Source organism: Mirounga angustirostris, unplaced genomic scaffold, assembly GCF_029215605.1.
Source record: "Mirounga angustirostris isolate CCGP_5_RB_7025 unplaced genomic scaffold, mMirAng1.0.hap1 SCAF_5, whole genome shotgun sequence".
In the NCBI taxonomy this organism is placed as follows: Eukaryota; Metazoa; Chordata; class Mammalia; order Carnivora; family Phocidae; genus Mirounga; species Mirounga angustirostris.
This window is the reverse complement of record NW_026991713.1, coordinates 135451509-135523597: the sequence shown is the minus strand read 5'-3', so window position 1 is coordinate 135523597 and position 72089 is coordinate 135451509. Positions and strand designations below refer to the sequence as shown.

Genomic DNA, 72089 nt, shown 5'->3' with positions numbered 1-72089 from the left:
TTTAGCATTGCACCATATACTTCATGAGCTTGTATTCCTGTTACAACTTTTTGTTTGTGAAATATAATGCCACGGAAGATGCACAATGTGGACACAGTAGCAACTGTAAAGCAAAACGCTGTGTGGCCAGGCCAGGGGACAGAGCATTACCAAGCCTGGAAGGACCCTCCACCCTGAGTGTCCCTCACATCAGCTCACCTTTTAGTGACTACCTACATAACCATCCTACTCATGAACAATCTCGATTAAATCAATTTTTTTAAAAAAGACTGTCTCTTCGGTAAATTAGAAATGATGGTAATAATAAGAAAAATAGCAAGGTTATTATGAGAATTAAGAATTAAATAAAATAATGTAAAGCATTTAAAGCAAGGCTTGGCATGCAGTAATTTCCCAGTCAATATTGATATTAGCTTTAAGTAATGGTTTCTATAGTAATATGAGCTATGATCAAGTTCCATAAAACAAAACAAAAAAAACCCCAAAAACCAAGGACAAAGAGCCCAATACATGGTAGGCATTTATATGGAGAGCAGAGTGGGGCAGCCAGGAGGGAGACTTCTCAGGGAAGCTGGGACCTCAGCCACATCTTATGGGGAGATTTGCTCTCAGGGCACTTAGGACATTCCAATCAGGAGTGAAAATATGAGTAAATTTATTTTCAAACATGTGTTTCCCAACAAAAATGCCACCTCTAATATTTTCTCTGGAGTCATCTAACATGCTAGCTGAGCACATACTTGGCTCTCAATTTTATAATACTTGTTTTTATGGGTGGGGGTTGGGTTCTAGTCAATTATTGCAGATGAGAAATTTTCTTCCAAATGTAACAACTGGGAACCCAGTTGTTTAGTACACTGAAACTAGATGACTGAAACTAGATGTAGGTATGGCTTTTTTGTCACAAATTAATAAAGTATATCCTAACCCCCCCATAAATTATTATGCCAAAGACCAGGCTGCCTGTGTAGGATTTCAACTTCAGTTTCCCATCAATTATTTCCCCAGATTACATATTGACTTCATGTCTTAAACCCATGAGGTAAAAGATTATTGATATATAAATTAAAATAGTTTTTTCTTAACATCTGTTTATTTGTATATTGACCTTTCAATCATACAAGAATGTGAATTCATAAGGACACCTTCTTCTGTCTGTAATAGTCTCTGATTCACACCCGGCACCTCCCGATCTCCTCAGACACGCACATGCATACACACGTATACACATACATGTGCGAGCATGTATGTTTGTGTGCATGTGCGTGTCTGAGGAAAGGGGGAGGTGCTAACACACACATCCATGCACATGCACGCACACACAGGCACACCTGTGCAGACACACGCACCTGCACACGCACCTGCACACATGCGCAAACACACTCCTACATGCCACCATCACCTACCTCCAACCACCAGCAGCTTGTGGATCACTCCTCCTCAAATCTCTGTATTTTCGGGTTCTGGCTCCCTATCGCTCTCTTCAGTACTGCTCTAGTCCTACTTATTAGTGATCTCCATACACACAGAAGTCATCCTCACACAACTCAGCTTCTCACTTGACAGCTTCTGTCCTTCCAGATCTTCGCTCAGCCTGCTCCACCATTTACCTGCTATCTCCTCTCGCAGCCCCAGTTACTGGTGGTCTTTGCAGCCCCTCTTTGACTGCTGCTTCCTTCTTGGCTCCCTCAGCTCTGGGGTCTCCAAAGCAACAGTAACCCTTCAGTCCCCCAGAGACTCCACTCCCTCTGCCATACTGCTTTCTAGTTGTCCTTCCCTCCCTACTCGTGCCCCTCCTTGCCCTCCCCCTTCCCACTCTCCCTTCCTCAGTTTATGTCCCGGAACCACCCCTGCATAGGACTCTAGGTCTCTTGCTGCTTCTTTGGCAAAAGCCACCCCTGCTTGACTCCTGCTCTCCACTCACTCCACATTGTATCTTAAGACTTGTGGAGAAAACGTCCATCCGTGCTGGTCTCCCCTGACATATGTGACAGCGGGTACAGGTGTACCTAAAGCTGTACTTTCATTATTCTGTTTCCAGGGCCCCTTCCACACTCAATCTCGTAAACAACCACGGTCTGCTTTTTCTATCTGAACATCTAGCATCTAGTAGTTTCCCACTGTAAACTAATGTCATGTTTCTCATTTAAGAAAATGAAATGAAATGAAACAAACAGCCACCAAAGCGGAACCAGAAGTTCTGACCAGCACATGTACCCAACCACTGGGATGTTATCCACAAATCTGTCTAATCTTCTGTTACTAAAGAATATGTATTTATGATTTCATCCAAATCCCCTTGTGGACTAGATTCCACTTTCTTTCATCGATTCAAGAATATTGCTTCAGTAATTATTGATTCTGCATCAATTTTTCCATTTCTTTTGGAAGTTCCCCTACTGTTATTTCTCCAGCCTTAAAATAGAAACAAACAAAAACCCTGTCTAGACTCCACTTGCTCCAACAGAAATTGTCCTATTATCTGCAGAAAAACTCATGTATATTGGATATCTCCAATGCTTCTCCCCCTCCAATTCTGTCTGAAACCTGACTTTAAGCTGGCATTCCCCCAAACTCCTAGACCAAAACTGTTCATGGGAAGGAAGTCATCAATAATCTTCATCATGTTTGTCCTTCCCTTGCTTGGTATCCAGGACACCATGATTTGTTGGCTTTCCTCTACCAGTTTTTCAACTGCCTTTCCTGATTCAGGTTCATCTTCCCAATCTCTAAATGTTGGAATGTTCCAGGGTGCAATCCTTGGACTCCTTTCCTCTATCTATATTTAACTTGTTTGGTGATCACAGTCAGTTCCATGGCTTTCAACACTGTCCAGAAGCTGAAAAACCCCACATTTATATCACCAGTATTTCTCCTGACTAGGAATCACAAATACAAGTGTGTTCTCAACATCTCCACCAAATCTGTAACACTTAGCTTATTTTGAAATGAGCTCTTGGTCGTTACCTTTGAACCCATTCTCCCATACTCTATCCTTTCTTAGTTAAGGGAACGCCAAACATAAACAAGTGCACTGAACAGAATCTTACTCCTAACTCCTTCCTCACACACCATGCCCAACTTATTAACAGATTTTAATGGGTCTGTCTTCACCAAAATTCCATATTCATCTACTACACATCATCACCTCTACTGCTACCATCTTGGTCTTAGTGAACATCAACTCTTGCCAGAATTATTTATCTCCTTGCTTCTACTGCAGAATTTATTTCAACACATCAGCTAGAATATGACTTAAAAAAAAAAAAAAACAGGTCAGATTATTTATCTCCTCTGGTCAAGTCTCTCCAATGATCCTTGACTCAAAGTCAAAGTCAAAGCCCATTCAATCACCTAACGGGCCATGCACTGTTTTTGTTTGTTTGTTTGTTTGTTTCTCTACCATGCTTCTCTATCCTCAAATCCTACTACTCTCTTTATGGCTTACACCACTCTATATGTACTGGTCTCTTTGCTATTCATAGGGCATTCTAGATATCCCTCCATTTGCTGTTACACCTTTGCTTGCAACACTACTACTTTCCTTCCTCAAGTCTTTGATCATATGTGACTTTCTCAGCAGGCCTTTCCCTGACTATCTTATTTGTACTTATTTATACTTGCAGTAATATCCTACCTCTTCCTCTCCACTCTATACCATTCCACAGCTTTTTCATACCATAGAACTCCAACTTTTAAAATACTATGTGATTTATTCATTCTATTTATTTCTATCTTTCTCAATTGGAAAGTAAGCTCCATTAAAACAGGATTTTTTTTTTTTTTCTTTCTTGTTCCCTGATGCATTCTCAGGGTCCAGAATAGTGCCTACCCTCTAACAGGGGTTTAGTAAATATTTAATAAATGTATGAGTTAGTTCATTGAATAGATATTAATCCTCATTTTGCTTTATTTTTCCTATTCCCCCAAATCACTACAGTTTTTTTTTTTTTAGTGATGCGTAAGAGCTACTCTGAGAAATTAATGCACAAGAAGATGGGCATAAAGGCAAATGCAATTCCTAACTCTACAAAATGAGAAATCAGAGTGGTATGGTGAAAGCTGACTCTGTGGAAGACAGTATTACATCTCATAACAATTTTTGTACATTTCTAGAAACCTGGGGCTATGAATATCTGGCTAATAAAGACTGTCCCCCTACTATTCTCTTTAAATAGAGGATATGAAACCATAAAGCCAACATTCAGAAGCAGAATTCCAAAACTGAAGTTAAAGATATAAAGTTCCTTCATATAAAAATCCCCCTCACACAATCTTTCATAGCTCCTCCCGTCAAGAGAAGGTAAGTGAAGGAATCTAGAGGCCCCGAGGTCTCTGGATCAGCAGAAACCTAACTAACACACACACTGGTCTGTCATGTAAGCAAGAAACAAAATTTAATCATGTGAAGCCACGAAAATTGGGAGTTAATTTTTCAGAGTAGCTAGAATTATCCAATGAATCCACTCCTCAGCTGGCATATGTATTCCTCATCCCCATAAACTGAACAGACCTATATATTGACTGAACAATGGAAGAAACAGATATATCTCTCCATTTATTTAGATCTTCTTTAATTTGTTTCAGTAGTATATTGTTTCAGGGTACAGAACTTATATATACTTTATTAGATTTATCTCTAAGTTTCATATTTTTTACTCTACTGTGGTATTGTTTTTTTTAAATTTGTATTTTTGAATATCCATTTCTAGTATACAGAACTACAATTTTTTTTCCAATTTTTTATTGCAGTAAAATATGCATAACATAAAGTTTACCATCTTACCCACTTTAAGTTTACAGTTCACTAGTATCAAGTACATTCATACATTGTGCAACAATCACCACCTTCCAGCTTCATGGCTCTTCTTGTCTTATAAAACTGTATCTCTACACCCATTAAACAATGACTCCCCATTCTTCTCTCCCCACACCTCTTGCCATCCACCATTATTTACTGTCTTTATGATTTTGACTAATTACTTCATATAAGTGGATTCAAGCAGTATTGCCTTTTTGTGACTGCTTCATTCTTTTTTTTCTTAAGATTTTATTTATTTATTTGAGAGAGAGAGAACAAGCAGGCAGAGCGGCAAGCAGCAAGAGAGAGAGAAGCAGGCTCTCCGCTGAGCAGAGAGCCCGATGCAGGGCTCAATCCCAGGACCCTAGATTCATTACCTGAGCTGAAGGCAGATGCTTAACCAACTGAGCCACCCAGGCACCCAAATGTAGTAATGACTGCTTTATTTCATTTAATACAATGTCCTCCAGGTTCATTCATGTCAAAGCATGAGTCAGAATTTCCTTCCCTTTTAATGCTGAATAATATTTATTGTATGGATAGACAACATTTGTTTATCCATCCATCTATCGGGGAAAGGGGTTGCTTCCATATTTTAGCTACTGTGAATAATGCTGCTGTGAACATGGGGTATACATATGTCCTCAAGACCCTGCTTTTAGTTGTTTTGAGTATATATGGAGAAGGAGAATTTCTGGACCATATGGTCATTCTATTTTTAACTTTTTGGGGACTCATTATAGTATTTCCACAGTGGCTGCACCATTTTACAGTCCCACCAACAGTGCACAAGAGTTCCAATTTTCCACATCCTCATCAACACTTGCAATTTTCTGGTTTTCTGATAGTAGCCATCCTAATGGGTATGCACTGGTATCGCCCTGTGGTTTTAATTCGCATTTCCCTAATGGTTAGTGATGTTGAGCAACTTCTCATGTCCTTATTGGCCATTTATATATCTTCATTGGAGAAATGCCAATTGAAGTCCCTTGCTGATTTTTGAATTGGGTTGTTTTGGGTTGTTGAGGGTTTTGTTTTTTTTTTTAAGTTTTTGTTTAAATTCATTAGTTAACATACAGTATAATATTATTTTCAGGTGTAGACACAACAAAAGAATAAATACACAAATTAGACTTCATGAAAATTAAGAACTTTTGTGCACCAAAGGACACTATAAGAGTGAAAAGGCAACCCATGGGATGGGAGAAAATATTTGCAAATCATATATCTGACAAGGGATTACTATCCAGAATATATAGAGAATTCCTAAAACTCAACAACCATTTATGTTTAAACTTGATATTTTTCATGAAGTCTAATTTGTGTATTTATCCTTTTGTTGTGTGTGTGCCTTTGGTGTCATATCATTGCCAAATCTATTGTAGATTTCATAAGATTTTCTATGTAGATAACCACAATTTACCTATAAAGAAAGACAGTTTTATGCCTTTATTTCCAATCTGGTTGCTTTTTTTTTTTCTTCCTTGCCTAATATGAGGACCACCAGCACAATGTTGAATAGAAGTGGGGTGTAGCAAGAATCCTATCTTTGTTCCTGTTCTTGGAGATTCAGTCTTTCACTATTAAATATAATACCAGCTCTAGACATTTCACAGATTCCCTTATTAGTGTGAAGAATTTCCTTCCTATTGCTAGTTTGCTGAAAATTTTTATCAGGAATGAAAATTGAATTTTGCATCTATTGAGATGGTCCTATTTATGTTTTTTTTTTTTCTTTTTAATCTGTGATATGGAGACTTATGTGGATGGATTTATTCAAATGTTCAACCAAATTGAATTCTTGGGATAGATCCACTTGATCTGAATGTTGGATTCAATTTTCTAACATCCAATTAAGAATTCTGGCATTTATGTTGATGAGGGATATAGGTCAATAGTTTTCTTTCTTTATAATGTCTTTAGTTTCAGAGTAATGCTGGATGCATTGTTTCAGTCTCCAGATGATCAATTGGTTCTCTTTTATATTTTGGTGTCTCTGGTTAACATTCTCAATCTTCCCTCTATCCTCTTGAGCATATGGAAGATAATTATGGTTGGATGTTTTTATAATGTCTTTGTCCACCAGTTCTATCATTGGTGTCACTTCTGCATCTATTTCTCCTGATGGATTTTTCTCCTCGTGATGGGTCATATTTTCCTGCTTCTTTGTTTGTCCAGTATCTTTATTGGATGACAGGCAATGTGAATTTTACTTGATTGGATCCAGGCTATTATGTTATTCATATAATACTCTCAACCTTTGTTCTGGCATGCAGGTAAGTTACTTTAAGAGTTGGATCCTTTTGAGGTCTTATTGAGGTCTCTAAACTGTTAAGGCAATCTATAGTCTAATGTAATTTTGCTCCAGTACGGAGGCAATGCCTTTTGAAAACTCTATCTGATGCCCATGGATTAGTTTTCCAATCTTGCTGGTGGGAATACAGACCGTTCCTGGCCCTCTGATAGCTCTCAGGACTATTTCCTTTCCTCCCTTTGTGTACTTTCCTACATGTGTGAGCTCATTATGACTCAGCTGGACATTCAAGGGGGCCTCTGCAAGTCTACAGACTCTCTTTTTGGACTGTTGTCCCCCCTCCATACTCTGCCTCACAGACTCATGTTGGCCCCCCGGAATCTCAGCACTGTCTCCTTAGCCCAGGGAAATCACTGCGCTAAGCCTGGGTCCTCCTCCCTCGCACTTTGGCCTGGATGCTCGCCCATGAAGAAACCTGAGGCAGCCATAGGGCTCACCTGATTTTTTTCTCCTTTTCAAGGATCGTTTTATTTCCTGATGTCCAATGTTTGTATATTCAGTTCAGTCTTTTAGTTTCACAAAGGAAGTTAATTTCGGTCCCTGTTACTCTATCTTTGCCCAAAGTGGAATTAGTCCTCTAATTTAAAATTAAATGTATTCTCTTAATTTCCCACATCTAACCAAAGCCTATCATTTGATGATATTGCCTCCATTTATGAGTTTTTAAAGCAAATATTTGTTCTTACTGGCCCAGCATCTTGGATTCTCTTCCCTGTGGTTTATAAACAGACTGTATTTACATATTAGGACATTCCCCAACAACTATGTTGCTGACTTCCTTCTTCTGGAATTGATCTTAGAGCAGCCTCACTCACCCAACATTGTCATTAAAAGGTCAATAGAGCCTTTTTCAGCATTATCATTAGCATAATTTGTCCTATTAATCAAGGTCTGTGTTTTAGAAAGGGATACCAGCGGTCCAGAACTGATAGCATTTCAATGGTTGCATCTTAATGCAATTGTTGCAGTTTTAAATATTTTCATCTGTCTCTCCTTTTAACTACAAATTAGAACAACCTATTAAAATGAGGAGTAATTACACACATTAAACAATTTTTTACTTGCTTTGGCTTATCTATTGTATCAGTTCAGGTGAGAATGCAGAGTCCTGTATTTGAAAGTGTTGTAGGCTCATGGTGAAGCATTTATATTTTTATTATAATATGTCAGTCTTTATACTTATAGACCCTTTGGGACTTATGTAGACTTCGTGTGAGCTTTTGGGCTTATATTGAAAATGGATGATTTTAGAAGAAAGATGACTTGGAAAATGTCTTCTTGTTGTGTTCTTTCCTCTTGCTAGCAAATCAGAATTTATTTTTAAATGAATTAGTAGCATGCTGCCATTACACATGAGTGTCTGCTCTGTTAACCATCCCTTCCAAGTCAAGCAGCATTCTGGCAAAAACCATTGTTGAGGATGAAAAATCAAGTCATCACTTCGAAGACCTTATAGCTTCAATATATGTGATGTGTCAGCTACTTCATTTCTAGCAGGGTTTTGGGGGGGGGGGGGTTTTTTTGCTTTTGTGGGGTTTTTTTGCTTCCTATAATTTTTCTCAGAAGGGATAAAGTTACAAAGGAGCCTATTTCATGTAAAAGAATTGCACGTTTTGGTTCAGGTTGCCCTGCTAAATTTTACACTTGATACTTAATAAATAATATATGAGGATTTAGAATGGAAAAGTGTTAAAGAGACAGCACTTCCCTCCTAGAAAGAGCTTACTGCTGGAAAAACTGGGCATGGTTTCATGCAGGTAGCTAGAAATCTAAAACACAATAACAACTGTGATTTAGTTTAGAGGATAATTTAGATAATAAATATGCCCAACGCCAATTTCTTTTTTAATAATAGCTATATTTAGTTCATTTTAAATGGAACAATTTAACACCTAATATAAAACACACTGATGTCTCTAGAGACAGAACACAGAATTCTCATGATTTTCTTTTTCATTCATATACTAGCCTTTAGTTCAGGAGAAACAGTTGGCTATTTAAACAGCTCATTATGCTTAGTTAATAGTTTTAAGTGTGAGCATTTTAAGGAGAAGCAGAATATCATTCTTCCAAAGACCAGCTTTAGTTTAGATACTCTTTAAAACAAACCAAAAAAATGTGTATTTTCTATTTCCTAAGTGAAAAATACAGTCTTGTTAAAATGGCACTCATTCTTTCAAAAATGTTTGAGTTAAATTTTATTGAATTGATATGACTCCCTTCCTTATCAGTGCTGTTTTTCTTTAGAAGGGCAATCATTTGAATTAAATTGATGGTTCCATCTTCATTTGATCATTCTGTGCTCTGAAGCCTTCAGATGCTACTTCCAAAGGAGGAAAATTAAGACTTTCAGCATACTTAAAATATCTTCTTTTTCTGAGGATCTCCCTAACTTGAGAGAGGAGGATGAGGGAAAAATTCACTGATGACAAGTTGCTTCAAACATGTTCAACCTGACTTGATTGCCAAGTTTCAAGAATGGAGCTATGTAGTCTTTCCTTCTCTTCCCTTCCTTTTTCTTGTTCGAGACTTTACTGAGCTATGCCTTTTTTCTTTTCTTTCATGATGCCTTTTTGGGTACTCTGAAATAAAGAATAAAGCCAAAATCCCTTTTAACATTGATAGGTTTTGGATTAGTTTCCTAGGGCTGCCAAACAAATGGCCACACACCCGTGGCTTAAAGGAAGAGAAATTTACTCTCCCACAGTCCTGGAGTCTAAACACTGTGCTTTCTCTGAGACTGAGGAGGGTCCCTCCTTGTGACTTTATAGCTTCAGGGGTGCTTGTCAACCTTGCCTTCCAGAGTTGCTCCAGTCTCTGCCTCCCTAGTCACATGGCATTCTCCCTGTGTGTCTGTCTTCATGGGGCATTTCCCCTTTGCATAAGGATACAGGTCATACTACATTAATGTCCACCGTAATGACTTTATCTTCACTTGATTAAGACTCTCTTTCCACATAAGGTTACATTCATAGGTACAGGGACTTAGGACATTAACATATCTTTCTGGGGGAAATCCCCATAACAGAATTCCACTCCATCAAATAACAATTTAGGAAATTGACACATTATTCTCTTTTATTTAAAAAGAGTAATTTGTATTATGAATGTTGATTAAAACCAACTAATATCACCATTCAGACTCATTTAATAAAGAAGGAATATTTTTAGATTATTGGACTCAACCCTAAGCTCACTTTTTTTTTTTTTTTTTTGCTGAGAAATGGTTTATTTAAGCACATCTGAAATCTGCCACGTCTAACCCTCAGCCTTGCCACTCTCCACTTTAACCAGGGTCTGAAGCTATGAGATGATAAGAATAATTTTTTTTATTCTTATGTTAATCCCCATACATTACATCATTAGTTTTAGATGAAGTGTTCCATGATTCATTGTTTGTTAAGCTCACTTTTATCTTTTATTAACAACATTGGCATAAACGTTTCATTGATATGAAGTTATGGATCTATGAAGTATTCTCATATTTGGTTGACACTCAAACTTAACTGTAGTTTATTATTCTTGAAAATACCATATCAAGTACTTCAATTCCACTGCTCTGGACTCATTTCACCTGATACATTTTCATAAGCATATCAGACTCATCCATAGCTCTTTCATTAGCTCTCCCTTACACTTCTCTTGAATTAGATATATTATTATTATATATTATTTATCAAGTATCAAGTGTAAACCATCTTCCCCAGTTTTTCTCTAGTGACTGGCACCCGTATTCACCCAATTCTCATCCAAAAATCCACATACCTGGAAGTCATCCCTGCAAGTCCCACGTCTCACCCCCACCCCGTATATATGCCCACCAAGCTTGTCAGCATCATCTCATCAGTAATTTCCAAATATGTCCACCATCACTCAAGCCATCTCTCTCAGCTGTACCTCCTCAACTGCTTTCTTTTTTGTTAAGATCTTATTTATTTATTTGACAGAGAGAGAGAGAGCACAAGCAGGGGGAGCAGCAGAGGCAGAGGGAGAAGTAAGCTTCCTGCTGAGCAAGGAGCCTGATGTGGGATTCGATCCCTGGACCCCAGGATCATGACCTGAGCTGAAGGCAGACGTTTAACTGACTGAGCTACCCAGGCGTCCCTCAACTGCTTTCTAACATACATCCTTACATTCACTCTTGCCTCGCACTAATCCATTCTCCAGTTATAACCAGAGTGAGCTTTAAAAAACAAAAATCAAACCATGTCCCTCTCTAGCTGAGGAAATACAATGAGTACTCACTTCTTGCTAGATAAAGACAAAATAAATAAATAAATAAATAACTAGCTGCGTAACCTACTGCTGGGTGTTTCCTCTCTGTGATTTCGACCCATGTCTTAGTCTATTTCAGCTGTTACAACAAAGGACCATAGACTGTGGGGCTTATAAAGAACAGAGATCTATTTCTCACAATTCTGGAGCCTATAAGTCCAAGACCAAGTCACCAACAGACAGTGTCTGGTGAGGACCTTCTTCCTGGTTCACAGACCACATCTCCTCACGGTGTCTTCACATGAAGGAAGAGGTGAGGGGGCTCCCTGGGGCTCTTTTATAAGGGCACTAATCAATTCATTGGGACCCCACTCTCATGACCTCATACCTCCTAAAAGCCCCACCTCCAAATACCATCCCACTGGGGGTTAGGCTTTAACATATGGATTTAGGGGTAGATGAACATTCAGTCCCTAGCAGACTCCCAAACTATATTTCTTCTCTTTGCTTTGAAAGCAATGTACAATTACAGAATTTACAGCCCTCGTGCAGGCTATTTCTCCAATCCAGAACACAACCTTCACATTCTTCCATGTTTTTACAGCTACTCTTATTTAAGATCTCACATCAATTGTCACATTTTTTTTTAAAGATTTTATTTATTCATTCATGAGAGACAGAGAGAGAGAGAGAGAGAGGCAGAGGGAGAAGCAGGCTCCTGAGGAGCAGGGAGCCCAATGCGGGACTCGATCCCAGGACCCCGGGATCATGACCTGAGCCAAAGGCAGACGCTTAACCATCTGAGCCACCCAGGTGCCCCATCAATTGTCACATTTATGATTCATACTCAACAACTTCCCCATGCTCTCTGATATACACTCATGAAGGACACTTCATCTTCCTAGAAAACTCACAACAATCATAAGCAAGGAAATGTGTAGTTAGCTGTTAGGAAACTTGTTTTCATTGATGGGCTATAAGGTTCTATGGGGATGAAGATCTGATCTGCTGCCTTTTTAACTCTGTCCCTTGATTCTAGTACTTACTATCACCTACAGAATGAATAAGTGTGCAAGTAATGGGGACCTAAATTATTAACATTTAATTCTATTCTCTTGTGACTCCCTTAAAGCCACCTTCCTCAATGTGGAATTTATGGTGAACTGCAGACAGCACAGGACTACACGAGGATTTTAAAAAATCCATGGTCTTGGGGTACCTGGGTGTCTCAGTTGGTTAAGCATCTGCCTTTGGCTCAGGTCATGATCCCGGGTCCTGGGATAGAGTCCCACATTGGGCTCCCTGCTCAGTGGGAAGTTTGCTTCTCCCTCTCCTTCTGAACCCGCTCACCCGCTCGCTCATGCTCTCTGTCTCACACATTCTCTCTCTCTCTCTCTCAAATAAATAAAATCTTAAAAAAAAAAATCTCTGGTCTTGAAGATCCAAGTGTTGAGAGAGACAGTACATGTTTCTTAATTAACACAAGGTAAGAGGAGATTTCTGTGCAGATGTCCAGAATGGAATAGAGTGAACAAGGCTCCTTGTTGTCTGAGAGTACACTTGAGTCCCCAAGTATTTTTAGTGTAGATGAAAGAATGTAACAAAATGCAAATAATTTATGGTCTGAAAATAGAAGTGTAAATAATGTATTAAGTATATGAAGCAAAACTATACATAATGTACTTCTCTAATCTACTTGGAATTCAGGGCACTGTTAATAAAGAACTGATGTATGGTATAAGAAAATGCATCAAAAGAATGAATGACACTATGAGCAGGCCTGGCAATCCTCTGCCAATGCTACCATCTATATATTTTTTTAACTTTCTTGGAAATTTAGAGCTGTGGCTGAATCTTTTGTATGACAGCATTTTCTCTAATTCTTCAACCACTCCATTCCTTTTAGAGAAGAGGAAGATGACCCAGCAGAAAGCTCTAGAGGCCAAATTCTATAAATAGTAGTGCAACTCATAATTTTAACCAATGAGGAGAGATTTCTATTTCTCATTCTTTACTTTCTTTCTGAAAACCTCAGTGTATTTCACTTGCTTATTTTTAATATTTAACAACAACTTTTTTATGTTCTGACAAATAAAATGTTAAAGCTTGTCTTAAGCAAAATCAAGTTGTACATTTTGAGGCCTGATTCACCATTGTGAGTGACTTCCTCATCCATGGGGTGCCCAGTGAGTTTCTTATCTTAATTTGTTTAATTTTCTTCCACTGTAAATTGGACAGAATTGTTTTTTCTACTTCAGGGGGTTATTGTGAGGAGTGCTTATTCCAGAGACACAGTGATCATTAACTGTTAAATCTCTCCTTCTTTCCCTTTTACCCACAAAGAATATGGATCATTTGCAGCAAGTTGGGAGAGGCCAACTGGGCAAATTCAGAACAGAATCCCTACTACGTCTTATGTGCCCTCATCTTACAGAGGCTTTGGATCTTCCCAGTTGGCTTTCTTATTGATAAACTCTTTTATGTTTAGGAAGTGAGTACTTCATTTCTGATAATGTGTAAAGCCAACCCTAATGGTTTCGCTTTTTAAGGATGATGAAGATGGTTCCAGGAATAAACACGGTTCTTAAAATGGCTTATATTAAGTTCATTTACATGACAAAGACTTGGTGTCAAAGCCTCTGTGTTGAAATCCTGGGTCTGCTGTGAGCGCTTGAGTGTAGATTTTCTTATTCAGAAAACATTGACAAAGATTTCTACTGTACATGTATTAAGTGAGATGAAAGAGGCAAAGTCACTTCCACAGTGCCCAACACATAGTAGGTCCTCAACCATTGTCTAAATATGGTCTCTTTCTATTATGAACAATACTAATCTAACTCATTGAATAAATGTAATTATTTAACTTTATTTAAAAGAATACAAAAATATGTATGCCGTGTTTTTGAGATTTAGACATAACATCACTTGCATTTTACACACATGCTTTGTTATAAATAGTAGAAATATCCTCTCTAGAAGGACACACATGGTTATTGGAATCAGAGACCTGAAAATAGTTCCAGCTGCAGCACCTACTCTGTGTTCTGTCAGACAGGTTAACCTCTATCTTACAAATGTCCTCATCTGCAACCTCCTAGGGTTTGTGTGAATCATATAAGACAAGAGCTTTAAAGTCTTCAGCCCAGTGCCTAATGCCTACAAAACAACAAATATGAGACATTTTAAATAGCATAATCATAAATGCACTATGTATGTAATCTAAATAGCAATATTGATGAATGTCTAAAAGGGAGAGGCATTAGGACAATCAGCTGTCTTATTGCAAGACTATTTTTAAAATTACAGCATTTTAAAAATAGCTGCTATGATTATTCTGAACCTGACAGTGATCTGAAGCTGAAGACATGCTGTGGAGTATTATGCTAATCAAGAGCGCTCTCCATCCTGTGAGGGAACACGTCCGGCTAACAAGCATGGATTAAGATCCCACAGTGTGAAGCCTCGCATCTTGAAATTATTGTTGCCGTTATTTGCAGGGGTTTAGAACAGGGATGGAATGCACTTCTCACTTGCTGGTGAGTAAGTGAAGGTGTTTGCTGGTAAGACAGGATTTCCAGACCATTTGTCTCCTGGGAGTGCCTGTTGTCTGTGACTAGGAATTACCACTTCTGTTTCTTCTTCTAACCTACCCAAAACCCCCTTCAGAGCTGTGCCCAGATGTGTGTAGTGCAGTCCCCTAAGTCAAACATCCTGAAGGTACCAGTTATCATATCATCTAGAAAGGCTATTATCGTACTGTTTCTATTTTTTGGTGGTCCACAATAAATAATTGTTAAAATAATTTTTCTTTTCATTTACTCATGTCTCTATCCTTTCATGTATGGAATATATTTTCTTTTTTTTTTTTTTTAAAGATTTTATTTATTTATTTGACAGAGACAGAGACAGCGAGAGCAGGAACACAAGAAGGGGGAGTGGGAGAGGGAGAAGCAGGCTTCCTGCTGAGCTGGGAGCCCAATGTGGGACTCGATCCCAGGACCCTGGGATCATGACCTGAGCCGAAGGCAGTCGCTTAACCAACTAAGCCACTCAGGTGCCCTGGAATATATTTTCTTTATCGCCTCTTGCCAAAGGTCTTTCATCTGTTACCCACACTACCATGATAGGAAATATAGTGAAAAATTCTGTGGATCATATTATCGCTGCTCCATGACTGTTCTCCTAGATCTATCTAGGTTGCGTGAATTTAAGTCTTCCTTTGCCAACACCACCTAGATATAACCACCCCTAAAATCTAGATCCTACATTGCTACTCACCAGTCCACATGACACACCTCTTTGACTTTGCTAGTATCATTTAAGTCTCAAAAAGTTCAAATTCCTTATCTTTTATGAGTCCTTTTCCCCAGCCTCCTAATTTGAACATTATTCTTCATTATTACTGTTGTCTAAGATCATACAATACTTTGCTTCAATAAATGGATCCATAGTTATGTTGCAAGAGTGCCTTTGTGGCTCTGCATTCACTCAATCCTCAAAACAAGTCATGGAATAAGTAGGACAAGTACTTCAACCCATATGGGCAAGAGCAGAAGTAAGGGGTGGGTAAGGGAACACATAAAAGCAAATGAAAGAGGGGCGCCTGGGTGGCTCAGTTGGTTGAGCGACTGCCTTCAGCTCAGGTCATGATCCTGGAGTCCCTGGATCGAGTCCTGCATCGGGCTCCCTGCTCAGCAGGGAGTCTGCTTCGTCCTCTGACCCTATCCCCTCTCATGTGTTCTCTCTCTCTCTCAAATAAATAGATAAATAAATCTTTAAAAAAAAAAAAAGCAAATGGAAGACATTAAATATGATACTTTTCATCCCCGATACTTCCTGAATATTATTGAAAGGAACTTGAATGGATTAGACATTACAACTTTCAAGTATTTTACATTTGTGTCTTTTTTTGCCATTTACAAATATTTGTTTCTTGAGATTCCCATAGTAACTCTGTGAGATAATTGGATGAGGTGCACACATAAGTATTTTGTATTCATTCCTTCATAAAAAAAAAAAAAACCCACAGACATTGAGAACCTGCCACAGTATTTTTACAAAGTTTCACCTAAATTCAAAGGCAATGGGGAAAAAAATCAAGACAGTGCTTCAAGTTCTATTGGTGGTCACTCTATCCTCCACTGGTAATGCTCACAGAAGAAGAAAAAGCCAGTTGTATAAAAAAAAAAAAAAAAGAATGCCCCTGATGAATCGGAACAAAATATTAAGTTAGTTAAAACTTCATTCTTGAGTATGTCTTTTCATTATCTGGGAATGAAAATTCAGAAATGCATATAAAGCACTCCTGCTGTGCCAAATACAACAGGTGCTTTGAGGAATGGCACCTGTGCAACTGAGTGGCCAGCCCAGAGGCTGCTCTTCCAGGGCACACCACTTTTACCTGGAGAATGACTAACAGACAAAATTATTTCAGTGAGCCATATATTTTATAAATGAAGAATGCAGGCTATCACACAATCAAGGTCCAGTGGGTTTTCATGTCAAAGAGTGTGAAAAGTTCATTGATATGGTTTTGGTTTCCACATCAGAGCTAATCTCTAAGGAATGACCACTTGTGGAATTTTGGTGTATTATCAAAGAATATTTACAAATACGTGGGTTAGTTATTAAAATACTTCTTGGCATTTCCAACTGCATGTCTCCAGGGACAGAATTTTCTTCATAAACTTCAACAAAAACAACATATTTGACAGGTGGAATGCTGAAGCAGATATGAAAATATAGCTATCTGCTATCACTCAAGAAATCTGCAAACATAGCACAGTGCCACTCATCTCACCACATTTCCTTTGTATTTTAGAAAACAGTTATATTAAATGTGATTTATGTTAACCTGTAATGAGTTTATTATGGTAATTTTTAAATAGATTATTACATAAATATACTTTTTAAAATTCTGTTTTAATTTCTAATATAGTACATATTGATAGATATAACTCATACTAACAAAACCTCTTTGAGGTCCTTTATAAATTTAAAGAGTATAAAGGAGTTTCCAGGGCACATACATTTTGAGAATGATGGCATATAAAAGGAGACAGTTGCCAAATGATTTTTATGAAAAGAGCTTTGAAATCTCTGACCGTCCAAGAAGTTCTCCCAAAACATATTGTTGTCCCAAAGACTGAACTTTCATTCTGAACAATGGTTTCCCTTTAGTTAAATACTGTTCTCTCCATGTGGTCCTAAACAATTCTGTGTTAAATTATTTATGTCAAATTGGGTGAAGTGGTGGAAAGAGGTTAACCATTGGAGAAAAAAACAGAATATGTTTCAAAGGCTTTCTCTAGTACTTACTTAAAGGACATCAGCCTTGGCTAGCCCATGCGTAAAGGGGGGAGACTATTATATTACCCATTATTGTAGATCTATTTTGTTGCTAAATAGGAAAATATATACAAAATGCCTGTTACAAAGGGAGTCCTTAATGAATGTATGTGTCCTCTCTTGGTCTCCGCTATAAGTTGAACTAGATCCCTGGATCATTTTCCTGAGCAGAAGAAGCAAGTTGCAGGAGAATGGTCCAGGAGAGAAAGAAGATGATAAAAGGAATTATCTGAAAAGCTGTTGGGGGCTTAAAATGAATGTGCTTCATACCTTACAGGTCCCAGCTCCCAGGCAATCCCAGACTGAATCCCAATGATGGACGGTCCTTTCGTGACTTGTACCTCAGATTTCCTTCATTATGGATTCCCAATGTCACCATAATGCATATTTTGAATGTCCATTAAGCATTCCCCTTTTTAATAATTGAATCTGTTGGCATACACAGAGTCTGAGACATAGACAGTTTTTTCTTGCAATGGTGTTTGCAAACAATTTCATTGTTTGTTGAAGTTCTGAAGCATTAATTGGCTTTGGTCATGGCATGCAAAATCATCTGATGAAACATCAATATTAATTCTTGTTCAGACAGATCATTGAAAGGATATCAAACATATGCAATCAACCTGCAATTGATGACTTTTAATCCTTTTGTTACTCATTTTTGTACAAGGTTAGCAAGATAGTAGCTTCAACTTCACTATATGGTAAAGTGAGGGTTTTCTACATTTAGGGTTCACTTCAGAAACACCTTATTAAGTAATAGATGTAAAATTAATATTCATTACCTAACAACAAGTTATATTTTAACATATTTTTAAATTGTAAAATCAATATATGGTTATGTTAAAATGGAAAAACTGTATTTTAAATATGACAGGCTTTATTACGTTGGTTTTTTTTTTTTTTAGCTAATTCACTGATTGGTAAATCATAAGGAATGAAAGCTTAATGGTCACTGTGTCAGGGTCTGTCAGCAGTCTCATGTTGTATAAAACAGGTGAGTTCAGTCCTCGCTCTGTTCTCCCTGTCGACATACACTGTATCAGGCTAGCCTAATAGAACATAAAAAGATATTTGTATAAATCTACTTGACCTTGGAGAAGCTATTTACTTCTTTGAGCCTAACATTTGTCCTCTATAAAAACAGAGATAGTAATCTCATTCTTTTTTTTTTATAGTATCTATTTCCTTTTTTTTTTTTTAAAGATTTTATTTATTTATTTGAGAGAGAGAGAGCATGAGAGGGGGAGGGTCAGAGGGAGAAGCAGACTCCCTGCTGAGCAGGGACCCCGATGCGGGACTCGATCCCGGGACTCCAGGATCATGACCTGAGCCGAAGGCAGTCGCTTAACCGACTGAGCCACCCAGGCGCCCGAGATAGTAATCTCATTCTTAAAGATATTTGTCAGTGTGCATGTATGTGTATGTATGTGTGGGAGGTACATAAACCCAAATCTACATGAACACAGTCAACTAATTCCCTATGTTATTTCACTGAAACAACCAGGCAATTGTGTCTCTTCTTTCATGCTGCTATTCAGTGATGTGTTTACTCATTTCTTCCCAAGATTATGGCTTTGCGCAGCAGCATCGATGGGAAACTGCCATTCTCCTGTGTTTTTACTGGAAGGGAGGTAGAGGAGTGAGAGCCAAACTCCACTGGGGGTTACAGATGTTTTGAGAGTGCAAGTAGATTTTCACAGCTTCCAAGTGCTGAACGGTCCTTGCTAAACATCTTTCTATGCGTAATGATTGAAAATTTTCAACGGGAATAATTTTCCAGTTGAGAGAATAAAAGCAAAACAAAATTATTATGAGAAACAATGAAAATCCCTTTACACCTACAGATTTTGCTAGTCACTGTATCATCTGGGTGCTCTGAGCTATGGGTTAGGTGGGGGAACCTTCAGTCTCTGTAGGCCGCTCAGCCTCTTTGAACCTCACTGAGGGACATGAACGCCTGTCCCTCAAGGTCTATCACTACCCGTGTAATACACGGGAAGGAAAAAACATTTCCATTTGCCGTTCTTACACTTAAAATTTACAGGTTCTTCTCTTTCCTGTGGCCCCTGCTCAAAGGCAAGTCTCAGAGGATGCTCTTTCTCAACCTAAGGTGAAATTTCTAAGAAACAGGTTACCTCTTTCAAAAAAAAAAAACAGACACCACAGAAAACATAAATAGCAGAAGTAACTCCAAGGCAGGACAGCACCTACCGGGCAACTGGTGTAGTAAGTCTGGGGAGGAAGGGAGCTGAGCTACGTGTACTGCACAGACTCTCTTTGTCCTCTGAGCGTTAGAACATTCAGAGAGCTCAGCCAGCATGTGGCAAGCTGGCATAAGGGGTGGGGGTGCTGGTCGAGGGAGGGAAAAAATGGTATTTGTTATAATGTTGGTTCATGTCACATTTATGGGAATGGAACCAACCAACCAAACAACAACAACAAAAACAGTGGCTGGGTGTCATGCATGTGGCTCCTGAGTGGCAGCATCCCCTGGAGAGGTTTCTGCATGATCCTGCTCTGCCGGGGAAGCGGGTCCAACCGCAGAATGCCATCACCACTCAATCTCCTTGGCTTGTGAGCCGTGGGCCTGGGCATCCCAACAAAGGACCCTTCAGAGGGTCTCACTGGAACAATAAGTTTCCATGTGTCCAGATGACATCACCTTCAGGAAGCCCGAAGGAAAGGCATGGGCGGGAGGGGGGGCTAGTCCAAAGACTCGTTTCATTTCCAGCAGGAGCCTCAAATTAGCCTTTTTTCAAGGCTTTAAAAAGAAGAGCATCGAAATAATAAGCAGGGGGTTGGGTGGCGCTTTCAGGGAACACTACGCTGTTTTTATAAATAACTCGAAGAATGCTGTCCTTTAGATTTTCTTGGCTGCGGATACTAGTGTAGGAAGTAAATAGGGATGGAGAGCAACATCATCTTGCTGTGAATATAGACATTCCAAATAGGATTTAGGTGGGAAAAACCGTCTATGCCCAGAGAGATGAGCTTCTCATCCTTGATGTGTCTGCTGAGATACACAATCTGGGAACCGTGAGCGGAGCACCAGGACTGACGCTGTTGTAAAATCATGACTCGGGATTCAAGTCCCAAAAGACTTGTAACTGAGTGATAAGAACACTTGATCACGGGAAGCAAATCATTAGAAATCTGTGTACAGAGGTGAGAATCTATATTCTGAGCTTAAGGAATTATAATAAGGTTGCGTTTTGCCTATTATCAATATATTTCCCAGTTACTGTTCTCGAGATTCCACATATGTGTTTTAAAGAAAACAACCGAATTCCAAACTGCCAGCAGGAAATCTTAGGTTAAGTACCCTATTTTATTCTGTGACGCGGAATAAACTTGACTAGTGGGAGAATAAGGAACTAGATAAAAGTGAAGAAGGGGGAGGAGGAGGAAGGAGTGTAGTTATCTACTTGCATATCTTAGGAAATTCTTCCAAGGAAAAAAAATGATGTAAAATTTGTGTTTTCTTGAATCTGGTATCCTAAACCTCTTTTCTATAAGAAACACCAAGTAAAAAGGCTTAGAATAGCTGATTCTTTTAAAATACATTTATTCTCAAGAGGATTTTTCCTTTTCCACTATAAACAAAATTCAGTAATTGCCCTGGACCTTATATATTTCCCTAGTACATTATAACTCAGCCGTATGAACACAGACTAGTTTAAAAAGGCCTTGAACCTAATCCAATTACACACCTCCCTCTCTGCTTTTTGTCTTTTAATTGTTAACACAGGGAACTTAATTTATTGACCTAAAATTTGGCTCGGACAGAATATTTTTGGTTGGAAATGGTAAGATACCACTTGAGAATTCATTTTGCTCTTAAGTGAGAATAATAATGGATTTGAAGAAAATAACTAGCTGAACGAAGAGATACCAGTTGCAGCCCCACGTTTGATGCTAAATTGTTTCCAGAAATGAAATGACTTTTCCCCGGAGGCCTTCATGGGTGGAGACAGAGACTTCATGGGAGAAACATGTTCTTGGCAAATGTCATGAAAAGTGTAGCTTCACGCCACAATTTGTTAACATTTATGCTCAGAATAGTAAACCACTCCTTCCAACAAGTTGAATTTGGCAGAAATCCTATAAAAAAAAAAAAAAGTTAGGTCAGAGAGCCCTGCTCAGGAACACAAACAGAAAGACATATGTGAAGTTTCCCTCTGAGGGAATATAAACTGCCCCCCAGCCATGACTGTGTCTGTGAACGCCCTCTCATCTGCATCTCGGGAAAATACCCAGGCAGGCTCCACTGGAGAGTAGACAAGGGAGTTACAACATTGCAGCCTGCATTATTAGCAATGTCTTATGACATCCCAAACACCTAGTACTGTACGGGGGGAGGAGTATGTCAACTCATCCAAGGTGGAGAATATATACTCTTCCTACCAAGAACCGCTGACCAATCTGATAAGAAATCAGTTGAATTCCAAAAACTAGTAATGGAATGAACAAACGCTATTGATTAATTATATAGAGAGGATGGAAAAAACAACCAAAACAACAAAAACCAAAAACCAACAGGTTCTTGAACAGTTAACTTGCTCTGTAAAGGAGAGCAGAGGATATAGCTCTGAACTATATTTTTAGTATCATGCTAAGACTAATCAAGGGAGGTCAAGGTACAACAAACAGAGCGGGGCGGGGGGGGGCGCTCTGAGGAGGAAGATATTCAGAAGGCTAAAGACTGGTATAAGCCAAGGAAGGGAAAGAAGGAGGTCAGCGCTCTCCAACACAGACGTCAGCCCTCCCACCCCACCCAGGCCACCATATTCTCCCTTCCAGAATGGCTGAGTCATAACCATTTTAACCACGAGAACAAATCAGAAGAGGGAGCCTGCCCAATATATGCGTATTGTGTATAGGAAACAAAACAAAACTAAAACTAAACAAATCAAATCTCAATATGCACTAGAAGCCTCACCCGAGAAATGCAGCGGGTTCTCCTGGGGGGCGGGAGCTGTCGTGGGATTGGGATGAGGTCGGCGCTCAGTGCTCACGCAGCCTGCCCTTCTGACATTACAGCCCTGACAAGTGCACCATAGCTCTCAAGGAATCCTCTCATTAGTTTTCACCACTCTGATGTGTTAAGATAACTTATGATTATGGTTTATTTTGCAATCTCAAATCATAGAGGGTAATAATGTGAGTCTTCCAGGGATGGTTTTCTGCTATGTTTTTGCTAAATCACTTTTATCATCTTTTTAAAATTTCGAGTCATTTTTAAGTGGATTCACCTGCAAGGTCCCATGTCATATGTGATTTTCATCTCACCTGGTTGTCACCCCACCCTCCTTCCCCTAACGTAGGGGAGCCTGAGTTCCAGGGTTTAGGGGAGAGGGTCATGTCCTCAGCTTCCCAATCCTCCAACCACCTTGACCCAGGGAGTGTGGGGAGGGAGGGTGCATTACCTGCCAGAGCTTCTGTGACGAAGCACTGCAAACCAAGCTACTTTACAGAAGCGTACTCTCTCCCAGTTCTGCAGGCTGGAAGTCAGGGTGTTGGCAGGACTGGTTCCTTCCGAGGCCTCTGTCCTCGGCATATAGATGACAGCGTTTTCCCTGCGTCCTCACTTGGTCTCCCTCTGTGTATATATTTGTGTTTACATTTCCTCTTCTTGATAGTTCACCAGCCATATTGGATTAGGAGCCACCCTAATGGCTTCATTTTAACTTGTTTATCTCTGTAAAGACATACAAGGAAAGAAAGACATCCCCTCTGTCCTCCTAGGTTCCATAGCTGGGTCTATAAAATATGCTGACAATAGGCAGATTAATAGCAGAAAGATATACACATTTATTAATTTTTAATATTATGTGCACGGGGGCATCACAGGACAAAAAGTAAACACCCCAAAAGGCAGTGAGATCCGAGAGCTCATATACCATCCCAGTAGGGGACGGAAGGGTATAGAGGCATCTCAGGGGGAAGTGAACGGGTTAGGGGAGATGGCTGGGTCCACAGAGGAACAGATGGGAGAGGAACAGTTTGTGACAGTTTGCATGTGGGGTTGACTTCTCAGTTCCTCTCCTGGGACAAGAGTCAGTCTTCCTGGTTGGTGAAGCTCCTGGTGAAGAGACTGAGGACATTGAGGTCCTTTTGGAGGATTTGTTTTCAGGCAGATGAGGGGAGTTCAGAGAAAGCCTTTCCCTGCACCTTCTGTATTTCTAGTGCCTTCCGCTCAAATAACCAGTATGCCATGGCCACGCATTTGAGGTGGCACGTCCTGGACTCCCTCAGACACTATCTCCAAACACAGTCACAATTTGAGCTACTAGAGGTTAGGATTTCAACATGATTTTAGAGGGGGGCACAATTCAACCCATAACAGGAGTCATGAGATATGTGCCCCCCCACCCCAACTTCTTTTCAGAAGAAAATTTAATTGTAGTAAACACTTAACATGAGATCTACCCTCTTAATAAATTGTAAGTGTGCAACACACTGTCGTTGAGTGTAGGTACACTGTTACATAGCAGATCGCTAGAGCTTTTTCATCTTACTTGAAACATTTGCCTATTGATTAATAACTCCTCATTGCCCCCTCCCCAGCCCCTGTCAACCACCATTTCCATCTTTGATTTTATGAATCTATTTGAAGATTATCTCCTATAAGTGGAGTCACGCAGAATCTGTCCTTCTGTGTCTGGCTCATCTCACTTAGCACAACGTTCTCAACATTCGTCTGTGTTGTCTCGTACTGTAGAGCTCCCTTCTGTTTGGAAGCTGATAGTACTCCGTTTGTGTGGATACACCACATTTTCTTTATCCACGCATCAGCCTAACTCTTGTGTTAAGACTCGAAAGGGGCTTGTTTAGAGGAGGTAAGGCAAACGTCTCTTTACTTAACTGCCCACTGCAGAGTCTCCTCTCTCTTGCTTGTTATCCCCACTATAGCACTGACGGACCAGCAAGGGTCTTCGTGTGAATCGGCTGCAGGACCCCATGGCTGGATCCAGCCTGTCTTCTTGCACCCTCCTTGCTCGCACAGCCCATCACTGCTCAGTAGCTGTGGACCCTGCACATTTCAGGGCCTCTGGGAGCAATGCCAGCAAGACAATGCAAGTCTGGACCAGCAGGGATGCCACAGGCCCCTGCCACATCATAGTGGGTGCCCAGCTGCAGGTCGGCCTCTCCAGCCCAGCTTGACCGTTCCCTTTCTCGGGTACAGACAGGTCGACCCAGCTGCTGGCTATCAGCTGTCCAGGGAGAAAACGTCCACCTTTTCTATCGAAGAGTCTAGAAGCCCCTCTCCCTTGCTATAGCAAAGCAAGAAAAGCACTCATTTCCTGCTAACTCTTTATGGCAAAAGACCTTCAACAAAGATCCCTGCTCCCCTCTCCTTTTATAAAATGGACCTTGGGGTGATTATTGGGCACAGGAGGCTGGCTCATTCTCAAGAGGTTTGTGGACCTACTCATAGAGGACTTGCGTTAGGATGTGGGATTCTTAACGCTTCCCAGACTGCCCAGCTTCAGGTCCTAGCCATCAACTCCAGAGGAACAAGGAGGGTGCCGCTCAGTTTTGTATTACAAAGCGTTTTGGAAATATCCTAAGAGCACTTTCTCAAATTTATCCTGGCACTCACAAAGCACACTACAGGCTTCTATGTTCTCAGCAAAGACACTGGATTCTTTTACTAAAATGAGAGTTTTATGATGGACAGAACTGGGAAGAAATAGCACACAGAGGTATCCAAATTCTTTCTCAAATTAACCTTTCCCTTGGAGACCATCATGGCAGTTGCAGTAGGAATGACAACCAGAAGAAAGCGGGACACAATGTGACATCCAAAAGGACACAGAAGTTCTTTGCTAAGAAAAGATGTCCAGAAATCTCTTCTTTTAAGATCATGGAGTCAGGCGCCTGGGTGGCTCAGTTGGTTAAGCAACTGCCTTCGGCTCAGGTCATGATCCTGGAGTCCCGGGATCGAGTCCCGCATGGGGCTCCCTGCTCAGCGAGGAGCCTGATTCTCCCTCTGACCCTCCCCCCTCTCATGTACTCTCTCTCATTCTCGCTCTCTCAAATGAATAAATAAATCTTTAAAAAAAAAAAAAAGATCATGGAGTCATGTAGGTTGTTACATTTGAGTGAAATGTCTCCATTCCTTGAAAATCTCCTGTTCCTAAAACACAGCCTCTTAGCTTGGATTTGGACATTACTGGTAAGAAACACTTAACTGAGTATATTTGAAACTCCAACTATACTTTCCTTATCTACTAATAAGATGTTTTGACATAGTCTAAAGTTACATTTAATAATATTTTTGGGCTTTTCTAGTTTTAAACGTAGGAATTCAGGCTCATTATAAAAGATGACAAAGTTTTCACAATTGCTATATTCTGCATTGTTAAATAATTTTCAAAACGTTTGTATAATCTATCCCCAAACTAGAACTTCTCAATCTGCATTCGCATAAATGAGTCACTGGAAAGTACTACAGCTTAGGAACTAAAACAGATTTGACCATGGGCTTCTTTCGCAGTGAAATAATATTTTAATGTTAAAAAAACTATTTTAAATATCTTGTTAACACCACTTTTTACATTTTAATAACATGAAACACCATTTAAGAAACAGTGCCATGGGCGCCTGGGTGGCTCAGTTGGTTAAGCAACTGCCTTCGGCTCAGGTCATGATCCTGGAGTCCCGGGATCGAGTCCCGCATCGGGCTCCCTGCTCGGCAGGGAGTCTGCTTCTCCCTCTGACCCTCCCCCCTCTCATGTGCTCTCTCTCTCATTCTCTCTGTCAAATAAATAAATAAAATCTTTAAAAAAAAAAAAAAGAAAAGAAACAGTGCCATGAACTATATTCAGTCTATATGGTGAAGACAAGATAGTTCATAATTGGAAAGACAGCCAATGTTTTCTGAACACATTTGCATGGTTTTCAAGAATAATTGTCACCGAAGTCTTGATGTTGTTCTTTTTTTTTTTTTTGAGGTAAATATATAACTATCTGTAAAAGTACACAGTTTCATATATTATATGTTCTAGTTTTTTCAGGCTGAAACTATCGTTCAAAACATTCGGTAATGTGAAAGGAAAACTCTAGTCTTCAAAAGGTCAGCGGTTTCCCACAGGAGGGGGAGAGGGTCGATCAGTCAAACAAATAGCAGGCTTTTCTGTAATGCGTGTTTTTATGGTAACTGATTTTGTTGTAGTGAGTTATGCAAATGATTCAAATGCTCTTCTATAAGGACACCGATCCTTTCCTTAAAAGAGTTACCTACCCATTGTTTCACACAGAAAAATGTACTGATGCGTCAAAAAAATTAACTATAATACTAAAAGCAGTTATATGCATTTTATACAAATATATAAGCTAGATTTTCACAAATATTTATAAGAATTTATGAAAATATCACATGCAGTAATTAAGGATTTTAAAATAAAATTTTGGCAGGCTTTGGTTGAATAACAAGTTGATATATGTAAATACACGCTATCTGTTCATCCAATTGCTTTGGGATCATATTTTAAAATGGAGTATTTATTTCCATGGTGTCCATAGCATGATGAGTGCACTTGGTAGCTCATGTCCATGCATTTATTAGAATATAGGGCTGCGGGGCGCCTGGGTGGCTCAGTTGGTTAAGCGACTGCCTTCGGCTCAGGTCATGATCCCGGAGTCCCTGGATCGAGTCCCGCATCGGGCTCCCTGCTCGGCGGGGAGTCTGCTTCTCCCTCTGACCCTCCCCCCTCTCATGTGCTTTCTCTCATTCTCTCTCTCACAAATAAATAAATAAAATCTTTAAAAAAAAAAAAGAATATAGGGCTGCATGTCAACCAAGTGTTCGCTATCACCTGTAGCTTGCCCATTGACTTGGCTTGACCAAATCAAGGAGGCATCTCTCCTCCCCACAGGGCCCTGAACTTTGGGTAGCCTGCAAGCACAAGCAAGTACTAAGGGCAAAGAATTCCCCCTCAACTGCTCATCCTGAGAGTCTGGAACCAACTGACCACAGAAAGATTTCTAATGAAACCGCCCAATCGCACTGTCTGTTGTCCACATCACTCGCCACCCTTCCAAGTCTTATACCCCTCCTTACTCTCCCTAAAACAGACCCCTGTTTGATTTTGAGATGCGTGCAGATTGATGTGCTCTCCCTATTTCCATAGACTTTTCTAATATGTCTCTCTTCACTTAAGTCTAGATTTCTCTTAACTTGACGTCACACACACATACCTTTTAACTGCATGTAAGTGTGTATTTGACATGTTTATTAAGTGGTACTTATGTGGCCTGTGAGGTGTTAGATGAAGTATGAGAAAATGTCACAAGTAATGTATTTTTTAAAAAATGCACAAAACATTGAAGGAGGCAGTCCAGAGTGGTTAATAACAGCTTTCTAGAAGAGTTTGGACATATAGTCAGCCGTAGAGAATGTACAACTTGGCTACTTTGGTAAATAAATGGGATTGTGATTGAGCCAGAGCCCCAAAATAATGTCTGAAAATGAATAAACAAACAAAACGTGGAGCTTCTTCTGAAAGGAATAAAGGAGAACAGCGTCCATATTTAATAGATTGGTGCCTTCCCTCATTTCTTATGTATTTAGTATTTGTTATACACTTGGCACTTCACAGGAATTCAAGACCAGATGATGGTTTGAATTCGACCCAAATCGTTTTCTCTTCTCATGTTATTTTACTGAACTGGCTGACATGATAACCCTGAATTGGGAATTTTTTATTTGTGACCCTGACTTTGATAAGCATCCAAAGATATCACAAGAAACCAGTAGGTTTTAATATGGAAAAGAAGAAGGGGAAATATGAAATTGGGGAACCTGTGAGACTAAACTGTAAGCCCTTTCCCATGTATGGAGGCTGTGCTCTGTGCCAAGTTCTCGACAATGTGATCACTTCCACTAACACTCATCAGATACGGAAGATCAAACCAAGATGCCATCCCCAACACTGACTCATTTTCTCGGCAGATCCTGGCTTATTTTCCTAAAAGTGGGAGGGGAGGATGAGAAGCTCTGGTATGGGCGCAGGCCCTAGATGGGAATGAAGTAGTCATTCACTGAGTATAAGAAAGAGCCAGACCCTGAGACCAGTGGGGATGCTCTGCGAGTGGGGACAGAGCTTAGTGGACAGCAATCAGGTGGTCGTTCCACTGGCTTCAGCTCCCCAAATTGCTGTCTTGAATAAGTTCCTCTTCCTTGAAATCAAAAGACCTCACTATACACCTAAATAGCTTATTCCAACCTGCTTGGAACCTTGTGATATAAGAAACACAAGGTGCTCATTGCCAACACTGACTCTGATTTAAAGATCAAAGAAAATGTAAGATGAAGAGGATGTTTCTGTCCTAAGAAAACAGAAGCAGAGAGAATTAAGGCAGACAGTAATTGAGGGAAACTTGGACTATACTTTTTGGCTTTTGCTTTTTGCTATTTCTTCTGCTGTTCTTACTGACATGTTATCCAAAAGTAGTTCTGTTTGTCTAGCTGTTTGTAAATTTGAATCACAAGAATCAATCAAAGTCAGTTCCCTGTGCCAACCAATAGGGGAAGAAGGAATGGCTCATGCAAGATGGAATTTGACAACAACTTGGCATGCGGGAACTCGCGTGGAAGCTGTCTGGGCGGCTGTGTGTGGAAACCGTGATAGGACTAGCGCGGAACACAACAGCGTGGGCGTTGATCTGTGCCTTAGGAAAGCATGCCAATTGCACACCATCAGGTAGGAGACTCGAGATGAGGGTTTCTGATTTTGTAATGATAGCTGTTTAGGTGTCATTTCTCTAACTGTTCTTTTGGGGCATGCCAGCTGAGTCGTCGCCTCTGAGCAGTCTCCTTAGGAATGACTTGAAGATCATCAGAACTTATCTGGGTTCGTATAAATATGATCTTTCCAATATTACTGGGTGGGACTCTTCCATTGGAATTTAGAGACTCGGTCATTATTTCAAGTAACTAAGTCAAGCTGTCCCAACATAACTGTACACAGCTTTCCTGAAAACTTAATTTGTGGTGTATAGATAAATCATTACATATATAGAGTATCAGTTTTTGCTATTGTCTTCTAGCTATTTATGTTTATTGGTGTTTGTCCAGACTGGGTCATGTCCATTCCCCTCATTCACACCTGCATGTTGGAAAGGCTCATTCCCCAAAGCTGAAGGTGTCCCCTCTTGGTGGTAACAGGGCTCGGGCATGAGCACCATGGAAGGACTCACTCACCCTGTTTGCTCACCTGACCTCTACTTACTAATTTTACTAACATATCAGGGTTTCCATCTTAAATGTAAGCCCTATAAGGCTATCTTTCTGTCTGTCTGTCTCTCTCTCTCTCTCTGATTTTGATGTTTTATTTTTGTTGTTGTTGCTGCTGCTATTTTTGGGGGGTGGGCGGGGGAGGGTTGCACCACATCATGAGCCAGAATACATTTGTCCCTTTATTTTCCACCAAGATGGGAGGTTTTATTTATTGGTCTCTTGGGTACGCTTATCATTCCAAACTGGAAGTTTGGGCACTGTGATCCAGCATTACTTGGAGAGCTTTTTTTAAACGGCCACACCCTAGACCAATTAAATCAGAACCAGTGGGAGCCAGGATGCTGTAAAAGCTGCCCTGGGGAATTATGAAGTGCAGCTGATGATAACCACTGGTGAGGGTCTAGCGGTGCCATCTGCAGATCCCCAGCCAGAGAGACAAAGAGACCCGCTCTAATTCACTTCCTCTTCTTACTTCAAAGCGGTTGTGACTACACTATGGGATCAAAGGGATTTCAAGCCCCTGGGGCCATGACTGCCAGAGGGCTCACAGCTCTGTGGGCCCAAAAGGCTTTGAAGTCCATGGTGGATTGCTAGGGCAGAGAGAAGGGGTCCATTGCAGACATCAAGTCCACAGTTTGCCGAAAAAGAACTGCTTCCCATGTACCTACACAGTGGGTCTGAGGTGGGAAGAAGACCATCACCACCACTTACACTTTAATCCTGGCTCTATTAAATGTTGCCCTTTATGATAAATGAATACTTAGTGTCTCTATAAAAGTGGAGAATGACTTTCTTTTCAGCCCTTAATTAATATGTCATTAAAAGTTTATCTGAGGTAGTGGGAAAAGTTTTACGTGTTTGATTACAGAGAAAATAATGCGAAGATGAATTCATTGTCTATTAACATTCTCCCATTAATAGCTGACCTCCTATAGACATCAGGTCTCTGCAGAACATACCTTAATTCAAATATCCATTAATAACAGAAGAAAAGGGGCACCTGGGTGGCTCGGTCATTAAGCGTCTGCCTTCGGCTCAGGTCATGACCTCAGGGTCCTGGGATCGAGCCCCACGTCGGGCTCCCTGTTCCGCGGGAAGCCTGCTTCTCCCTCTCCCACTCCCCCTGCTTGTGTTCCCTCTCTCACTATGTATCTCTCTGTCAAATAAATAAATAAAATCTTTAAAAAAATTTATAAAAAAAAGAATTCTGTTAAAAAAAAAAAACAGAAGAAAAATGCAGATTCTACTTTCTAAGTCTCCAACTGTATCAAAACATAACTATGTCTGTCCAACAGAGAGAATGGGAGGAGGGATTCTACAGCTTTAGGATTGCATGTGATAATTGACCACAGGTGCTCTGTTTCCTTTTTTTTTTTTAATGAACATTTCTAGGAACACATGATTCCCCATAGTTTGGCTCTACTGTATTTTTATGCCATGATCTGTTTATTATCTAAATATTAGTATGTCAGAACTGCTAGATAAGACAGGGATTGATTACATTACATTCCTAGAAAGAGGCAAATACTTTTTTTAAAAAAAAACGTACAATAGAAAAAAACCCATAAGCAAAGTTGCCAGTTGGGCTAATGCTTGTATTTACATATCTTACAGATTTTGATCATCAGGTTATTCCTCAGCAATAAATAACTATCTTCATAATACCAGAAGCTAGAAGTAGGTTGTCAGAGTTTGGGAATATTTTGCTGAGTCTTTTTAGAAATAAAGTAATGACACAGTTTAGAAAGCAAAGCATAGGGTAATTTCACTCGAGTCAATTTTGATAATTGAAATTTAATCTATTAATGTGCATCATAGGTAAATTGTGTTTTATGAAAAGTCATCTCTCTTTTTTTTTTAAGATTTTATTTATTTATTTGACAGAGAAAGAGACAGCGAGAGAGGGAACACAAGCAGGGGAAGTGGGAGAGGGAGAAGCAGGCTTCCCGCAGAACAGGGAGCCCGATGCGGGGCTCGATCCCAGGACCCTGGGATCATGACCTGAGCCGAAAGCAGACACTTAACGACTGAGCCACCTAGGCGCCCCAGTCATCTCATTTTTAACAAATTGAAGTAACATTTTAAATACTAACAGACTGAATCCGTTATTTCTGGATATAGGAAGCCTTCATCTTTACCCAAGGCTGTTTGTTAAAAAATGCACTATAATGTAAGAGGCCTGTCTCCTACAGGTGGGAAAGGGGAAGCCAGTCCCTTTATTAACAAACTTAAGTCAAATTTGGCTAGCACTTGGAAAATGTAATGTATTTACAAAGCAAGGTAATATAAAGTAGTGACTTGATGTGGAGTCAGAAAATTGAAAGCTACCTATATCGTTCATACCTACTACTATTAGCTAATCTGGGAGAGATGTACAAACTTTTAAATGTTTTTCCTACCATCACAAGTGTAAAGGGCGAATGTTCTGCTGAGCAGAAGCTACAGGACAAATACTTCACACCTTTCCAGCTATTACAACGATGACTAAGCAGGGTTGTGTTTTATCTACTTCCAGCCAACTTTACAACGTAGCTGAGATTTTGGCAGAATCCTTATACTTGATTAAGTGTCTGCAGTACTTAGATTTGGCGCAGACAAGTGATTTCCCCAAGGCCCTAAGCTGGAAAAATGGTGCGCGACAGGCAGGACTGACTTTTCCTGGCTCTGGTTCCCAGGCCTCAGGTTTGGACACGGGATCTTTTGGAGATTTAATCCACAATGCCCCAGAAGACCATTGTCTGCTGCAGCCGTATGGTGTAGGGCAGAACCTCTCCCACATGTGTGCGTCTGCATCATCTGGGATGGTGTCACGTGCAGATTCTGAACCGGAGGTCAGGTGGGAGCTGATCCTGAGCATTTTAACAGGTTCCCAGGTGGCACAAATGCTGCCCACAGACCACAGCTTGAGTTGCAAGAGTGAGGTTCTGTGGAAGAGCTAGGAGCCTCGCCGCCTCCTCATTCTTGGAAGTCAGGACTTCTGAGTACGAAGCCTGGCGGTAGGGGCTGGCTGGGCACCTCAACGAGGCTGTTTGACTTCCATAAGCCTGGATTCCTCACTTACAAATGGGAATGGCAGTACTCACTACTCAGACATGATTCTGAAAATCAGCTGAGATACTACGTGAAACCGAAATCACAGAGAATGAGAAACAGGAGGCATTTAATACACACTAAAATTCTTCCTCGGCTTTGAAAGGAACAAATTAGTTTGCTATCAAGGGAAGATGGTCAAAATAATACCACATCATAATTTCCCTTGTCTTGGAGAATTTACTCCTATATATGTTTATTTTTTCCCATAATAATATGCAGGAAATACATTACATTTTCCAAGTGCTAGCCAAATTTGACTTAAGTTTGTTAACATACTAAATCACTGACAGACAGAGGTCATCCTGACGCTTCTCTGGTCTCGGTCAAAGTGAACACTGGATCACCAAGAGAGCTCTTTCCATTAGATGTGGTGGCATTGTGCCGAATACATTCTCTTATGCTGTTTGATGACTTTTCATATGCCTGGGGAAAAAATTATTTTTTCCTTTTGGATATGTTTTTCTCATAATAAAAACTCCCTCTAAAACTGAAGGCAAAATTTACTTTAATGTGGAAATATATTCCAGCTTGAGAATGAATCAACGCCACATTTTTTTCCACGGAATGAAAGCATGATGTCATTAAGCTTTTGTGTGTTTTCACAGATGTTCGTCCCCTTTTGTCTGGATGTGAACTATCAGGACCACATTTTGCAGCCATATATTTTGTATGTACAGGTTGAAGCTAGAAATCAGGGAGAATTTTGGCTGAAATTTTCAGCTGCCTAAATTTCTATTTTTGGTAATTTTGCCCACCCTTAAAGCAAATATTTGGAACGTATCTATGCTGAGTGGCCTTTCCCGGCTGGTGATGGAACTTTTAGGACAAAGTGAACACACTGTTTCTGCTCCCTGTGCCCAGAGGGTGGGGACAAGGCCATTTTTCTCTTTAAATAGTCACAGATTGTATCACTAACCTTTGTGACCTTTCCTAATGATCCATGCCCATAACTTCAGCTTTGGAATACTGACAAGTTCAACTCTGACTAGTGTGACCTTTAAAAACATATGTTTTTACTCCTTAGCATTTTTCCCCATAAAAATGTCTGGCAGTAAGTGTCCACTCACCCCCCCTCCCCATTATGTAAATGAAAATAAATGATCTTGATCTCTTAAAAAAAGAAAACAAGAGTGCATAGTCTTGAATGATGTAGTCCTAGCTTACACACCATCTTTGCTAAATCTATGTATTAGAGTTAGTCCGTAAGAAACACAGATTTATATGTTTTAATATAACTTTGTCCCTAAGCATTTTTGTACCTCTTCTATCATTGGTTGGTATCTATGTGGCTCAAGACAGAAATGGAAAAGAAAATTTAACGGACAGAATCTAAAACAGGGGTAAGATGATTCCAGCTATGGCATAGTGGAAAGCAAAAGGATTTGGAGCTCAATCTAGGGTGACCAGCTGTCCCGTTCTATCTGGGACTGAAGGGTGTCCTGAGCCATGGGCTCTCAGGGATATCACCAGGAGAGCTGGTCACCTCACCTGCCACACACTGGGCTCAAATATAGACTCCACCTTTACCGGTCTTGGGGACTTTTGGCAAACCAGCTTGTCAGAGCCTTAGTTATCTCTATGGTAAAGAGTAAGAGTAACTAACTAGGGACACCTGGATGGCTCAGTTGGTTAAGCATCCGACTCTTCGTTTCAGCTCAAGTCATGATCTCACAGTCGTAAGTTCAAGCCCTGAATGGGGCTCTGCACTCAGGGGAGGAGTCTGAGATTCTCTCTCCTCTCCGTCTGTCACTCCCACTCCTGTTCTCTCTCTCTCTAAAATAAATAAATAAATCTTAAAAAAATAGAGTAACTATTCCTTAAGGTTTTAAAGATTAGAGACAGTATCTGCAAAAAGAATGGTCTGAAACATGGTGGTGAAAATAGCAAGAATGTGCTGAGCCCTCCTAATATACCTGACCCCATACAAGGCATTTGACACACTCTCTTCTTCACTCTCACAACAGCCCCACAGTGTGGGGGTCAAGCCATTTTCAGACCCTCCCAAAGGACGAAACCTTGGCCTCCAGAGGCTGAGAACTCACCCACTCACTGCTGGTGGCTGGCTGAGCTCCATCTTGAGTGCAAACCCTCTGCAAGTTCCCATCACTCGTGCTGTCTACACCAATAACTAATAAGCTGGTGCTCCAGATAAAAATAAAAATGATGGATCTTGCCCCCCTCCTCGCCACCCCTCCCCACGCACATAGCAGTGACCCCAAAGCACTAAACTTAGGAAGGCCTGCTGCCAGTGTCGCCCCAGAATCAGAGACCAGTTGCCTTTGGGGTCCTGCAGAAAGCCACACAGATTCTGCCCCAGTTTTCCACAGCCAAGGCAGAATTTGGGTTGGCGGATTCCAAAGCGGAATGCAAACATCTCTCTAATAGCTGATGTCCACTGACTCGTTTACTTGCCCAGTGTCTTAAGTCAGCTGTGCCTTCACGTTTTAATAATGTCTTGCACTGGGAGGGCTGTGGACTGCTGTGCAGTGCTTTATTTCTGGATCTCAAGAAGCTAGACTTTCATTTTATAACTATTCAAAACTGGCAGAAGTGCTTCTGCTGTCACGGTGCTCCCCACCACATCGCCATAGCCTGGCAGGCTGAGGAGCCCGGGCCAGGGCACACTGTCAGGCCTCTCTAGTCTACCGGGCATTGGCTTTCTTTTCCGTGAATCGCTCATCTGAGCTCTGGCTCATGCCAGTCGCATCTTCAATTTATTTTGTGGCCTGAGCACTCCCCACTGAAGACAGCCTGTGGCCGTCATCTGCCCAACCGTGTGGAATAATCTATTAGAGAGAATTCTGTTATTCTAAGAAGTCAAAGACCCATGATTCCCTTGGCATACTTTCACACGATTAGAGTTGCCAGGACTCGGGGCCTTGTTGGGTATAGGCTTCTGTGACCGTTCATGCCAGACTCTACTTTTTCCCATCAGAGGCCAATTTTTAATCCCTTCTCTTATGCTGATGGAGATGTTCTTTTTGTTTTCCTTCCTAACACAAGTGGGAAGCTTCCAGAGCCCAAAAGTGAGAGGGCAAATGACTTCCCTTGTTTATTTCAGTTTATTTACTTTGTGAATATTTTTTAAATATTTATATGTTCTATGAATCACTTAAATTTCAAAGTTTAGTGAGGTTATTTCCTTCACTTATCCAAAAAAAAAAAAAAAGGAAAGAAAAGAAAAAATTGGAAATACTCCTATGACCCTTTAATGAAGGAAAAAAAAAATATCACCACCCATTTCTTACTCCTGATTTTATCACTGCCTGTCTTTCATCAACTTTTGGGGGATCCATTATAACCTGGGGTCATTACCACAGCTCAGTCAGTTTTTAAAAGGCTGAGTCAACCGTTAGAGGTAGTCTTGGACTTCAAATATCTCCTGGGCACATTCCATTGATTTTGCAATCTCTCCTGGGTTAATACAAAATTAAGTAGATCAGTTTTGCTTTTTAGAGTAATATATTATGGCTGGCATAACCACTCCCTTTTACCAGAATCACTGACAAGGGAAAATAACATTTATCTTGGATTTATATTTTAGGAAAAAAAATCACTCGTGTTTTACTGGCTCCCCTCAATATAATCAAAAAGCCAAAGCAAAATAAGCAAGCCAACAAAAAAGCATCACATTATTTTTCAATGACTTTTAAAATATGAAATAATGATCCAGTTAACTCTATGCCATTTATTTGACTATTTTCATATTTAGAAAGCAAAAATGTGAAAGTGAGCTGATGGAACCAATAGAGTTTATTTAATTATATCATATCCATGAAAGTACATGCACTTTATTTTTAGCAATTAGCTCATGCACAAAATCATTGATTACTAATTATTACCATAAGCACAATTTCCCCACAACATTTTCTTACACAAATTTCCAACATACAAAAAAGTTAACAGAACTGCATAATAAACACAGTCCCAACCTAGATTTTACAATTAACATTCATTATGTCTTATTCCATACCTATCCATCTTTCTCATTCCTCTGTCCATAAATCAATCCATCCTAAGCACAATTTTAACAAGTTAAATTACCTCATTTTCCACCCATGGAAGTTTGGAAGCAATCAATTAGAATGGATTTCTACAAGCAAAGAGTATCCATAGAAGGCCTGATAGATCTTGGTCTACTAACAAACTTAAGATTTGATGTGAATGACACTCAGTGAAGTGACGGTTGCCAAGTAGTAAGAAGAGCTCAAGAATCTTAACAGTTGGAGGCAGCAGTGTGGAAGATAGGCATAGTACAGCCACATCATATAAGCTACAAATCCCATCCTGGGCACAAGAGTCTGCAACCTTCATGAAGACTAGATAGGGCCACAAAATCCTTCTCAACACAGTATTCTGGGCAGTCACCACCAATAGCTCAGAACTTCCCGTCCAGGTAAAATTTAATTGCCATCCATGGTAGGGCAGACACCCTTCATACACACCTCAAAACTTCAAGGGCAGCTATATCAAACACAGATTGATATTGATTATTGATGACCATGAAGTCGACAAGTATAGAGTCGCTAATATATGCAATACCACTACTCCTCCAAGTTTTGAAAAATCAGGTATTCTCCACAAATTTTGCTTAATGGGAGGAAGGAAAGAAGGAAGGAAGGAAGGAAGGAAGGAAGGAAGGAAGGAAGGAAGGAAGGAAGGAAGGAAGGAAGGAAGGAGAAAGAAAGAAAGAAAGAAAGAAAGAAAGAAAGAAAGAAAGAAAGAAAGAAAGAAAGAAAGAAAGAAAGAAAGAAAACTGAGGTTTTTGCATGATGACTCTAGCCCTCCTAAGAAGTTCTGCTGCCTGGGATGAACCTGGGCAGTTGTAAGGATGAGATGTTCTCTTAGGGGGCTTTGGTTTTACAGAAAAAAAGAGAACAATCCAAGTTAAGAAAAAAGTTATGGAAGATTTGCAGGGTGTGGGTTGAGACATCAGTTGGATTCAACAGATGGCCTGAGTGTATGCTGGGTGTTCGAGACAGGGCAGAGGGTGGGGATGAATAATGAGGAGGAAGGAGAGTTATATGTAAATATACAGCCATTTTCTGAATATCGGATTTTGTTGGAATAAACATGATTTGGCTTTTATCATTTGGTATGCAATCTGAAAGGCCTTAATAAAACAACAAACTTCACTGAGCTTGATTTTGCGTTTTTATGATTTCTTAGTCTATTGACTGCACACTGTTAGTGGTAAGGCAGAGATTATGAAATAATCTGAGCAAAAAGTATGTAATTAAGACAGAAGACAGAGATAATTTTAATATATATTTTTAAAAGGCTACAAGGAAAATAAAAGTAAACTTTTCAAAACGTTCTAGCATACTAGTGAGAAACTTCATTCATCTAGAAGATTCCTAGACGTGAACTAGCTCATTCTCTAACCAAACCAGAGATGAGGCATTAATTAGCATATCCACAGAGCAATATATTTTGTGACAGGGTGACTTTTTAAATAAAGTGAGAAAATTGCTTTTAATTCATCCGATGTTTACAAGCTCAATGGGGTTGTGTTTTGAGGTCTGCTGACAGTATGGCACGCATGCATGATGGTGGCCGCAGGGTGTCTGAATTCTGTGTATATAACTCGCCTCCTTGCGTTGTTTGTGTAGCTGGCCAGTGAACAGAAAGGGTTCCCTTTCTTCTCATTCTAAGACCTCTGAGGTCAATAAGGAATATCATGTTTCCTAGTAGTATGTTATAAGAAGAAGGTTGCCTTGTGAGGTTCAGAAGCTCCATGTGTCCCCAACTGTGTCCACAAATACTTGAGTTGTGTTTCCATTCTGTTTATGGTACAGCGAAAGCTGCCACATCTTAGAGTGGAGCCCTGGTGAGCAGTGGTGTCAAGAATACAAAATCAATGTAAAGAAATCAGTTGCATCGTTAGGGTGGTCCATGGACCAGCAGGGGGGAGCATGAAGACAAAGCGTCTTGACACATGTTGATAAAATGATGACACAGCAAACATGTGAAGGGACACATATTTCAGTATGGGCCAGATGACGGGCTCCAGTCAAATGGAGCCAAATCCTGGTGGGTCTAGTAGAAATAAAGATTCAGAGAATGGAAAAATCATTGAAACGCTTACAATTTGCCACAGTCTAAAACACAAACTCAGGCTATTTCCTTAAAGGCTTTGAGGATTCTGCCCCTTAACCTTCCTTGCATTCCCAGACTGGCATAAATGCTTCCCATTGTTGGCAATATTGTCAACAAAATCCTTTTCAGTGGGCTGCTTCAGAAACGATAATTATGTGTTCCTAGAATTATATTTTTGCTTCAAGGACATTTGAGAAGGGCTGACATGCTCTTTTCAGAAATGAAATGATTGTGAAGATACTAGCTTCATAATCTATGTGCAAAACTCATTTGGGTTGGGTACTTAGTATGTGTATGTGAGTTTGTATATGTACATATAACATCCTTTGTAGACCCAGTATCTGGTAACCATTGTTAAGATTTGGTTGTTAAGAGAAATAGAGAGGTTTATTCTGAGCATTGTTTTTCCAGCCATTTATCCTAACTCTGATATTAACAGAAGAGAGCTTTTTTGTTGAGTTGTTGTAAAGTAGTGTTGACTTTATAGACTTTCACAGTGTGCTCTGGGAGGTTTCAGTGTATCTAGGATTTTGTGACATCAGGGATTCCCAGCTGTCCCCCTAGAACATCATTCTGTCTGTGACTGTGCTATGACCTTTGACACTGGGTCACACTACTGTCCCTCACCCATGTGGGCCACCCTTCCACTCCCCCTCTTTGGGTACTGCACAGAGAGAATGCCATATATCTTAGATGCTAGTTTATAAATCTGGATTTATGTACACTATAGAATCAGTGTTATATAAGAAATCATATTTATAAGTTTGAAGTTTCTATGGCTTACATACAACAGAACACCCTATTCTAGAAAAGTCCATGGAACAAGGAGATGCCTTTGTCTTTTCATGGGCTGGAGGAGTGATTAGGATCTCAAAACCATTTCACCTTGTTTTCCAAAGTCTGTTTCTCTTGATTAGTGTGTGAATTACCACAGGAACAGTGGCCATTTCTGCCTTGTTCACTCTTGGGCCCCGAGCCCCCAGTGCAGTGCTAACATATGACTCGTCCTCAACCACAGTGTTTTGAATGGAAGCCTGGATGAACACGTAACAGGTCTTATCCCTCCAACGGAGGCAGAGAGCCATGAGGCAGATTCTCTGAGCAGATTTGGGAGCTTCATGCACCCCCATGAGAAAAGGTGTTGGGATTCATAGAGTATTGTTGGTGAAGGGAAAGTAGGTTAAAAATAAGGGGCTTTTCAGAATACAAAATCAATGTAAAGAAATCAGTTGCATTTCTATACACTAGCAATGAGACAGAAGAAAGAAAAATTAAGGAATCTATCTCATTTACAGTTACACCCAAAGCCATAAGATACCTAGGAATAAACCCAACCAAAGAGGTAAAGGACCTATACACTGAAAACTATAGAACACTCATGAAACAAACTGAGGAAGATACAAAGAAATGGAAAAATGTTCCATGCTCATGGATTAGAAGAACAAATATTGTTAAAGTGTCTATGCTTCCCAGAGCAATCTACACATTCAATGCAATCCCTATCAAAATGCCATAAGTTTTTTTTCACAGAGCTGGAACCAATAATCCTAAAATTTGTATGGAACTAGAAAAGATGCAAATAGCCAAAAGAAAGTTGAAAAAGAAAACCAAAGCTGGAGGCATCACAATTTTGGACTTCAAGCTATATTACAAAGCTGTCATCATCAAGACAGTATGGTAATGGCACAAAAACAGACACTTAGGGGGCGCCTGGGTGGCTCAGTTGGGTAAGCGACGGCCTTCAGCTCAGGTCATGATCCTGGAGTCCCGGGATCGAGTCCCACATCAGGCTCCCTGCTCAGCAGGGAGTCTGCTTCTCCCTCTGACCCTCCTCCCTCTCATGCTTTCTGTCTCTCATTCTCTCTCTCACAAATAAATAAAAAAAAAAAAATTAAAAAAAAAGAAAACAGACACTTAGATCAATGGAATAGTATAGAGAACCCAGAAATGGACCATCAACACTATGCTCAACTAATCTTCGACGAAGCAGGAAAGAATATCCAATGGAAAAAAGACAGTCTCTTCAACAAATGGTGTTGGGAAAATTGGATAGCCACATGCAGAAGAATGAAACTGGACCATTTCCTTACACCACACACAAAAATAGACTCCAAATGGTTAAAAGACCTAAATGTGAGACAGGAGTCCATCAAAATCCTAAAGGGGAACACAGGCAGCAACTTCTTCGACCTCAGCCGCAGCAACTTCTTCCTAGAAACATCACCAAAGGCAAGGGAAGCAAGGGCAAAAATGAACTATTGGGACTTCATCAAGATAAAAAGTTTTTGCACAGCAAAGGAAACAGCCAACAAAACCAAAAGACAACCTACAGAATGGGAGAAGATATTTGCGAATGTTTTATCAGATAAAGGGTTAGTATCCAAAACCTATAAAGAACTTATCAAACTTAACACCCAAAGAACAAAGAATCCAATCAAGAAATGGGCAGAAGACATGAACAAACATTTCTCCAATGACATACAATTGGCCGACAGACATGAAAAAATGCTCAACATCACTCAACATCAGCAAAATAAAAATCAAAACCACAACAAAATACCACCTCACACCAGTCAGAATGGCTAAAATTAACAAGTCAGGAAACAACAAATGTTGACAAGAATGAGGAGAAAGGGGAACCCTCCTACACTGTTGGTGGGAATGCAAGCTGGTGCAGCCACTCTGGAAAACAGTATGGAGGTTACTCAAAAAATTAAAAATAGAACTCCCCTAGGACCCAGCAATTGCACTGCTGTGTATTTACCCCAAGGATACAAATATAATGATCCAAAGGGGCACCTGCACCCCAATGTTTATAGCAGCAATGTCCACGATAGCCAAACTATGGGAAGAGCCCAGATGTCCATGAACAGATGACTAGATAGATAAGATGTGGTGTATATACACAATTGAATACTACTCAAACATCAAAAAAAAAAAAAAGCAATCTTGCCACTTGCAAAGATGTGGATGGAACTAGAGGGTATTATGCTAAGTGAAATAAGTCGATCAGAGGAAGAATTATCATATGATCTCACTGATACATGGAATTTAAGAAACAAAACAAAAGACCATAGGGGAAGAGAGAAAAAAATAAAACAAGATGAAATCAGAGAGGGAGGCAAACCATAAGAGATTCTTAATCATAGGAAACAAACCAAGGGTTGCTGGAGGGGAGGTGGGTGGGGGATGGGGTAACTGGGTGATGGGCATTAAGGAGGGCACGTGATGTAATGAGCACTGGGTGTTATGTAAGACTGATGAATCACTGCCTCTACCTCTGAAACCATAATACATTATATGTTAACTAACTGAATTTAAATTAAATTAAATTAAATTTTGAAAAAATAAGGAGCCTTTTCATCCCACATCTGGTGAGTGCTGAGAGACACCTCAGCAAGTGTTCTGCATGTGCAAAGCCACAAGAACTTCTTAGGATCTCTCTTCTCATTCTAAATAAATATTTACTTTTGAACCAATTTATTTGTATTCATAACTTTGCTGTTTTTATTTAAAAAAAAAAAGTTTCTAGGACTTGTATAAGTTTTAGACTCCACAAAATGTGGCTCAGTCCCAAATAAAATGTGACAGTATTTTTCTCTCTTTTTCCTCTTGTTATGTCTCTCCTCCCCCTTTTTATTTTCCTGACTTCACGCCTGCCTTCGGCCCATTTAACAGCCCAGCGACAGATATTCAACACCGTCTGTAGCAATAAAAGTAAGAATCTCTTTTACCAATAGTATGGGACTTGTAATGTGGTAGATGTTTATCTCCCTCCCAGCGCCACAAAAACCACTAACATTTAGGGGGTGTCTCCCTTGACGAGTCTTTGTGGCTTCAGGGCCCCACAACCCACTCTGGATTTCTTGTCCCCCGCTTCCCCTGAGTTACCAGGACATGAGAATAGGGTCTATGTGTGCCAAGCTCATGTTTGAAACTAGGATTTATTTATTTATTTTTTTTTTTAAGAAGTGACACAAAACCTGGAGACAGCTGAGGCATATTCTGGAGATGGCTGCAGCATGAGGCTCGCAGATGGGGAAAGGGTGTCCAGTGCCATGCTGGGATCTGATGGATCAGCACTCAGCGGCCTGTGTTCCCCGACACCTGGTTTCCTCTGGGTCTTCACATTTTCCCCAGGTTCATTCTCCAGATGTCCTGTAATTTCTGTAAACCACCAGATAGCTTTCTAACAAATTCCTTTCTGCTAATATTAATAGGACTCCCTTTCTTTTGTTCGCATGCGAGAACCTGCCCAAAGCACGTTTTAAATCTTATCTTGGAGATCTTATCTTCTAAGCCACTCTCTCTCGTTTTCTATAAGGGGAAACTGAGTCTGCTGGGAGAGTTTGAGGAGACAGCTCATTTCGCAGAACATATCTGGAACTGAGGATCTAGTGATGGGGACTTGACATTTCTCTGTCACTCAGACATAAGTGGCAAATAAATCTCTACTAATGAATCATTTCTCATTTCTCATTTCTCATTCTATAAAACAGAGTCCTGTACATCTGTGCAGGACTCAAGGACACTGCACAGAAGCCCTGACTCCTGGTAACACTGAGCTTAATGAAATATAAATTTCATTTCCTAAAACCTCCTCTTTCAATAAGTCTTTGCTCTCTTACTCCAATCACTCGATTGCCCCCCACTTCCCAGAATTTGGGGAATGGAAACAGAGGAATAGAGGATGACACTGGGTTCTCAATATTGGGAGAAAGATGACTTATCAATCACATACACACATCACAAAAGCAATCAGCAAAGAAAATGTTCAAGATGGTTTAAGGGGAGGGCGCCTGGGTGGCTCAGTTGGTTAAGCGACTGCCTTCAGCTCAGGTCATGATCCTGGAGTCCCGGGATCGAGTCCCGCATCGGGCTCCCTGCTCAGCAGGGAGTCTGCTTCTCCCTCTGACCCTCCCCCCTCTCATGTTCTCTCTCTCTCTCTCATCTCTCTCTCAAATAAATAAATAAAATCTTTTAAAAAAAAAAAAGATGGTTTAAGGGGAAACAACCATTCTTGAATGTAGAGATGGGGAAAAAGGAACAGAACTTGGTAACAGAAATAACTGATAAGTGGCTACATAAGAATCAGAAGGAGAAACCAGCCAGAATCAGGAGTGTGCATGCCATGAGTGCCCACAGAATAGTGTGCTCTAAGAAGAAGGGTGTGGTCAACAGCACCATCCCAAGCGGAAGACCAAGAAGCAGGAGGATTCAATAGGAAAACAGATTTGGGATCTGCTATGGACTGTATGCTTGTGTCCCTCCCCCACCACCCCCACCTCCAAATTCCTGTGTTAAATTCTATCTCCCAAGCTGACAATGTTAGGAGGAGGGGCCTTTGGGAGGTGATGAGGTCATGAGGGTGGAGCCCCCAGGATAGGATCAGTGCCCTTATAAGAGACCCCAGGGAGCCCCCTCGCCCCTTCCGTCAGGTAAAGACTCAGGGAAAAGATGCTGTCTATGAATCAGGAAGAGGGTTCTCACCAGACACAGGGTGCCTTGATCTTGGACTTCCAGCTTCCAGAGCTGTGGGGTTGCTGTTTATGAGCCCCCCAGTCTGTGGTATTTTGTTACAGCAGCCAAAGCACTAAGACAGAAACCAAGATAGTACTGAAGATCTTATTAAAAAATGGCCTTTTGGCATAGAAAATGCAGGAGATTGGGATTAGCTGAGAAATGGGTAGGCGATAGGGATGTGAAAGCTAAGAATATATACAACTACTCCTTCCAAGAAATCTGCCATTGAAAGGGTGGTGAGAGATGGTATATTTTTTTAAAAGATTTTATTTATTTATTTATTTGAGAGTGAGAGAGAGCGAGAGCATGAGTGGGGGTGGAGGGCAGAAGGAGAGGAAGAAGTAGGCTCCGAGCTGATCAGGGAGCTCCATCCCAAGACTCTGGGATCATGACCTGGGCTGAAGGCAGATGCTTAATTGACTGAGCCACCCAGGTGCCCCATGGGAGATGGTGTATTTAATCAAACCACAGCCATGGCCATAGATTCTTCCTCCACACAATGCCATCTCCCTCTGAGGACAGCCAAGAGTCTACCCAGTGTGTTAAACAGACCTAACTCTTCTTATGAAGAGTTACCCCCCAAAAGGAGAGGGGGGTGGGGGGATGGGTTAGCCCGGTGATGGGTATTAAAGAGGGCAGGTAGTGAATGGAGCACTGGGTGTTAAATGCAAACAGTGAATCATGGAACACTACATCAAAAACTAATGATGCAATGTATGGTGATTAACATAACATAATAAAATTAAAAATAAATAAATAAATACGATAGGTCTCTCTGCCCTCTCTGCCCTCCCTTGCTGAAATGTGCAATAATTTCAATGTTGCTTCAGATTGTACTTTGATAACATGTTGCCACAGTGAGATACCACCTCATACTCTCTAGGATAGCCATAATCTATTTAAAAAAACAAAAAACAATAAGTTTTGGTGAAAATATGGAGAAATTAAGATGCTCACATGTTTGGTGGGAATGTAAAATGATACAATGCTATGGAAACAGGTTGGCTAAATGTAATTACTATATGATGCAACAATTCTACTCCTAGGTACACAGCAAGAAGAACTGAAAACAGGTGTTCAAACAAAAACTTGCACATGAATACTTATAGCAGCATTATTCATAATAGCCAAAAGGTAGGAGCAACCCAAACGTCCATTGATGGATAGATAAACAAAATGTGGTACAATCATACAAAGGAATATTATTCAGGCATGAAAAGGAATAAAGACCTGATTCTTGCTACAATACGGATGAGCCTCAAAAATGTCATGCTGAGTGAAAGATGCCAAGACACAAAAAGACACATATTCATTCCATTTATATGAAATATGCAGAATAGGCAAATCCATAGAAACAAAAAAAAAAAAAATCAGTTGGTGCCAGGGGCTGGGGGCAAGGGGAAATGGGGAGTGGCCCTCTGGTTTGGGGTTTCCTTTTGGGTTGATGAAGACTCTCTGAAACTAGATGGAGGTAGTCGCTATACAACATTGGGAATGCACTAAATGAGACTGTATTATACATGTTTAAGAGATTAAAATGGTCAATTTATGTTATGTGAATTCTAATTCAATAAAAAAACCATTTGGTTCCTATTTAAAAATTATTTTGACCCCTAAACCTTGAGATTACTTAGTGAAGGACATGTTTTTAACCTGAAAGTTTCAAAACTATAGATTCTTCTTTCTAAAGATTGTTACTTATTTGAGAGAGGGAGAATGAGAGAGCGAGAGAGAACATGAGAGGGGTAGAGGGAGAGGGAGAAGCAGGCTCCCCGCTGAGCAGGGAGCCGGATGCAGGACTTGATCCTGGGACTCTAGGATCATGACCTGAGCCAAAAGCAGTCACTTAACCAACTGAGCCACCCAGGCGCCCCGAAGCTGTAGATTATTAAGCCGTCTCTAGATAACCTTCCAACCCCTTGTTAGCCTAAGAGATGTTAGTCCGATTTCTAAACCTATCTATGACTTTCAAGTCTGATTGAAAGTTGATTTTTTTCAATCATGATATAGTTGGTAAACTCTCATTTGGAAATGGAATGTTAACTATTTTAAATCAGAAAACCAAGATTCTAAAGACTTTCTCTCTGAGAATCGAGAGAGGTCAAACCCTTCCACCGAAGGGTCAGTCAGCCCATGTCGCTCTTCATATCATCTCCAAAGAAAGAATTCATGATTTATTGTGCAAATTGATCATCAGAATGGACATTTACTTTTCTTTTTTTTTTTTTTAAAGATTTTATTTATTTATTTGACACACAGAGAGTGAGCACAAGCAGGTGGAGTGGCAAGCAGAGGGAGAAGCAGGCTCCCCGTGGAGCAGGGAGCCTGATGTGGGACTCGATCCCAGGACCCTGGGATCATGACCTGAGCCGAAGGGAGACGCTCAACCATCTGAGCCACCCAGGTGCTCCTGTTTTCTTTGTATTTACATCCTATCTACTTTGAAGAAGGATCTGAAGCACTGTGTTATTCTTGTGAGTACAGTGATCTTTATGGTCTTTTAAGTTGTAAAATTTCAGGAGTACTAGAAAAGTTCTCTTCCCCCAAAACTACACGCTCACACGTCTGCAATCCTAGATTCTGTAAGAAGGTGTAATGACTGCTGGAGATGGCAGGGTCTTAACGCCCCACGAGCGTCAGCCCCGCTGCGGGGTCTATATATAACAGGAGAAGCAGCACATGCAGCCCCCTGGCACCTTCTCCACTCCGTCAATGCAGGGCTAGCACGGGGGACCTGAATATCCCCCACCCCTCCCCTCGGGCAAGCCCATACTTAACTGTCATTGCCAGAGGGGCAGCTTTAAGAAGGACAGGTTTCCTGCTTACAGCCCGCAGGCACAGTGCGTATTTCTGACTTGGGGTTTTCCTGCTCCCTCTCATTGGGGAGAAAGCAAAGCGCGAGTGACCCACACACCCTGAAGCACCTTTCCTTGGGCACAGGTTCATGCGTTTTCGGGAACTGGCGTGGGAGGCGTAGTTGAACCTGCCACAGAGGCCTGCATTTCACCAAATCCTTCCGGCGACCCGAGCTCAGCGCCAGGGAGCATGGAAGATATAACATAACATACCACTGACGAACGTTCCTCACGTGACTCACCCCAGAAGCACGGCCCCACTCTGCGCCTTACCCTTTCTGTGGAAAACATTCTCCAGGGCCCTTGGAAGAGGATGACTTCTGTCAGGGGATATTTTTAGGAATCCGTTGACTGGCATTCAGCATAACAAGGCAGCATCCAATTGGAGAGGAACGCTGAGCCATTACCCACAAGTCATTCTGAATACTGTAATTGTGCCACGGTTTCTTGGTGTGCGGACTGAGTCACCTTCCAGGGAGGCAGGAGGGGAAAACAGAAGAAGGCTGTTGCTACAACAGGGAATTTGATGTGATGCCAAAGAAAACAATAGCATCCTTACCTGTATCTTTATAGGATCACACCTGCTCCCTCCAAGCTCATCTGGTATACCCGGCGATATCTGACAAAGTCACTCCAGGGCATTTTAAGGATCACATTAATATCAGCACTGGACTTAGAGCAGAGTCTAATAAGCGAAAATGCTTTTTGGACAAGATTGAGTCCAGAAGGTGCTCATACACTTGCCCCTTGCATGTCAGACCACTGGACAAGAACACAATGACACAGCAGGGATGCCGGAGAAGGTGTGATGGCCTGGACCCTTTTCTGGAAGGTTGGAAGTCTCCCACATGTGTGTGTGCATGTGTGCACATGTTGGTATGTGTGGGTATGTGCATGTTTGTTGTGAGTACGATTGTGTGTGTTTTGTACATATGTATGTTTTGCTTGTGCCTGTGTGGGTATTGGTGTGTATGTGTGTGAGTTTGTGTGTGCCCATGTGTATATGTATGCATTTGCACGTGCACATGTGTATTTGTGTGTATCTGTATGTGTATTTGGGTGTGTATGTGTGTGTTTGTGTGTAGGTGTGTGTGTGTGTGTGTTTTAGTTACCAAACACCCGTTCCAGCTACATCGGTCCACCCATGGGGCAGGGGTGAGTGAGTGAGTGGTCTGCAGAGTTTTCAAAGCTGAGAAATGGAATCTTTGTTTCAGTAGCAGAAAAAGGAAATCCTGCCCCATCAAATGCCGAGAGAGCAAGGACTCAGGACGGTGTAGTTTAACTAACGGTGGCAAGAATTTCACATTCTCCAGTAATGATCAAAAGCCAAACAAAACAAACAAACCAACGTCCAAAACGCAAATTCTTTCCCGTTGGCCTGCCATTTTCCCGTTTCTTGCACTATTGCTGCTCTCCTCTTGGTTTTTGCTCCGGCCTGGTATTTAGATTAGTCTTCCACGATGCTTTGCCGGTCCGAACAAGCTCTAACCGCTCCTCCACCGGGCGCGCCAGTCCGTGCGGGCGGATGCTCTCCCCGGCGTGGCCTGCGTGGAACCCACATTCAGGAGCGCACACGGTGCTTCTCCTCGGAGCGGCGCCGGGGTCGCCCAGCGCCCGCCCGGCCACCACCTCTCCCTCCTCCCCACCAGCACTGTTCCCACAGCCGGGGCCTTCCCACTGCGGCGCCAACAGCCACTGTAGAGAGCGAACTGCAAAGCTGATGTTTCCTTTTAAATAAGCAATGGGTCACCGATCCAGCTCAGCCAAGAGAGAAAAGCAGATCCCCAGTTTCACCCTGAATTCAAACCACCATAGCACAGTCCTTTGCTGGAAAAGAAAGAACAAACACACCACGTAAGATTTTTACATTCAGGGGAGCCTGGGTGGCTCAGTCGTTAAGCAGCTGCCTTCGGCTCAGGTCATGATCCTGGGGTCCTGGGATGAGTCCCACATCGGGGGGTCTCTGCTCCGCGGGGAGCCTGCTTCTCCCTCTCCCACTCCCCCTGCTTGTGTTCCCTCTCTCACTGTGTCTCTGTCAAATAAATAAATAAAATCTTTAAAAAAAAAAAAGATTCTTACGTTCAAACTTTGACAGTGGTTTTCTCTGTGTTTCATTGTGGGTGGAAAGCACAAATAGCAGTCTTTTTGACAGAGTGTTTGGCCTGGCCCAAATTAGGTAATTCATACAAAATCTTGTTTTGGTGCAATCCCCAGTCATCTTTCCAGACTCAAAAATATTTGGCTAACCTGGAGAAGCAATTTTATCCAAAATGGCCACATTTAAGAACTACTAATTATTAAAATGAACAGTCCAGAGATGATTTTGTTGTTTAAGTTATAGTCAAATGCTTCCATTTAGATGCAAGTAGGATAAGAAAAAAAAATACTTTAAAGATAGTTATCCCTTGTCTTTCATAGGTGTGATGTGCAAATGCCTATATACTTAATTTAGTCATTATACCCTTCCAAATTCCCACTAAATTATCTATTTCTTCAAGGCACTTGGATATGCAGGGTATTTTCCTAGTATCAGCACAGTGTGCGGGGCTTGATATTTGCATGTTTTCCCAGTTATTGTTGCTCAGTTCATGATTACAGGGGGGAATAATATATATATATATATATATATATATATATATATATACACACATACACATATATATATCTATATATACACATATATATATATGGCCCCGGCTCCACAATTTTATCTCCACACTATATATAAAATACAGCAATCAGTGTGGAATGTTGTTTTTGTACATGAATGAAAATATTTGAAAGAAAATCCTTAAATGTACTTATAAGTGGAGGGTCAGGAATAGCACGAGACACAGTAACTGTATTCCAACCCAATGATTCAGAACCTCTGGGCACCTTGTTTTCTTTCCTCCCATCACATAGTCACCAAGTGTAAGAACACATTTCTGTGGCTGGGACATTCTATCAGGTTAACATGGCCCAGTCTATGAATCATGGAGCTCCAGACTTCACATAACACAAGGGCTGACGTGCTCTTTTCCCACCTCTGTGTCCCTAGGGTCCATCACCGTGCCTGACGGAGCTCACGTGCTCCAGAAACACTATGTACAAATGGACCAAAAAACCCTGGCTTCTCAGGAGGCCCCTTCCCCCTTCCCTAGGTATTTTTCTAGAGAAGGAAGGAGGGGAAAACTAACTAAAACCTGCCATACAGGCTTTAAAGCTCCCAGTCATCACAACTTCTAACATCTTTTCATCTACCAGAGTGGAATTACAGGACCCTGTTTCACAACTCACATTTCATGAGATCAAGATACATTACAAAAAAAACACAAAAAAGGGGCGCCTGGGTGGCTCAGTCGGTTGAGCATCTGCCTTCGGCTCAGGTCATGGTCCCAGGGTCCTGGGATCGAGCCCTGCATCAGGCTCCCTGCTCAGCAGGAAGCCTGCTTCTCCCTCTCCCACTCCCCCTGCTTGTGTTCCCTCTCTCGCTGTGTCTCTCTCTGCCAAAAAAATAAATAAAATCTTTAAAAAAAAAACACACAAAAAAAAACAAAAAAACAAAAAGAAATATGGTCTTGGTCACCTTTCCATTCTGTCGTAAACACTACCATGTCCTGGTTTTGCCTTTGTTTCGATGGCGAGTCTTACTTTTTATCAAGTAGACCACAAATGCTCCAGCAGCCAGACATGTCCTGTGTCTCCCTTGTGTCTCGCAGGAAATGCCACTTGTTCTGTCAAATGTCCACTATAATTCTATAAAGGGCTCCTGTCAGCCCAGGCTGTGACAGGAGAGCACCACAGATGGGGGCGGGGGGCCAGGTAGCTTAAACAACAGACCTCTGTCTCTCTCAGCTCTGGAGGCTGGAAGTCCAGGACCAAGGTGCCGCTGACTAGTTCCTGGGGAGGGAGGGCACTCTTGCTGGTGCGCAGACAGCATGCTCCTCTGTGTCCTCACGTGGCAGAGACACAAAGAGGTCTGAGTTCCCCTCGTCCTCTCCAAGGGCACTAATCCCACCACGGGGGCCCCACCTTCATGACCTCATCTGACCCTAATTACTTCTCACGGGCCCCGCCTCCAAATACCACTCAACTGGGCTGAGGCTTCAACATACAGGTTTGGGGGACACAGACATTCACTCTGCAGCCCCTCATTGTTGAGGACCATAACACATATGTATTTGTTGGCTCTGAATTCATGTCAAGAGAGGAGTCATCAGCCCTCCACCTCTAACACAAAACAAGGAAGTAAATAAACAGCAAATTTACATTTCTGCAGAAGATCACAAATCTTGTAAACATAAACTTTCATTTAGTATATCCTCTGACATCTAATTGGGTCTCAGTATTTTTTCAATAAATAAATGAATGGGGCTGGACCTCAGTAATCTAAGAGAATGTTATCTATAAAGCCGAACTAAGCCAAATAAATGATTTAACCTCGTGACTAGAGTGTAATTTTTGTTTGTTTGTTTCTGTACTAAAAAGTGTCTGCCCCAAAATGACAATGTTGTTTTAGTATAATTGATATTGAACAATTCCTGCTGACAAGAAGTGGTCAGTAACGTCATTTACTTCTTAAAGTCACTCCTTGTTCAGAATCGTAAGACTCTATCATCTGCATCTTTATCTTCCTCTTTCTTATATTCATAAATGATTTTGCCCCAAGTTTGGTGAAGTATTGAAAAAGTGAGTAGCTAAGAACATAACCATCTGCACTCAAAAATCGTCTCTCTCGGAAAGTAAAGATGTGTGCATAATAGTTACGCATTATTAGCTCACTTATTTTCATCAATACGTTTTTAATAGACCCATCCCTTAAACTTTTATCATTTTCCCCCAAACTCCTAGTGATTCGGGATTACGCATTTTAATGAGTCCAAGAGAGAGCTTATGATAAAAATCAAATATTGAATTATGAGTTGTGGTGGAAAAAACATTAAGCTATAAATTTAATAAATTAAAAATAAATGTTTTGGCTTTGTTACTAGCTAAACTGTACGATCCTCAAAGACTTATTACACCTTCCTAGACTTTGTTTTTATTGAAAATGAGAGTTTGGAATAGGTGAATTCTGATTACTCTTTTAATTGTTAACATCCACTCAAATTTGCCATGAGTTGTGATAGATGGTAAAGCCAAAGGATTTGGGGGGAGAGGGTCTCAGGATGTTGCACAGACCAGCTAAGGCCAGTATTTCTAGTGGCAGAGACCCCGTACCTACTCATCATGTCCTCTTCTTCCTGCAAACACGGTTGGACCACACTTTTCAGGCTTCTTTGTGGTTGTGGGACAAATTTACAGTCTATTAACTATGATCAGAAGCGACACACACGTCTTTCATCATGCCCTTTATTTGGAAAATAAAACTTGTCCATGCACAATCCTCAGTGCTCAGGATTCCCCACAGCCCCCTTCACGTGCATGAGCACAGCTGCTGGATGAGCCTGAAGTGGGTGGAACCACAGAGGTAAAGACACTGGTCTCTGAGTCACCACCTGGAGGAGAGCCACGGCCAGCTAGGAAGACCCATTCCTGCATGGTCTCTGAGAAACAAATAGATGATCACGTTAGAGCCACTCTACGTGTTTGTGAGGATGCTCGTTAAAAGCAACCAGCATTGCCCTAGCTGCTGCCTTCTGTTTCCAAAGCACTGTAGAGATCAGATTTGACGCATTTAGAAGTGACTCCAAACCCGTCAGTCAGGTACTGGGCATAGTAATCTGCGGAGGAGACGCAGACAAGGAAGTCCCACTTGTTTGGGGTTAATGTTGGAGTTAATGGCTGGACCTGGAAGGTTTGACTTCTCTTACTACTTCCTCTATGTTTCTTTCCCTATTTTAACGCTGTGAAATGTGGGGCTGTCACCCAGACACATATAAATTAACCTCTGAATGTACATTTGTATGTTGATTTGTTCTACTAAATTCCCCTCAGTTCATTACTCAGAGAGCTGTCTCCTGACTCTGTCTTAGACACAGCCTCGGAGGTTTGATTTACATCCTCCTATTTCAATGCCTGTGAAGAGTCAGACAGAGAAGAGACAACCCAGACAGGAATGAAGGTGCTTTCTCTGCGAAGGCTGACTTGCACCATGCCCTGCCTGGGTGGCTCCTCCAGCCTCTGAACCTGCTCCTGGTCTCATGCTTACAGAATATGTGGGTGGGATTTCAAAGCGAAGAGGGCCTGGGAGACAGGGACACTAACATTGAGGCTCTAACAGCTAAGTGTGTTTTCAGATTATCCCCTACGTGGCGTTAGCACAAATCACGACAAGGAGAAAAGGCTATAAAAGTAAAAAGCTTTTCTCCTCTGCTTTAGTTCTTGGAACCTGGTCTGCATTACTACGTTTCAATTTCTCCGTATTTTTCTCAATAAATCATTGCTTTCTACTTCAGCCTGGTGAACTTTATATAATATCTCTATAGGAAATGAGATTTTACATGAGTCCTTCAATATTTGAAGACTGAATTTCTCTGTGTGCTGTGAAAATGAACACACGTGAGAGCAAAGAAATGTAGGTGAGTCAGAGCAGAGAATTTACGCCTTGATCCCAGGAGGTGACAGTTCTACAGTGCTGCATTCCTGGGTAAACAAAGAAACCGTCGAGATGTCCATGTTTCTGGCGTGGATTAAGTGTCTAAATATAGGACAGAAACACATGGTGTGGAGGAGAGGACAGCAACCTATTGGCTCCTTGGCTTGAGATCTGAGACTCGCTTTGCCACCAGCTGCCCGTGTGGCCTCACGCACGTCAATTCTCCACTCTGGGCCTCCTTTTTCTCATCTGCAGACCAAGTACTTTGTAATGGATGCACTGTGACGCCTGTCCTAAGAACACCAGCAATTACCGACCAGTGAGTGTTGGCTGAGTAAGGACCTTACGCTCTAGGAGCTAATGAAAAGGATCATGCTTCTAACTTCTAAGGATGATCTTTTTCATCTGAAATAAAATGTCCTTTAATGCCAATACCAAGCTATTTGAAACTTTATTTGGCTAAATTGAATTATCAAAGCCAAACTGACTGCATAATTCGATTTGGTCAAATACTCCTGTGGTTCAGATGCCCTACCAACCACGTCACACGTAGGCTGTGTGGACACATGTTGGGGTGACAGCACTGGTCTGAGAGTCAGAAGATATTGAATTTACTTAAGCACAGAAGGTTTTGAACTGCCAGAGCTTTATATTAAAATGAAATAATTTCCTCTTCAGATTTTTTTTTTTTAAAGATTTTATTTATTTATTTGAGACAGAGAGAATGAGAGAGAGAGAGCACATGAGAGGGGGGAGGGTCAGAGGGAGAAGCAGGCTCCCCGCCAAGCAGGGAGCCCGATGCGGGACTCGATCCAGGGATTCCAGGATCATGACCTGAGCCGAAGGCAGTCGCTTAACCAACTGAGCCATGCAGGCGCCCTCCTCTTCAGATTTTATGAGTTAATTCTTGAATAGAATAAATTAATTACCAGGGGAGAATAAAATGCCTTAACTAGAGCAAAAGGAATAATGAGAAGGAATATGGAAGTTACAAAAAAAGATGTTTTAAATACACAACTTTTCAAGAGGTGAGCTCTGCACACAAGAACACCCGATGAGTTTCCTATTGCTATTGAAACAAACGTAGTGGTTTTAAACAACAAAATTTATCTTACAGTTCCAGAGGCGAGAAATCCAAAATGGGTCTCCCTGAGGTAAGTTCAAGGGCGGGCAGGACTGCATTCCCTCTGAAGGCTTCAGGAGAGAATCCATTTCCTGGCCTTTCCCAGCTTCCAGAGCCCTCCTCGCATTCCTTAGCTCATGGCTCCTTCCTCTATCTTCAAAGCCAACAGTGCAGCATTTTCAAATCTCTCCCTGTGTGACTTGGAAAGACCTTTGTGACTGATTACATGGAACCCCCCACCAGTATAACCCAGGACAACCTTCCCATCCCAAGGTCAGCTAACTAGCAACCTTAATTCCACCTACAGGCTTAGTTACCTTTCACTACATAACCCAACATATTCACAGATCTGGTTAGATTAAGATGTAGACATTGAAGGGTAGTAGAATATACCACCCAAGAATATGCCACTATGCCATATGGATTATTTTGAGCTGAAGATAACTGAGAGGAAGCAGATAGAAGAAAAGCTCTCTGCCTTCCATCATTTGCCTAAAAGTAGGACATAACTTTGTAAAGGTGTTCTCCCTCTCCCTTCTCTACCAGGAAGGACAAAACTTGATCACAGAGATAACTCTAGATCCTCATCAGCCCAGAGACAGCACCAGAGGAATCTATATAACAGACTTACTAAACTAGCCTTTATTTCTCATTAGTTCTTGATATATTTACCTTTCTATAATGTGCTGCCCTAGAAAGTCAAATTCTTTTCCTTCATCTTGTCACTGCTTTACAAATTTATTGGGGTTTTTTTGTTGTTGTTGTTAAGATGCTCTATAAGCCCAAGATCTAACTCCTCTTTGGGGTTACTTATCACTGAGTTATCTCATGTATAAGCACAATGCACACATTAACAACCTTGTGTTAATTTTCTCTTGTTAATCTGTCCTTTGTCAGTCTCCTTGGCAAAGCCTCAACCAAAGAACCCAAGATGGGTAGAGGAAAAAGAAAATTTCCCTCTTCTACAACATTTTTGGGGAAGTGCATTAGCTGCCTGTGACAGATATCTACCCTTTAATATTGGGTAGGTTGTTTCCAGTTCATGCAGTCATGGATTTATCCATTCAACAAGTGTTCTTTAAGCACACACTCTATGCCAGACAGTGTGCAGAACCTGGAATCAGAGTGCTGAACAAAGCAGATGGGGGCCCCACCTTCGTGTTGCACCAGCTGAGACCCAGAGCTAAGGAGAAAATCTAAGGTAAGCTACGGAAGCACCTCCAAAGTGATCTCAGTGTTTCCAGGGGTCATCTGGAGGGAACTTGTACATGTTTGGTGCAAATCCTGGTAGACACTGAGAGATGTGTCTGGTTTGGTCCAGTAGGATGGGATTGCAGTTCTCAACACAGAGACTCTGCCACCTGTCAGGGTCTGGGTATTCACAGGACCTACCCACAGAGCTTCTCCCCCACACTGCCTGGTGAGTAGCTCTCTTAAAAATCAAGGAAGCATCCTGGAGACCAAATTAAGATGGAGGCATGTCATCCTCTGTATTATGATTCCCCTTTCAAAATGGAACATAAGTAATTGGGCTTCCAGGGTCTTACTAAGTGTCTTACACATAGGCAACTATGAAATGACCATGCTCTTATTTTATAGACCTGAGTTTCTGCCAAATGCATTTTCTCCATTGTGCCCAGAGTGGATCCTCTTAAGCTCTTAAACTGAGTTTGGCCTGTCCTCCTGCCTGGACACCATCACATCACATGACTTCTGCGGGCCGGCTGTCCTATAAGCTGCTGCTTGATGTTAATCCCTAACGGGAGCTCCACGGGAGACAGGTAGGGGTGGGAGAAAATGGGAGAGTAAGGAGGGGAAGGTGAGGATTGCACAGGGAACCACTGGGCTGCCCTGTCAGCCTGCTTCACCCTCCTCATCCTTCACAAGACTTCTCAGCCCCTACTGCCTCTCCCCTTCCTTTCTAGTATCTTCTCCTACTTGGAGGGAGAAAGTGTCTGGAAGAGAAAGATGAAACTCCATCATAAAACATGATCCAACTGCACTCTGATGGGGGGCTGTCATGGCTGAGCTTCCCGAGTCAGCCCACAGTCACCCAGCGGAGTGTCGCCATTCTCTAGACGGCCCTGTGCAGCCAGGAGCCAACGCATCTGGGCTCATGTCCTGCTTTCCTGCCACAGCACTGTCACCGTCTAGTGCCACTAACAAGAACAGCAAACACTTCCACTAGTGTCCCTGGCTAAGATTTCTAGGTGGAGGTGGGCTGAGCCTGGGGAAGAGGTGACTTCCTAAATGAGACACAGCCGACTGAATTCCTAGTGTCTGGTGACTGAAGACGGGCATCCAAGTGTATTTGTTAAACATCCCATCCAACCATTGTGATGTTTCTGGCCTTACATCATACCCTCTGAGGAAAATATTTAATATATGGACAAATTTAGGAGCCGCTGTTGGAAACAAAAATAGCTAATCTGTTAGGTAATGCTTGTAGATATTAATAGTAAGCCCTGTGCTTTCAACGTCTACTTCTATAAACAGATCCCGTTTCCTCTGCTGCTAAACTGAAAGCTAATTCTTTATAACTCTCTGCCTACATCTCATTTCAATATGAGTTTTCATTTTAAAATCTTATTGACTTTATTATCTACATAGTGGACTCTTCATCACCAACTCTAGTCAAAGGGATTTCAAGGAAAATGAGGGGAAGACACTGTCTATGTGTTCACACAGCTCTGGTTCTCTGGCTCCTTATTACAAGGACGTCAATCTCCAACACCTGCTACCAACTCCCCCTTTCTTCTTCTCCTTCTCCTTCCTCCTTCTTCCTCCTCCACTTCCTCTCTTCTAGGAACTCATTTTTGTTCCTGAATAATCACAGTTACACACAAGTTGCTCAGAGAACATTTACTCTTAAACCTGAGTCTTCACCAGCACGTGCGGGAGAAAATGCTTTGGGAACTGGATGGCAAAACATCCCCACTGCTGCATCATTCCCCCCCATAAGTTTCACTGAAAGGGGATAGAAAATAACATAAACACCATGCCTGATAAAGTATGAGTGGCAGGGCGTGTGGACAACGTGACTCCATACTGAATCCAGGCGAGTATATGTGTATTCATGTTCCAAACAGCTTCTGCCAAAGCATTCTGTTTAATGGGAGTGGAGCAGAGTGGGAACGAAGGAAATCTGGATTACCTTAAATATCAAGCTGTCTAGGCCAATGAGATACCCTTGAAGCTGGAAGGTAAATTTCAAGTGTTGAACCGGTCATTGATTTAGGACTAAACGTCTATTTCCTGTGATTAGAATGGACTTATAACTTAAAGTATAACCCCAGCTCACATCGATGAAACACGTAACACAGAAATATAGTCTGCCTGTGACCAAGTCAGCTTTGCAGGGAGGATTAAACATTTAATGGGCAGTAAAAATGACTGTGACTTTTCTTTCTTTGGCCGGAAATATAGTAGGGAATGAGCAGCTGTATGCTATGAAAAGTCAATCGACATGCGTCTGTTCCTGGTCTTATTTGCGTCTGGTGCTGTGCTGGGCGATGCAGGAGTGAGGGCAGCAGACAAGAGCTCTGGCCTCAATGGGTGGTTGCTCACAAGTCAAGGGGACATGGAAGCAATAACCAGCAGTGCTACAGAAGGGGAGGAAGGGAGTGGCATGGAACTAGGGGCAAGTGTGTGGAGTATGAGCTCTAACTGCTCTCCTTCAAAATCCGGCCCCAGCACCGATGGGACATAAAAGTCTCTGAACCCGAGCTTCCCCATGTGAAAAAGACCAAATGTGATAATACTCGTAAACTGCTCACACAGGGTGCTTGGCACATGGGAGCATTCGCACACATTAGCAATGATTATTTTTTAAGATTTTTTCCTATGCAGTAAGTTTTATGTTTGAGTTTCTATGAATTGTACATTATCCAGGCAAACGGTAGTTTGAAACTCTCGAGAACATGTATACTTTCTCTGTCTAAGGTAGGAATTTGTAGATAATAGAATAATCCCTTTGTTTACTCTCACATTCCTATTCCAACTACAGCAGGATCCAGGATGGAAGACCGCCCAAAATGATGTGGTTCGTACCTCCACCTTCCAGGCAGGGAATGCACCTCAGGGGTGGAGGAGGACACCTCCTCTCTTGGCTTGTACGTGACTCCCTGTCTCAGGGCCTGCTGCTGGGGTACCCACCCCGAGACACTGAACTTTGTTTTCTCTTCTTATGTTGTTCTTTGTACTACCCATTGTTTAAAAAAGCATCAATTCAAGGAACTCCAGATGCTGTTGTATTTCAGTTAGTCGGCAGTTATCACTCCTATTCATTGGGACCTTACTTAATGCCAGACATGGCTGTTAGCAGCCTTAAACTAGGTACTCTCATGACGAGGTCTATAGAGAAGTGAAATTAAGTACATGTGCTGTGGATGCTGACAGCTTCTGTTCTGCTCTCAACACGTTGATCTGGGGAGGGTCCCTCAACAACCCATGAGGAAGATACCATTATTAGCCCCATTTTGGATGAGTGAGCTGGTAAGTGAGCTGAAGCAAAGTCAGCATTAGGCTCCCTGTAGCTAATGGAAAAGACCTCAAACTTAGGTTTCCGATTTACACAGTCTGACTGCAGCACCAACTCTACTAGCGCGGATAATCAAAAATCAAGCCTGTTTTGTTAATTTGACTTACATTTCACACTAAAATAAATGGCCAAGTTATTGTTGCGACTTTGCGTTTGTACATGTCTGTGTATGTGTGTGTCGATGTGTGTGCACGTGTGTGTAGGTGTGTGTGTTGCCATAGTCACCAGATATTAGACAGCTAATAGGAGGGCCAAAGGAATTGGGTCAGGCTTATAATTCTGGTTCACAAATTTTACCAAGCAAGCAATGCAGTAAAAACAAGTTTCTAGTCTTTATTTTGATGTAACTCTTCAAGGATGTATTTGAAGACATGCAGTTTTCTTTTTCATTGCGTTAGCCTGTCAATTCCAGTAAATTTTGCTTCTGAGATAAGAGAGGAGGTTAAAACCCATGAAAAGGAAATTAGACAAGATAGAGATTCTAACTTAGAAACAGAGCCCCCCCCCCGCTAATGCAAAGAAAATTAAATCATCACTGAAAATATATGCACAAAGGGACTGTGAGTAAATTGTACACATCTGTACTAAACCTGAAGAAAAAAGGTCAGTTTCTCATGATGTAGGTAAATAATCATTTGTGAGAATTGTATTCTTTTATTTTCAGTATTGGCTAAATGTGATGATGCATTCTATTTCAGGCTATGTCTGAAGACAGGAACTGATTCAATTCTATTTGCCTCCAGGATTGTTTGATTCTCTTCCGTATTTTGTTCCTTTTGGCTCAAAATTATTTGAGGTAAACGCTCCCTTTCACGAGCAACTCCTTACTCTACCAACAATATTCCATAACTGACTCTAATCTCACTTCTCATTGATCTTATCTTGTTGGCTCAAAATTCTTATTTATGTGGCTGTATTTAACCTATAACTCTGCCTCTTTAGACGCTGGCATTATTTTTATAGCCTTTCTTATTTCTCAGAGTGCCCAGATCTGATATTCACCCTAGTTGCTGGGATAATACCTATCTTGGTGAATCTCTTTCATGGGTCTCCATGATCAGGAGTCAGGAAGAAAGGATTCTGACATATTTTAATGATAAGTGGTCACAGGAGTTAACAAAAGTTGAGAAAAAGTTGAATAGATTTTTAGGCTTATCAAATTATTTACACAGGACCAAATAATTCACTTTATTTCATATTTATTTATTTATTTATTTATTTATTTTTTGTGGTGAGAGATGAAATGTAATTTAGAACCTAGATTCTTTGTAGGTGGTTAGCAAGCAGACATCCAGACCAAGCAGGGAAGTAGGATTCTGAAGAAGCAGGAGGACACACTAAATACAACAAGAGGCTGTGGAAGGGTGAAGATGAAAGAGAGGTGCCCCAGCCAGCACCTGCCCTGAGGCTCTTTCTGGGCCTTCCTTTACTGCATACCAAGATGGCCCTAGGGCTTTACAGATTTATTAAACTGCGTCCTTGATCCTAGAAGAGCAAGCTATGAAACAAGAAAGGGATAAGCCAGAAATCTAAGCAGGAGCAAAGCAGAGCTGTCCTTGGATGTTTGCCAGGCAGGTAGGCCGCCCACGCGGCTGGGCGGGGGCTCCGCGGGCCCCTGCGGTTTGAACACCTGTGGTTTTTTTCTCACTCCTGCGTGATTCATCTTTCTATCACCAAATTCTGACTCTAGGCTGAGTCTGGTGTGTGAGCCAGGCTTTCACCGGCTCTGAGACACATTTCCCAGGCTGGTTTTGACACTTAGGAAGATCTGAAAGAGAAATTATAAGGACCGGTTTGGCCGAAGGCAAGAAATCATGTCTCCGTGGGATGAAAGGAAATATTTACTTAGAAAGCTATATATTTCTTAATGAGTAAGACTTCATCACTTACCAAAATAAAAGTGTTTTAGGATTAAAAAAACAAATTATTTCATGTATTCTCAGGCATGGGAACCAACATACTGTCTTATATATGGCTGTGTTTTATGAAGTCATGAAAATGCAGCTTTCTTAAAGATGGGAAATGGGCAATTTTCTAAGTTCAGTCTTTGTAGTATCTGTTGGCTGTGCACCCTGATTCTCACATGCTACCTCTATAATAATTAACATATTTGACAACACAATGACACCCTTCCAGCTTATACTAATAAAGATTCTAGACATCCTAGTATTGCATGACTAACTGAAGCGTCTGTTGTGGTAGAGTAGACAAGTATGTCACCGGTCTCTTGCTTCAGAAGAACATAGATAATTCCATACCTGAGTCACCCCAAACATTCCCTTATTGTCAGGGCAATCAACACACAGATTCTGTTAACCAACGTGTTAATATAAATGAAATAGGGATGGATTAACATAAAACCTTTTAGAATTTCATTAGTCATTAGGGGCCTGGTAGAGATGAGCAAATCATTAACACGTTAGATATTCTAGTGGTTTTAATAACTTTAACTTCCAGTCAGGTCAAGATGCATATATAAATCTGTGTCTAGCACTGTGACTATAATGATAAAAGGAAAACCCTCTTGCAAGAAACATTATGAAGTTATGAGCAAAAGCATCAGAACACATTTAATTTATTTAAAATAAAATGAAATGTATGCATAGAAGACAACACTGAGGGCTTTCTCAGCCTGAGTTCTGGGGAAGAGAAAAAAAAAGAGTTGGTAGAACTTGAAACCATAAGCATGCACCTGGGATATGTTTTGAGAACGTGTATTTACACTACTCACAAGGTCCAGAAACCATCAAACTAAGACATGAACTCAAGAATTATTCCCAGGCCAGTTGCTTGCCTGGGGCTCTTGGCAAAAGTAAATAAAAATCCACAATGGGAGATGTTCACAATCTAGGCCACAAGGGTTCCCCATTATGAAAAAGAGCCTTCCATCAATGAGTTACACAACAGGATATGAGTGAAAGTGTGCAAAACTAAAGTCAAGATTTAATGATCTGAAATAATAAAATAGAAATCTGAAGACTATTATAAAAAGAATATAACTAAAATGCTCAAGGCATAAATATAATCAAAATCCTAAAAAAAAAAAAAAGAATAAGGCACAATGAAAAAAGAGTACATGAAACCCACTAGCATTAAATTAAAAAATACAGCCTTTGAAACTTAATGGATGGATCTAAAAGCAGGTGTAATACAATCAAGGAGAGACTCGGAAGAAGACAAGGAAACAATGCAGAAAGACACCAAGAAATATTAGCAGGAGGACAAGAAAAGGACATGAACCTGTGGGTGGGGTGGAATGAAACAGTTCAGCATTTGTGTCCGTGGAGTTCGGCAAAACCAGGAGAGAAAAAACTGTGGTCAGGCCAAAGGTCAGAGCCACAGAGTTTCTACATAGAAAGTAAATGACAAAGGAAGAAGATCTTACCCAGGGAGAACAATTTTTAGTCTAAACATAGATTTCTTAATAGAAGAAATCCAAAATAATAATGATAACAAAAATAATAATTTAGAGATTACAAAATTCTTCTAAATAATCCGTTGACCAAAAAACGCCATCATAGTAAAAATAAAATAGCATTGCAAAACAATATAAGCACTATTTAAAAAAAGAAATTCATATGATATAGCTAAATTTGCATTTGGAGAAAAATAGGTTACCATTAAATGCATATATTAGGAAACAAGAATAACAAAATTACTAAGCAAAATTTTCAACAACAAAAATTTAAGTTACCATACATAAACCTCAAAATCCAGAATGTTTCACAGAATAAGTTTGAGAGCACAATTAATGAAGTAGAAAACTGTGTATCGATAGAAAGGGTCAAAAAATTTACTCTCACTCTGAGGGTCAGAGAATTTACTTTTTACAAACTGTGAAAAAAAGATAAACTCTTAAAAAGTTTAAAGAATAAAAATAAGGAAAAGGTGTATGTACATAACAAGAGAAATGAAGTTATGACAAGTAACTCATATACTTAAAAATGAAAAATGTATTTCATATAAATAAGTTATACTGACAAATTAAAAATGTTACATAAAATGAACTTCAAAAATACATAAATCACAAAAAGTATAAGAGAAAAACTAAAAGATTGAAAGGCGCTTTTGAATCCGTGTAATTAGATTAGTAGGTAAAAATGTATCCCTCAGTAAAACTCTAGGACCAGATGAGCTTAAGTAATATTTTCCAAACCTTCAAGGAATGTAGTCCCATTTTTATACAAACTCAACAAGTGAGAGAGAAAAAAAGATAGACGGTCTCCCCAACTCATTAAACAATGCTAAAATGACCTTGATTTCAAACCAAGATAGTATAGTGTAAGGAAAGTTCTAGAAGAATCTCACTTTCAAATGTGGATGTAAAAATTCTTATATATGATATTAGCATACTGATTCAACCAATTTTTTAAAGATTTTACTTATTTATTTGACAGAGTGAGAGAGCACAAGCAAGGGGAACAGAGAAGGAGAGGGAGAAGCAGGCTTCTCATTGAGCAAGGATCCCCAAGTGGGGCTCCCTGAGATCATGACCTGAGCCAAATGCAGACGCTTAATAGGCTGAGCCACTCAGGCACCACATCAACCAATGTTTTAAAAAAGGATAACACAACATGGTTGATTTAGATACTATCAAATTAAATATGAGTTAATAGTAGAAATTCTATCAATTTAATTCTCCACTCTCATAGAATGACCTTAATAAATGGGACAGCACGTCAGAGCCCCAGAGATAGCCCACATTTATCAAACAACATTTATTTGTTTATAGCTGAGTGGCCTCAGTGGCCAGAAATCATATAGACCACTTAGAAGCAATTATCCAATCAGCTGGACATTTGTAATTTTTTGGAAATGTTATAACTCACACTTGGCGATGGGGTAAGTGAAACCCCTGTCTATGATGCATGACACTGTGACCATGAAGAGGGCTTGGAATCAGAGCGTGGGAGCGAGAAGGAAAGCCCCAGACATCTACAGCTCTAGATCTAACACTGAAAGCCTCAGTCTGGGGTAATACCCATAATTCCCTTGGGAAAGTAACCCCATAATTCTTTAAGATGATACAAGTCTTTCTTTAATGGTTAAGTATCTCTATCTACCCTGAATAATTATGGCATTCATGGAGACAAAGTGAATTAAACTTACAGAATCAAAAATGTTGATAAATACAGAAAAATGTGTATTTTAAGTAAATTCATCTGTTATTTTAGAATATATAACAAGATGACATTTTAATTCCAATTTAAGATGATGTAAGTGAAACATTTTTATTATGTTATGATTTGAGATCTTGTTAAGTTTATAAACGGTATTGAAATAGATAAGAGAAATTAAAAATTGCTCTCTTTATTAGTTTATTAGATTTTTAATATCTACTTCTGAGCTAGGGAATGCAAATCTATCAGGCAATGGAGATGATTAAAAATGAATTTGAATATATTACATTTACATAGTTTGAAATGTTTAAGGGATTTAATTAATTAAGCTACAAAAATACCTTTACATTATGGTTAAAAATTTGATTTTTTTATTTCAGTAAATCAATGGTTAAGTATTTAAGCTAATTTAACACCTAAATTGTCTTTACTTTGATCCAAAGGCTACCCTTGCAGCAATCTCTCAATCCCTGTCCCCCCAAAGAACAACAACAAGCCACCTTTCACCTCAGCAAGCTCATTAACAGATTCAGAAGACTAAAGTATGGTAATCTTTTATGCTTAAGAAAAATCTCTGATAAAATTTAACACCTATACACTCTTCTGGCAGGTGTTCTAAGGAGTTATAGGGATGGAAGTTTGGAAGAGAATGTTTTCCTTAACTCATAGATGGCGTATTCCCAAAGTCTGAGTAAACCGCACTACTTAATGGTGAAATCTTAGAATCGTTTCTATTACAATTTGGGAACAAGACAAGTCATTAACAAGTCCATTACCAGAGCTTCTTTTTAACATTACCTGGAATTTCTAGATAATGCAATAACATCCACAAATGAAATAAGTTATAAAGATTGGAAAAGAAAAGACAAATCTTACTATTTTACCAAGCATATTATTTTCTACTTGGAAAGTTAAAAATAAGCTACAGAATCATATTAAAACTAATAAGAGAATTGTACCCGGCGTACAAAATCAATGTACATTAATCAACAGTATTTGTAAACACTAGCACAAACAACTGGAAAACATGATTTTTAAAAGATATAATCTAATAGCTCAAAAACTGTACATAAGAATACATATAACTAAGTGAAAGACTTTTATGTCAAATAAAAAATATTGAGAGGTGTAAAACAAGATCTAAGTGAATAAAGAGTAAATTCTATACATGTCTGAAAAGAACAATTCTATAAAAATACTCTCTCCCAAAGTAGCTATAATTTCAATGTTAATCCAACCAGAATCCTAACAGGTTTTATGATAAACATGTACAAATATACACATGAAATATGTATTAATATGCCTATGAAAAATGCAGGGGAAAAGTGATTTTAAAAAAATCTAACATTTGCATAGCACTTACTAAGTGCCAGGCACTTTGCTAAGTACTTTAAATATTATAACTCCTTTGATCCTATTAAAAAAAAAAAAAAACCTAGGAGATAATGGTATCATCTGCATTTGGAGGAACTGATTGGTTAAGCAACTTGGCCAAGATCAAACAATCAGTGTGAGAGCAAGGGTCTGAAGTCTTCAGGACACTGCTTCTCTAACAAACAAATAGAAATACAGAGCTGAGGACACTGTCAAGACCACCAATGGGAGACTCCTATTACAATATATTGTTACTTAGTAAAATGCTATGGAAAAGAAACCTTGTAGAGGGATGGAAAAATAGACCGATGGAATAGAAATGCAAACCCTGAAGGGGACTTGTCAGAACATTGGGACTCCACACACGATAAAGCCTGAGATATATGAATATGTGTTGGAAGTTGAAAAGGGACCATTTACAAACTGTCCAAGCAGAGCTGGCTGTTCATCCTAAATGCACGTTAGGTTAGATCCCTACCTCACTACCTAGAGACATAAAGTCCAAATAACCTGAAGGTCTCAGTACATAAAAACTGTAATGATTTTGAAACAAAAGTAGGAAAACATCTTTGTTACATTTGGGGAAGGAGACTTTTCCCTCAGGTAAATCTTAGAAAGCAAACAATATGGAGGAAAACAAAAGATTGACTAAGTTTGATTTTATTAAAATTTAAACCATATCAATGAAAAATAAAATCACCAACTAAATAAAATAAAACACACATTAGAAAAAGATGCCTAGTCTCTGTAAAAAAGAAAAGATCATTATACAGGATATATTGGACTCCTACAAATACATAGGAAAAGAAACTATTAAAAAATAGGAAAATAGACAAAAAGAGTCACAGATAGGAAGCAGAATTGCTTATAAGCTTATAAAAGGTGATTGGTTTCAGTAGCCGTCAGAGAAATATAAATAAGCCCATAATAGAATACAATTAAATACCCCAACTACGGCTACAGATGAATGTCTGATAGCAACAACTGGGCACAAATAGAGGAAATAAGATTGTACATTGTTTGAGAGAGTGTAAATTGGTACAATAGCTTCAGATAGCAATTTTGCGATAGTTGGTAAAGCTGAAATACAATATTATAAACCAGCCGTTCTTCAGGTTAATCGTGGACCCTAGAGAATAGACTCTTACATGTTCACTAGTTTAGGTGTGCAGACTGTTTGTAGCAGGGTTTGAAAGAGAGGAAAAGTGGAAACAATTTAACTGTCACTTAGAAGGTGAATACATAATAATATGGTTTATTCATGCAGTGGCATTTCATACAGCCGCTATAATGAATGAACTGAATCTATATTTGCAGAGCTAAATCTCCCAATTACAAAGTACAGAGGAGAAAACAAAGTCACGAAAAGATATAAACAAGATGAAAAATGCATATACATTAAAAAAAAACACTGCAGTGTGTATTATTTATGGATGCATAGCTATGTGCCAGAAACACAGAAACAGATACAGGAAAGGTATAAGTAGAATTTCCAAGAGTGGTTGATTCTGGGGCAGATGGGGAGGAAAAGGGTCATGTAAAGTTTTAGCTGTATCTTTTCAGTTTTGTTTCTTAAGAAAGATACTGATACATAAAAATACAGAAGGATAGAGGGAAAGAGACAGTATGTGTGACTGAGTAAGTGAGAGGGACATGGAGCGAGCTTGCGGACAACTTGTTAATCTTGGTGGAGGATACATAAGCATACTTGATAACATTTCCTGCATTTTTGGCATGTTTGCAATGCCTCAGTAATTATAAAAATTATGTGAAAAGTCTATACCAAATACCCTACATTAACAAAATAAGTACTTTCAACAAAATGTGAGGTATATGTGGGTCTATGTGTAGAAAAAGTGCAACAGAATTTATACACTATAGTGTTAATTTTACAAAATACCCTTTAAAAGTAAGAACAGAGTTTCTAGGTTATTTTGATGTAAATTTAACCGAAAATAATAATCTGATCTGATAGTGATTGAGAAGATCTTGGAGTGTTATGGTAATAGTTTTAACACATGCAATTGTTGCTGTCATTTCCATGGTATGCCTGGAAAAGCTTTTCTTTTGAAAAATGGATAAAGAAAGAAATATGAAATCCAGATGTATATAATGCATACATAATTTAAAACAAGAACTACAGCCCGCAAAATCATATTTAGGATAACTTATTAAAAATGCTACTGAATTTTATCGAAAAGTACTGAACTTATCCTGATGGAAGATTCACTGACACTTTTAAAGAAAGCACCTACACAACATAAGTTTACAGATGTATACGATGTATATGTACCTGAGACGGAGAGAATGGGGAAGAAGCCAGGGAGGGGGAGGGGAGAGAGAAAATGTGCTAGATTATGTTTTTTAAATCTCTTGTAATGCATCACAGAGTTGGCAGTTAGCAGGAAGTCCAGATGACCTTCAGAGGCCCCAGAACAATGAGTGTGCATGAGTTCCAAGAGGCTAGAGGGCTAGGGCCAAGAGCGGCTCCTGGAAGTGCCCGCAGACCTCGGTGACCAAGAGTAAGCACAGGGCACACAGGGGCAGGAGCTCAGCACCCCCACCCTCCCCACCCCCAGAGCAGTTACTGGGACACTTGAAGAGTGACATGTTTGTAGGTAAACAAGACAAAAACTGAAAAAGAAGCTTGTTCTCTGGGTCTCGGCCCTGGGTGGCCACGAGGAGGAAAACCCATCACCCCAAGTTGGCCCTTGGTAGTGCGAGGAGCTAGAATTCACATCACGCAGCAGGCGGAAAGGAAAATGTACTATTTATGTAAAATAGACCCTTCTCAGAACTGTGTATGGGGAAGGCACCTGGAAGAAGCAACCACAAATTCTCTCTTGAGGAAAGTACCCTGAAGCTCCATGCAGAGAGGCAAAGTGTCAGACTCCAAGCACTGGAAATATTTTCATTTCCTGACATAAATGCATAAAGGAAATAAGTTTAGAAGGCATGAAAATATGGATGTAAAAATTTCAGCCAAGTTTCAGAGGCCACGAAAACGATGCAACAGACTTGAAAAAGAACCTACAGAAATTTTATAAATTAAAAAAAATCATTGATATTAAAAGCAGAATATAGTAATTGACTTTAAAACCCAGTATGTGTGGAAATCTAAACAAATTTAGTGTGCTGGTAAGTATATCAGGGGCGGGGGGTAGAATTCTCTGCATGTACACCAGAAAACGGAAAAAAGAACAATTATAAAAAAAAAAAAAAGAAAGAAATGGGCAGAAACATGGATTATAGACTGAAAACACCCAGCATTTATCAAAGGGGACCTCGGGACCTTGGAAAGAGAAGCAGGATCATGAGGAAAGACGAGATTCAGAGGCAGCAGTGAAACTTCTTTTGGAAATGCAAATCCAGTGAGCCCACTGAACTCCCCATCTGCAAATCTCCTAGGCAAGCCATATAGCAGCAAAGGCAGTGAGGTATTTTATGTTGCAGAATAACGTAAAAAACAGGCTTCCCACAGAGAAATAGCAATTAAACGAACAGAAACAGCTAACGCCCGACTTCAGTGGAATAGTCTCTTCAAAATGCTGAGAAAAAAAAATTACTATCAACCTGGAGTTTCATATTCAGTGAACTCAAGAATGAGGACAAAATAAATATATTTTCTTTCAGAGAAAAACTGAGAGTTTATCACCAACAAACTCGTGTTGGTAGATAACGTTTAGAGAATGTCCTTCAGAAAAAAAAAAGCAAAATGATTCCAGTTGGACAATGTGGAATCAGGAGGTGTGGAGGGAAGGAAGTTAAGAATGTGTGTATGAAGCAATAAAGTAATGTCTAATTTGTGACACCAGAATAAGACCTAACTATCCAAAAGCACAATATGGGAATTGCAAAAACTGAACATAGTTAAAATATTTAAGGTTCTTGACTTATCTGAGAGTGTGATATGACCAGTGCTTAAATCTCGATTTCATTAAGTAAAATGTGCATGTTAAAATTTCTGGGGTAACCTTAAACAAACAGACATTGAATTTATAACTTTTTAAAGGGTAGAATAAAAATGGGGACACACCAATTCCTCAATTAATGCAAACAAAGCTGCATGAAGAAAAGTAAAGCACAGAAGAAGCAGAAATGAGATGTTGGAAATGAATCTAAATATACAGTAAACACCATAAACGGGAAAGAACTGAATCATCTGGTTAAAAACAAAGACTGTCAAGCTCGATTAAAAATATCTAGCCATATGCTCTTTACAAAAGACACACCTAAAATAAATTTGAAAAGTTTGCATCATACAAAGCATAAAAAACAACCCAGTTAAGAATTAATAAAAATATAAGCAAACAAACACACAAATTTTAAAAATCCTTAATCCAATATTTAATATTTAAAATCCTTCTGACAAAACGCTGTCTCCAAAGTATTGATAATCCTGTATCATTAAAGAAATTAACTCAGTAATTCACAATATTTCCACTAAGAAAGTAACAATCTCTGTGAGTTTTGTAAAATCCACCAAACATACAGAAAACAAAACTCCTTTTACAGAAGTATTTCCAGAAAATATAAAAAATGGAAATAGTCTGATTTATGAGACAAATGATGCCTTACCATCACAACCAGAGTAACGCAATGGAAGTACAGAAAACTGGCCTCCAATCTCACAAATGCATCAAAAAGAATGTACTATCATCCCAGCAAGTTTTTCAGCATAAGGAAAATAATTAAGGTAATTTACCATGTCAACAAATGGACAGAAATAAGCTAAACGATCATCTATTAATGCAGAAAAAGCAAGTGATAATACTGAACAATTGCTCATGATAAAAATGTGAGTGAACTGAGAATAGAAGACAGCTTCTTTAATCCAATAAACATTATATACAAAAAACCCCAAAATGGTAACAATTTTCATGTTCCATGGTGAAATGCAATTATTCCCTTACGTTCAGGTAGTCTGTGCACAAGACAAGACTGTGTCTGCTTTTCTCTTCACCTTTGTCCTGGATATCTTAGCCATTAGAGTAGGATTGGGAAAAAAAGTCAAAAAATAATTTAAAAAGAAGACACACATATGCCATTATTTAGGAATGACATGATCGCTTTAGCCCAAAACATAAATATGTAATTAGAATTAATAAGATGAAGTAGCGGTGCTTTAAGATGTGGAAATAAACAATGGAAGGTGTTGGCAACAAACAAAACATGATGAAATGTTTAAGGATACATTTTTAAGGAAGATCTACATATAGAAGATATCTAAAAGTGAATTATTTTAAAAGACATATGAAATAATTATGAAGAAAATTATGAAATTGTTTGTAATACCAAAAAAAATCCTTGAAAATGTCTAATACAAGTTCTGTCATGATTTTATATAATTTGAATCCCGTAAAAATTTCCATGATCTCCAAATTGTTCTATAGAGTCGCTGTAATTTCACCAAAATCTTAGACATTGCTTCACGAATGGTACAGTCTGTCAATTTATATGAAAAAATGGGGGGCCAAAAATATTACCCAGTTTGTTTCCAAAGAACTTTGTGCAGGTGGGGGTAGGTGCTCTCCCTTCACCAAGTATCAAGAATTGATAAAAAGCTGTCATGATTAAGATTCTTGAATAGAAAAACACACCATGAAAAGAAGAGAGAGCCCAGAAATAGACCAGGGGGCATAGAGAGAGAGCTGGGCCAGGTGCCTTTGCAGATCTCTGGGAAAAACCCGAGCTATTCGATAGCATGCTAATAACTGCTTATCTGAATTTGAAAAACATTAGATCTGTATTTTACACCATGCCCCCCAAAAACCAATTTTAATGTATTAAAAGACATGACCACAAAGAACAAATTGTTACATCTTTAGAAAAAATATGGGAAAAAAAGGAAATAACCTAACAGAAAGCATGTAAAAGACTGAAAGGAATTTTACAGAAAAAAATACATATATACAAA

At 40.2% G+C, this 72089-nt stretch overlaps 2 long non-coding RNA genes across 3 annotated transcripts; one reads left to right on the top strand and one right to left on the bottom strand.

Annotated features, from left to right (window-relative positions):
* Window positions 1-21012: 21012 nt before the first annotated feature.
* Window positions 21013-47890, bottom strand: LOC123844266 (uncharacterized). Of its 2 annotated transcripts, none has more exons than XR_008506062.2 (3): window positions 47738-47890; window positions 23108-23379; window positions 21013-21782 (listed from the first exon to the last, which is right to left on the bottom strand). It is a non-coding gene; the product is annotated as an uncharacterized LOC123844266 (long non-coding RNA). The 2 variants fall into 2 exon arrangements; XR_006790745.2 differs by having other exon boundaries at window positions 47769-47884.
* Window positions 28809-46953, top strand: LOC129045815 (uncharacterized). Its single transcript, XR_008506061.2, has 3 exons — window positions 28809-29389; window positions 42796-42834; window positions 43087-46953. It is a non-coding gene; the product is annotated as an uncharacterized LOC129045815 (long non-coding RNA).
* Window positions 47891-72089: the final 24199 nt, after the last annotated feature.